The 72,089-nt window shown below is 39.5% G+C and overlaps 1 protein-coding gene across 1 annotated transcript; it reads left to right on the forward strand.

The window, feature by feature from the left end:
• Window positions 1-6,453: 6,453 nt before the first annotated feature.
• On the forward strand, window positions 6,454-12,059 carry irx2a (iroquois homeobox 2a). Its single transcript, XM_034101779.1, has 3 exons — window positions 6,454-6,965; window positions 8,205-8,610; window positions 9,399-12,059. Exons 1-3 carry the CDS (start codon window positions 6,726-6,728, stop codon window positions 10,268-10,270), a joined length of 1,518 nt encoding a protein of 505 aa, XP_033957670.1. The 5' UTR covers window positions 6,454-6,725; the 3' UTR covers window positions 10,271-12,059.
• The last annotated feature ends 60,030 nt before the right edge of the window (window positions 12,060-72,089 follow it).

Consider the following 72,089-nt stretch of genomic DNA (forward strand, 5'->3'; position numbering starts at 1 on the left):
TCGGGATATGGTGTTTATGTGATATGAAATCGGAAAACATTAAAAAAAAATAATAATACTTTATTCCGAGTGTTCTTTCTTTTCTCTTTGAAAGTCATCACATAACGGCATTGTAATACACGGTTCGGCTGTATTAAATATTACATATCTGCCCTAGATATGTATTTATAGAGCCCTGATCAGAAGACCTTTTGACCAACTGGAAGAGATGTCGCCAAAACTGAATACGTGACGTGGACCATAAATATATCAACAATTAAACAACATCTTCCATTTATTTTCACACAATACGTCTCCTTGCAGTATCAACACTAATTCGGCTGACTTTTATATTTGATCCAATTAGTAGATAGTCTGTATTTACACCATAACGGTGTACAGCTGATAGAAAGGGACTTTTTTGTAGTTTTTAAAGATATTACTGATTTTCTGAACTACCTTTCCAACTCCTCATGCAGTTGACTGTTAAAGGTCTATACAGGTTCATGGTACAATGCATAAGCTTCACATCGAGAGACTGAAACTGTATTTTCCTTTACCGTTCTGTTTTAATTTCACAATAAAGTTTATAGTCATATTATGTACGATATTATTATGTTTTATTAACTAGACCACTGGTCTAAACCGCACCTCCTAGTGGTTAAAGCACGTTATTGAATGTAGTTGTTGAATAAGTTATATTTTTACATTACATTGCATTTAGCTGACGCTTTTATCCAAAGCGACTTACAATATATTTGATATATAAATATTTGATGAAAACATTTAAATATTAAGAGTAGCCTACATACAAAATAGGGGTCAATGATAGAAATATAGAATGGAAAATATCTAGAAGATACTGTAGTGATATCTACAATAAAACAGTTTAGTGCAGGACGTCCAAAGATATTAACAGGAGGATGTGCAAAACAGACAAACTGATAAGGCTGAATTTTACTCAGGTGTAACTAAAGTCTGATTTAAGGGTTGTTTATATTTCACATCATTAATCAGAATCTGCAAAGTAACAAAAATAAATGTAGTAGAGTAAAAATACCAGGTTAACCTCTGAATTGTAGTGGAGTAGAACAAAGTAGTACATGCTGCTGTAACAAAAACATTTCCCAACTTGGGATCAATAAAGTATCTTATCTTAAGATGATCGATGGCTACTGCCATATTTACTAAATGTGCATCTGAACCTTGACAAGTGCATGTTTCAGGCTTATCAATTAACAACAGGAGGGGTCACAGACATAAGACCAGCTGTCATGTGGTATTAATGCTGCCCATTATGGACACAAGCAATTTTCACCCATGTATTAATTACATGTTTTAAATTTGATAACACCAATGTGTTTCGTGACCCCTAAACCTCCAGGGATGTATACAGTTTAATACTGGCAACTTCTAATTGTGGGAAATACGAAAACGTCTTTTAAAACTACATTTCCCAGTAGAGACGTGCCATAGAACATGTTGCGAAACACACAATAGCCAGCAAGTGTAATTCTGGGGGGGAGGGCCGGGCTGGACCCGTCCAAGTCCAGTTTTGGATAGTCTGGCGTGGTTCCATTCCATTTCAAAGAGCTGTGACGCTCAGCGTAACCTTGTCGCACTGCCACTCCAATATCCAATCACAGAGCTTGAGGGCTAATCACGGGGTTTGTAAAGCAAGGCGGATGTTGTAGTCCCAAACGATAGCTGGGGATTCTGGGTAGTGTAGTGTCTTCGGAAACTCTGTAGTGTCTAAACTCCGAAAAAAACAATTTGTTTCTCCGAATCAAAGGTTAAAAACACAAAAGCATTGTACACAATTTAAACCAATCAATATTGTGTAATTAACAAGGATAAACTGATGTTTTTTAGTGGATGAGTAATGGAGATATCACTGCGTAATCATTTGACAGTGTGGGGAATACTTCCGGTTTTATTATGAAAACTTCGAGAGGAAATACTGTTTTCACCCACGCTAACTTTACATGGAAGTTGCCCCATATACAGTACACGTTCTCCTGGCGAGACCTCAAATCATCTTCGTATATCTATCAAACTGTAGATCCTACACATCCACTGGACGTGGATTATAAAAGTAAAATATACACTTCTCGCTAGAAATCTAATAAAAAAGCATTTTAATGGCCAAACTATTCCACAATTTAGGATTTTCCAGAGAGGGTTATTTGTGAATAAACGACCCTCCGGAGCGTTTGCAATCGAGAGGAGCATGTTGTTTCTTACACGACCACTAGAGGGGCTACACTTTAAAATGTGTCTCTGGGTCGTATTTAGCTGCTGAACAATCGACCTATATGGTCGTTTTTTGCAGGAGGACAGGCTGAAACTTTTCCACAATTTAGAATTTTCCAGAGAGGGTTATTTGTGAATAAACGACCCTCCGGAGCGTTTGCAATCAACGGGAGCATGTTGTTTTTTACACGACCACTATAGCTGCTACACTTTAAAACGTGGTTAGAGCATAATACAAACTGTTCTTGATTGATGCAAATATCTTGGAACTTTGTCCAGCAAAGTTGAGTACAACACCATTATGATGAGTTCAAATATTGAAGAAGACAGACATGAAGACCAAAAAAGTGCTTTTTAGGTCTTAAAACTGAAGGCACTGTTCATAAGTGAAAAAGACATGGAGGCAATGGTCACTGTGAACAATAGCCAGGCTCAGGTTTAATCATACTGCTATATCCTCCTCAGACTGTATTGATTTCAGACCAGTTCAATATGACTACATAACTAGTCCATTTCCCTCCTACACCGACACATGCACTATTAGTCATGCACCTACAGACAAGCATAGTTAGAGTGATAGACAGACACAACCAGGCATTTACACATTTACCCAGCTCCACCCCACATTGCCCCCACCCCCCCCCCCCCCCAAACATAGTTAACACATAAAGCCAAATGCACATCATAGAAGTTCATAAAATGTAAAAGGTCCACAACAGCTGCACTGCAGAGGTTCAAAATGTTATGGAAAATCAGTAATCAATATTTATTTAGTCACATGGGTAATAAACAAAGGGCATGACATCAAAGCTACAGTATATCCTTTAGCTATTCAATTTGACTCCGGGCAATTTACATACCAAAAAAGGGTTAGCAGTTAGCAATCATCAGCAAGTGCAATACACGCACCTCTGCCAGTTGGACATTATTCAGGAATAAATTCTGTTGGGAGAGAATAGATGAGAAATCAATAGCTGTTTCCTTCATTTATGAAGGATGACATTATTCACTGATATAGAGTTATCTGAAGTGAGCAGAGGTAGATAAAATGCTTTAATCCATTAAGCAGTCATACGTATAATAAACATCAATATGTTATGAGTACGTCTATTTGTTATTTCTTCATAGAAAATAAGGAAGTCTTAATTTGTTAAGTGTAAAACATGTTGTGGGGCCAAAAGCATGTTCACATAGAGGGCAAAATAAAACTAATTGCAAACTTATGACTTTATTTAAATTGTTATGTCTGTACATTTATCAAGTTATTTTTTATTAAAGTAAAAATGCAGTTCCCCACAGTAAAACAAGCCCAAACATTAGGCTGTTGGACAAGTGGGGTATTTCTTTATTTTCTTTTTGTCTTTCATTTTTGTTTATTAATATACCTCATGACCACTCACCTTAACACCATCAGCAAAATGTGTAATTTATGTTGAAAGTCACTCCAGCTAATTTCTGTAAGTCTAAAGTGGCGATAAGGTCATGCAGGACGTTGCATCTGTATGTCTGACTCCACATATTTTTCCTTGTCTGCCTCTTTGACTGTCTGACCTGATGCTTTTCTGTCTTGCTTCATCCGCCTGCCTCACAGTGTCTATACTCTCTATGCTGTCTTTATCCGTCTGTCTCTCAGTCCGTGTTGTCTTTCTGCCTGTCTGTCTGTCAATCTCCTCTCTTTCCCATCTCATATCTCCATCAGGCTGGGACTAAAATATCTTAGGAGCTCCAGCTTGTCTGAAACTGAGACCTGGAATGCACTACTGTGGAGTTTAAAACACACACACAAACACACACACACACACACACACACACACACACACACACACACACACACACACACACACACACACACACACACACACACACACACACACACTCGGTGACACTACTTACTGTATGGTTAAACTATGGTCTGTGTGTAGAGGAGACAGTGCCCCCTGGTGTGGGCTGAACAGTACTCCCAGTCAGCCACATCTTGACCCAATATATAATAAAAGTACTCATTTAGTCTTCTGGGATTGATTAGTCCTGCCTGAAACAGAGACACCACTAAATCTTCCTGAAAAATAAAGGCCATTTCCTGAAAAATATATAAAAACTTTGGTAGGCTAAATTCCTTAAATCTTGACACTGGACTAAATTATTATGAGTAAGCCCTGCATATTACTGACACTAAGTTTATCATACATGTCAGGATGGTGTTCACTGCTTAACTAATCCAGAATATGGTTAGCTTTTTCAAACATTGAACATTAATTAGCTTTTTGTAAACAGTTTTTAACATTGCTTTTAAAAATAAATAGTTAAAGGTTTCTTTCATGTCAATCTCTCAGCATCTGCTTTAACAATAATATCTAATCAAATGCATTATAACTGTGACTTTAAATGTAACACATATTCAAATGAAAATGTAATAGATTTACTTTTTTTGGTTTCTATAATCATCAGTGATTGATTGATTTATTTACGACATTAAGAAGAAGAAAAAAACAGTATAAGCATTTTCAAAAGTGTTTTAATGTGTTATAGAATGGTGTTCTGAGTAATTAAAGGAAAAAAACGTATTTCCAAACGGAACTCTCTGACAACACAATACCAAATACATACACGCCTATATTACTGTATTGTTGTACGAATTAGGTGTCATAATAATCATAATACTGTCATGTCTCATTTAAAAGTAGTACACATTGGAAATGGATGGCTGTAATTAAGATAGGATTTGAATACAGGACATTATGGTGTATTCATTAACATAACTGGAATGTACACATAGGCTCTACAATCGGCCTTATTTTTGTATAATGTGCATGCATTTAGGTGCTATAAATAAATCAGTCAGACCTGCTAACAGGCACGCTGTATTGCACCTATTTAAATGGTGCTGTTGCTGTTTACAACACTCAGACCACACTGCAGTGGAGGAACAAGCACCTGATGGATGAACACATTCATTCTGATGAATACTGATGAGGAAGACTGCTAGGTCACTCTTCTTCACAGTAGTTGCCACCTTGACTGCCCGTTCCAAAAAAAACTCTGTCACAGTTTCAGGTTTCCACCCTGCTGTGCTGTATCGCTTGTCTCCAACAGAGGTCATAATGCCTGTAATCACAGTAATAAAGGACGAGGCTGTGCCCTGTTGTGCATGCAGAGACAAGTGCAAACGCGCATACACAGAAACACAACAGTGTGTAGACAGGTAATGCCCCAAAAAAACTATCAAAAGCTGTCAAACTCGCCTAATTACGCACACCGGACAGTGTGTGTGGTGCCTGCACAGAGGATAGATTGCCCCTCATAAAACTACAATAACCAGCACCAACGGCTTATTATTCCTGATGAATGTAATTGTAATAATAAGCGATGAGTGTATTTGAGATGCGCTAAATGGGGGGAATTAAGGATCCGGGCACGCCTCTCGCAGACCAGAGCGCGCACTGCCTGGCGCGCGTGCACCCTTATCGGTGCTCGAATGCATTCATGGATGTGTCCGCGTCTGATAGCTGGACTGACGAAATAACCAGCTGCAAGTGGAGAGCACTGGCCATTTTATACTCACCCCCCCCCCCCCTCTCTTTCTCTCTATCCCCCGTCTCTCGCTTTCTGTCCTGCTCAGTTGTTATGGGAGTGCGTGCAAGTTTTGATCACACAGACGATCACAAACCTGACCTTTAAACTATTTTCTTTAAAACGAGGCAAAAAGTAAAACATGCAAACTGATTTTGTATAGTTCTCTTTCTCTCATTGCAAGACTATGTATGTCCTGGTGCTGCAATGAGTAGGCCTACCCATCGAAAAAAAACAAAAAAAACTCTATATGAATATATCGCTATTTTAAAATGTAAGAAGTGAACTTCAAAAGAACATTTCAAAATGACTCAATTATAAATACTGATACATTTTACCTGTTTGGGGAATTTTCTGGAAATAAATGACAAATGCAGAAGATTGTACATGTTTGCTTTGCTCATTTACATAGGCTACATTTCTTATTTAAAATGTTTTGAAACCACGTTAAACAAAACGAGTCTCGTTAAGGTGGACAGAGCCCACTTTTTGCAGTGTGGAGTCTTGGTTTTGTTTCGAGTCTCCATTTCTACGAGGCAGAAAGGGGGCGTGGATGGGATATTCAGATGAGCCGGAGTGACAGCTCCAGTTTCCCCCAATGCTCTGTGTGTCTGAAACTCCACTGGCTCCTTCCCTTCTAACTCCTCACTTCATAGTGCTGCGTACTAAAAACATCGGACGCTAGGGGATCAAGACGCATGCCACATTGCCTCTATGTGGGCACTTTAACAGATCTTTCGGGGTTTTTTCCCAGTAAGGGGGCTGTGGAGGGATGACTTTCTTTTATTTTCATTGTCCAATGACTGTTTGTACGGCTGATTATTGAGTTGATTGTTTATTATTTTTGGCTGTTGTTGCTCGTCGCCCTGCGCGTCGTTTTTTCCTCTTTTTTTTGGAATCGGCGACCCAACGCGCGCTCACCCATGTCCTATCCTCAGGGTTACCTCTACCAGCCCCCGGGCTCTCTGGCTCTTTATTCGTGTCCGGCATACGGGGCCTCGGCTCTGGCTGCGCCGCGGAATGAAGACTTGGCGAGATCGTCCTCTGGCTCAGCCTTCAGTCCTTACCCTGGATCGGCTGCTTTCTCCGCCTCGGCCGGTGCAGGCTTCTCCAGCCCGCTGTCATACTCCACCGATCCAACTACGGGATTCCCATCCTACATGGTAAAATATGTCATATATCAATCTATGATTATTTATGAAAAGGTTTCAAAGTGGCTGAATTTGTCAGCGAGTTAACGTATGTAAATGTTTAGCTGTCATTCGCTCAAGATTAAATCGGCACAATGTGTTTTGTTATGATCCCTTTATCAGTAAGTAGCCTACGTGCGTAACTTTCTCATTGAGTGCACGGTTGCCTTATGTTTATATCTATTGGCCTTTCGTCGGATTGTTACTATTAAATCCTTAACCTCTTTGGCTTAAATTGATTTTTTTTTCAGCATGAGCTGCAAATTCTAATGGCTTGACCAACGCTTAGCACTCACTGCGCAGCTAATTATGGAAAACAGAACACCAACTAAGATTTTTATTTCAGCCTTTTAGCAGCTAAGCAGTCAATTTGTGTGCCATAGGAAATTAATATTACACAAGCTATTACTCTTTCTTCTACAGCAGTCATTAAAATCACCAGGGGATGAAGTAGACTTTATTCTGAGTTGAATAAACGGAATTTTAACATGAAAAGCATGACTTGCAATGCTATTGTCACAGGGCACTTGAATCGTTTTAGGAAAGGTGCATATCAAGTGATTTGCTAATGGGATTTGTAATGCTGCAAAGAGAAGATATGTTAACACATTGTGGCTGCCACAACAAAACAAAAAGCAGCCATTGAAAGAAAATGAGGAAGTTAATGGGTGATTACAGAAAATTGAAATTTCCTTTTTTATTAGCTTTATGGCTATATTAACAGGAGCCTTGCTATTAGTTAATCCGATAATGATCTTGACCATTAGTTAACCATTAGTTCGTGCTTTTCCGCGGACTGCTTTTACGCTCGGTGTATTTAGCCTCGCCTGCATTTACATTTTTGTTCCAACTAAATGAGGAGCTTTGACAAATGATCCAAGCACAAAATGAAATATTAATTGTTTGTTTATTTTTAACAATACACTGCACGTATTGTTCTAGGGACCTGTCAGTGAATTAGTACCACTCTCCTCACATTTTTCACAAGTTTTCCAAAATAACAATGACTAGAATGAAATAGATTGTTTCAGTTGTTATAATGTATTTTTAATATACATGTGTGTGTCCTTAAAATGCCATATCAATTATGATAAATAGTTTTGTAAATTAATTACAAGTAGGCTAACATTAATGTCAAATAAAAAACATATTTTTTAAACTCAGCGTTGGAATACACACAGCAGAATCCTGACTGTTTCAACTTTCCTCCAGAGCTCTCCATATGACGCGCACACATCGGGCATGGCCGGGGCATTGAGTTACCACCCATACGGGAGTCCAGGGTACCCCTACCAACTCAACGACCCGGCTTACCGCAAAAACGCAACCAGGGACGCCACGGCCACCATGAAGGCCTGGCTGCAGGAGCACCGGAAGAACCCGTACCCGACTAAAGGGGAGAAGATCATGCTGGCCATCATCACCAAGATGACCCTGACGCAGGTCTCCACATGGTTCGCCAACGCCAGGCGGAGGCTCAAGAAGGAGAACAAGATGACATGGGCGCCCAGGAATAAGAGCGAAGACGAGGACGAGGAGGACGGGGACGGAGAGAGGAAAGAAGTGGATCGCTCTGAAAAAACGCTGGATAACAGCGAGGCTTCAGCGGAGGATGAAGGTGGGGTATTATCTGGCGACCGAGCCAATGATCCATTTAACAATTCGGGGTAGCATGGGGGCTAGAGGGAGGGGTGGATTCCCCTTGTATTTACTGCTCAAGATATTTAGGGAAATAATGCTGGGTTTTGAAATTTAGCATGGCATTATTATATCCTGAAACACATTTTCAAATAATATGTCTTTATTTCGTTTTTTGTATCTCTTATAAAATACATTTGGCAAAAATGTATTGTATTACCAATAGTATTGATTAATATAATTGTGTTAATGAAAACGAGGTTCTAAGACTAAATGACCTGTTAAGGTGAACGCTCTATTTTCTGAACATGATTAATGGAGGGTCACTGGCAAAGTAGACACATAACATAGCAATCCACATGAGTGGCCTTAATGTTAATGTCATTATCCTGATGACATTTTTGCATAATTATGTAAAAAAAATACTGTTATATGAATCGTAGCCTATTTAAAATGATATGAATAATTAATGTCTCACTTATTCAAGCCCAACACATTGTTGATGGCTTTTAATACAAATGGATACAGAATATACTTTGACGATAAGATGATTTTATAAATTGGTTTAATTTATTTATTAGACAGCGTTTGCTTTTGTCTTTATTTTATATGACTGCTCATTACATTTTAATTAATTAATTAATTAATTTAATGTGTACTTTTAGAGATGACATTTATTTATTTTTTATTTATCCATGGAATGTTATTTTTTTCTGTAATTATTGGCTATTTCTTTATTTTAATTCCACATTTCTCCTTGTGTCTTAGGTATCAGTTTGCACGTCGACATTATGACGGACCACTCATGCTCTGCAGAGTCTGACGGGGAGAAGGTCAGCTGTCGTGGGGGGGAACTGGGCTCTGACCGGGCCGGCGACAAGTGCGAGGAGGACGGCGAGGAGCAGAACCACGACAGGCGGGCTCAGCTTTCACCTATATCCGTCACATCGTCGCCTCTCACGGGAGTAGAAGCTCCACTCCTCAGTCATCACCACCACCACCACCACCTCCATCATCTCCACCAACTCCACAGTCAGCGCGAGGATTTGGCCCGGAGCCTCGTCAATATCAACACTATCAGCACCAATAAATCGTCTCCTTGCCTTGATAGCAGACCTTCTTCGGGGGCGCCTCAGAACCTCACAGTCAAGCCCAAATTATGGTCGCTGGCGGAAATTGCTACCTCGGACCAAAAGCAGCATCACCAGCAACATGGGCAGCCCGGACAACCGAACTGCCCCTCCTCCAGTGGTGGCCTCCTTACCCCCCCTACGTCTTCCACCACCTCCCCGGCTGCCAGTTCCCCCTCCCTATACCCAGCCCCCTCCATCCTTGGAAGACCTATTTATTACACTTCTCCCTTTTATAGCAATTACACAAACTATGGCAACTTCAGCCCCCTGCAGGGCCAAGGGATCCTGCGGTATACTAATTCATCCGGAGTGAGTCTGGCTGCTGCCGCCGCTGCCGCTGCTACAAACGAGGGTCTGAGCTCCTCTCACCAGGCTGTGGAGGCCAGCACTAACCCCAAACTCAGGCCAGACTCCCCCCTCGTTAAAAATAACCCAAACCACATTGTTGTTGTCGAGCCACAACAGCTTTTCCGACCCGCACATTTAGAAGCAAAGAAAGGTACGTAATTACACGTTTCGCCACGCTCTTTAAACAAACAATAACCATTTTAAAGACTCATTTAATCTGGTGTTAAATCTTGAGATTGTTTGTGTTTTAAACGTGGGAGGGAAACCGCTCCACGGCCGAGGTAAAAGGAGTTCACTTGTTTGCAATGCAAATTACCTGGTTTTCTTTTGTGACACTTCAATGTGTCATAGTAGCCTAGTCAAACCGTGGGTTGACTGTTTTGGATAAAATTAAGATTTTTTTCAAGCATGAGACATAGCCTAGGTGGCATTTTCTGACACTATTGGCAGATTAAGATTAATACGGTTTTAGGACCTAATATGAGACTAAATTACTTTTTAATATGGATATTTTACAACGCTGTCCAACCATAACGACGTGTATTGTGGCTTAGGCTATAATTAGTGTTCGACGCAGTGTATTTTCTGAAGAGTAATTATTCAACTTTTTTTTACAACACAACGCGTACTTTTGTTCTTCTGTTAAATCATCTATAGTATTGCATTGGAAGACAGTGGGGATATGAACAAATGCGCAGAAGTACACATAGGCTACATATAGAGACGTTAAACATCACCCCATTAAGGACAGACCTCAGATCAGCCTAACCACGTGCACACGCAAACACACACGCGCGCACGCACACATCACACAGTGGCAGCCTGTGAATCCAATAAGCGGAGAAATGTTGCCATAGCTTTGAACAGGAATCCTATTTTTTATGTTTCCTCTGATGTGTGTGCGCGCACGCAGTGGGCCCCAACCTTATCTTCCAGCTTAGGATAATTATAATTACACAGGGTCAGCCAAAAGCAAACAAATCAGTTAGTTTGCTCTGCGCATTCATCGTGCAACTTTACATCTTCAAATGTCACTTAGGTTATTGTGGCGGTTACTTTCCTTGCGCACATTCAAAGCTCTGCCTACACGCCGCTGGATAAACGTTTCCCCCGGCAATTAGGCAGTGGGGATTTTAATAAGCACTTGCAGTAGAGCTGTTATGGGTAGAGGGATACCTTTGAGTTTCCTGAGGTTGTGGAGGGAGTTGATTATTTTATTGTGTGGGATATTTCCATGGTCTGCAGGTAGGTGTCACAATTGCTTTGACTATAAAGTGAGTAAGGACACCACCCTTTGGCCCCATGTTTTAACCCCCATAACCTTTACTTCAAACCGGATCTAGTGCCACCATATAGTCAGAATGAAATCTGCTACCGCCTCCTCAGCTGCACACAGGCTGAGACTCTCTCTACAGCACATGTTTGTCAGATTACTATTGTATTATTTCAGTTGTAAATGCATTTGTGGGTAATGATTTCACATTGTTTCCAAAATATCTCCCATTATATGTGATTTACATGTTATTTCTCAGGTTCCTATAGTTTGCTTATTTGCCACGGTATATTGTTTTATTATATTCACGTGTGGAAAACATCATTTGGCCTTTCTGTGAAACCGTATTTGTAAAAGGAAGACGCAAAGCGGACGGGATTGAAGTGAACTTGAAGACTTCAAAGTGGAATAGCCTACATTTGATATTTATTTTTTTAAATGATGGCGAAATGATGCCTATAATTTATGCAAGTTGTATTGCAAAAATGGGAAACTGACATTGTCTGTTTGTTTTGTAAATATATATATTATGGACGGTTTTTATTTGAGACGCATTTGGGAAAAAGCTACACAATCTTGTTATCAGGAGTACTTTTACTAATTTATATCTTTGAATGTAAATAAAATAAACGCTGGTAAAGATGTACTGGCAGAGTATGATATTCATTATTCAAAGGAGAAAATATTAAACTGTTTTCCCAACTATACATACATCTTGGGGAGTCATTATTCTATTTACAACAGATCTGTGTTTAACACTCAGGTATTTTGTATTCACCCTGCTCACTGCTCCTTTTATTTTTCCACTCCAAACGCAGATGGGAAATGATTGATGAATTTAGCTTTTCATAAACATTATGAGTTTTCACAGATTGCACAATCCATTCTTTCTAAATGGACGATCATCATCTTTTAGGGCCTCATTCTGGTCAGGGGAATCTCCCTGGGCCACATATTCACAACCTTGATTGGGATAAACGACATACTTATTTCATTTTTCTCCCCTTTTCCCCTCTCCCCTCGCCCTGCCACACATTTATTTTTCAGTGTGATTAATACAGCCGTGGGACGCATCGGGCATTATGGGCTCCCAGCGGGGCCTGTCCCTGGAGCTTTTTAGCCTGGTTCAGGATGGGTCAGCCCTGCCTGCTTCATTACGGCATGGCATTGAGCAATCCATAAAAGTCTATCTAAGCATCTGCCAGCTCCAATGGGCTGTGTGATGGGCCCTAATCGGACAGGCTTTCCTCTGCTTTTCATCAAGGCTTGGTTATTTCAGCGGATTTAGGACAGAGCTAATTAAACAATTTTGAATAAAAAAAAGCTCAGGTTTAAGGATGATGATAAATAAGCATAATGTAAAAAAACAACAATTAGTCTACTACTAGTTCTACTAATAATTATTATTTTAAAACAACTTTACACACCATTTAAAATTAATTTTATTTTACATTTCTAAGATTTAGAAAAAGTATTTCTAATATTCTTTGAGTGTGACATACTCAAAGATCAGATGTATAATATTCCCATCCTCCAAGAGGAGGCCTCCATCATCGCTCCCAGCCAGACTAAAAGCTAATCCTTCATTTTCCAGTTGAATTTCAGTTTGAGTGTTGTCCAAATCTCAAGGGACTCCCTTTCACCTTGGTTTTCCTCCTCCTTCTTCAGACCCCCCATGCCTCATCCAAGGAAGTAATATGTGGCTGCCACCATGGATGTAGTGGAGGGTAAACCCACCCAAAGTTAACCCACCTTTTAGGCTGACAGTGACACACATTCATGGGTTATTTTGCAGTGAACAGTTTCACAAATGCCAGAAATGTTATGAAGAAGAGTCTTTGAAGCTAAATATATATTTAGGGAGGACCTTTTAAAACTTGTATTGATTTGTTGTATAATTGGGTGTCTACCTTTAATCACCACTGCCTGATACTATTGTATTTTACATTTATTCTTATTTGCCTTTATTTGGCCGTCACCTATATGGAGGACATGCACACTATAGCCCCTGGCCAGCTTCTTCTTCCTCAGCCCAAACACTTTCATTAAATGATGATTTATTGAAATGCATGCTTTATTCTCAGATGGGTTCCCCGGGGACTCAGCACTGTAGTCAAATATCACCAGAGGCACTCTCCAAAGCACACAGAGGCCCTACCTCTCTCTCTAGCATGCTCTTTCTCTCACCCGCTGCTGCACCCTCCAAATGTCAACATTTGTTCTCAATAAAAAGCAGTTATTGTTTCAGTAAAACAAAAATTGCTCAGTAACCGGTCGCCTTTGAACATATGAAAAGAAACTTCCACCCCACCTCTTTATTTGATTGAGAGCAATGGTAGGTGAAAATGGGAGCAAGGCGTCCATTGCACATGACAACTCTCAAGCTGTGAGGCCCGTTATGAAACGATTGTGAATTTATGCCACAATTAGTCACAGTTGTAAATGAGCATTTCCGTCCCTTTTGAAGAACCCTCATTGCCTCACATTCGTTTAACTATTAGCAGAAGAAACAACAGTGCCCTTGACACTTTATATGTGCCAGAGCTCAAGCCAGAACAGACTATTTACTATACTCTACCAAGACCCATGTCAAGTACAAAACATATCCAAGCTTATGCTTTAAAGAAAAGTGACAATTTAAACATATAGATATTCTTTAATTTCATGCATGGCATATCAAATACAGTCATAATCCTATCATATAGTTTACCAAAGAGGGTGTGTTCACCCATGCTAAGGACTAGTTGTCATTGCAAGCTAAATTGATGGTATCACATGGCTCATAGGCTTCATGCGAGTGTAGACTGGAGAGCAAGTGGACTCATTTCTCTTATCGTTGATCAAATAAGCAGCTCGTATATGCAGATAATTCATGAGCTCTTTGTATCCTTTATCCTCCCATCAACCCTTTCTCCTCCAAAATGCTTCAGACATTAATCTCTGGCACACACCTGTGTGTCGCTCCAACAGGAAGTTGATGCAGCTAAAGTTTTGATATAGCATTATAATGTTTTTCAAACAGTAATCGTAGTGGGGAAGGGTGTTGAGTTAGAACAGTAGGAACAGATTCATTTACTAAAGATAACCAAGACTTTAAATGACAAAAATACATATTCAAATTGTATATCCTTGTATTGATGCAGTATGTGTATATATACTTCCACCTAGGTCCTAAATGATCAGGGACAAGCTAACAACGTCTTAAATGGAGAATGAAATCCATTCAAAACCTTTATTTTAAATACATTTCTATAAACTAATGATATCAACAACAATTCCAATTGTGTTGCATTGCACATTTATAGTCTTTTATTACATGAAGACACCATACATGCCAGCCATTCAGTATGGAACAGCTTTGTACCCTTTTATTGAACCTTTCTTTAATACAACCCTCTCTGATACTGTTAAATCTTTCATGGTAAATCCACCCATTGTGAGCTAACCATAAATACTGCTGATGTTCAGACCTAACCGTAAGTAGAACTAATATTCAGGGGAGAGTGAGAGACGGGAGAGTGAGAGACGGGAGAGAGCGGCGGTACAAATCAGGTACAGGTGTGTTTAATAACGCACATCAAAGTGGACCGGGGACTTTAAAAAATGAGTCCGGGGTCCTGTCCTCTCGTAAAGGTGTCAGCTGAAATGTTCACTACTCTGGATGATCAAGGGGAGTAAGCTGTGTAGGGTTTTGACACACACACACATACATACACATACACACACACTGATCCTCACATGCTTCTCACTCCCTACCGAACACACACACACTCACGCACACTCTCTCAGACTGAGAGACGCTAAAGCTTGTCCACACGACAGTCTAAACAGGGCCATTAGGAGACCTGACTTCCACTCCTAATTGACAGTTATGTTTAATGCCTGTGGTAAGTAAACACTTTAGAGTAGTGGACTGCACCTTTGGGCCGTAAATCAGGCAAAAAGTGGAAGCCTGTGTTGGAGGAGGCTCTGAAAACTCTAAAGGTGAGAAGCAAAAGACCCACAATGTGTTTGTGTGTGTGCATGTGTGTGTATGTCTGCAGAGTTTCACAGTAAACACACATAATACAAAATGTGTTTGCATGTGTACTAAGGAACTTTTTTTTCTTGTGCTAAATGTGCTTTATTTAATTGCATCACAACGAACACAAGACAGCATGTAATTTCTCCATGAATTAAACACACTGCAGTTCAGGTGTTTGAATGTCATGAAAAATGCCACAAAATAATTGTGACAATTAAAGTATACCATTACAGAATCAGAGGGTAGAGTAAGGTAAGAAACATGAAGTGACATGAGACGAGAACTACGGTGGCTGAGAGGTGCAATCGACAATTACAAAGTGTGAAACACTTTAACAAAGCTTGAGACAAATTTACATTTTATAAAACAAAATTACATTAGCAAAACACTTATCAAAGAAAAAACGATTTAACATTAACAAAACAAATTAACAAGATGCAAAACACTTTTACAAACTAGAGAATCAAACCGGAAAGGGAATGCCTATCATACCAGTGACGTGCAAGTGATTGACACAAACTTACTTACGAGTGTGTTTATGGTCGTTAAACATGTGTTGCCGTTCTGTTGAAACCACCTGGGCAAAGTGACATGGTTTTGCTCATCACAATATACTTTCTCGTGCGCAAGAGATACGTTCTCGTGCACACAAGAAAGTTACTGGTTCGCCAAGTAGGAAGTGGAGCTGTGACTTTTACACACAGCCTTCGCTGTGTTTAACTTCATTATACAGCTAAAGAGTGACTGCAGGCTGCTTCATTATAGCCACACACACCTCTAAACACACACACACACACACACACCTCTACACACATCGAACTGCCCGATTATTCCCCCTATTACTCGTTTTAGGAGATATTTGATCCACAAGGGGCATGACGTGTGTTTTTGTGATGTGCTCAGTTCCACTTTGTGTGTGTGTTCGGTGTGTTTGTGAATGTCCGACACCGGCATTTGTTTTCAAATGACCATGAACAGTAATTTACACACATCTGGCCAACTCCATAGGTATATGTGTGTGTTCCCAAATGAAATAAATGTGTTTAATCTTATTCTCGATGTAGTGCTCAGTGCTGTCGGAGTGCAGTGGAATCAGCTTGGTCAAATCAGCAGCTCTTCCTTTATGAGCGCGCGATTAATTGTGCCTTTACGGTAATTGACAGTAAAAGGATGATCCTGTTATATAAGTGTTACCACTGTTCCTCTATCCGTCATCATGTCACACACTCACATTACAACACAATCTGTACAATTATCGACTACACATGGAAATAGTCCCTCTGTATTACTGCATGTTAATGCACATTTCAAACATCTTTAAATTAAACATATGCAAATAAATGTAAATGGAGGACATACATTAGGAGACAGAACACATGTTCATTTGCAGTATAAGAATATTATCAATAATCACCGACATCAAGAACACTAGTGCAGTGTTAAACTAGTTCTTACAGGCCAAAAACATTCTATTGAAGCTTAATAAAAAAACATTTGGTTGACTTACTTTTCCTACCAGAGAAAAAATATAATAATTAAATGTTAATGTTAAACATTTAAAACATGTGAAAAGAATAAAAAGAAAAATATATATATCCTGCAACTTACTGAAAATCGTGCATTATTATCTATTTTACATGTATTGCAACACTTTTGCATGATTTATTCTACATCTTACATGAATGTAAGTGACTACATATTGTTTACTTTTTTAAGGGCAATATTACTGCATGTGTGTGTGTGTATGTATGTGTTTGAAGATGTTTATGTATTGCCAAGTGTTCTGTCTATCAGTATGCTACTGCTTCTACGCGCTGTGATATGTGTCTAAGTGCAGTTAACACTCAGTTAAACCTCCATCCTCAATTGAAAACTGTCAGCTTTTAAGATCAGTGAGTCCAACAAGTGGAAGAGGCAGACACGAGAAAACGTTGGTTTTCCCTTTCTGCCTGTCTGGAGTGTTTTATAAATGAGCTCAACCTGTCTGCACAGAACCTTTTTTCCCATCACGTACTCTGCGAGACATATCAGGGAAGTGGTTCATGTTAAATAGTATCTGTCAGACTTGTCGGCTAATTAATAGAAGCTTTGCTTTAAGCATATACTTTAGTGTCATGACTTTTCACTTGCTTCTACAGCTTTCAACCTAAGCTTCTTTCACTGAGTAATGGGATAGTGTGCAAATGAAACTGCATGAAATGTAAATGTACTGAAAAAAAAACTGAGACCTAAGATGCTCGTTTAATGAAAATAACCCGGAAGACATGCCTTGAGGCACAGTTCGAGGCGCTATATATCATCTGTCAAAATGTTCATTTTAGGAATACTCTTTAAACATGTTACATCACTTCAAATTATATCTAGATGTAATAAATCAAAGGCAGCTGAAGAAGCCTCTTTATGAGTTGGGGAAGTTCTTTGAGACCAAAAAGCGAGTCCAATTGCTTTGACTGTAAGATACAGTATGACCTGGATATCAGACAGGGTTAGTCTTTATGTGAAAGTATTAGACATTTACCTTATTAAGATCAATGCAAGAGTCTACTTTAAACTTTTGAATGTTTTCAGAACAACCTGACAAAACCATTATGTCAATTCTAAAACCATCTAAACCTCCAGATCAGCTCAATGCTAACTTTTTTTGTTAAATACGGTGTAAGTTTAACAAAAATATTGCTTATCTCTACGGTATGGTTAATTTAAATTATAATTGTAATCTTAGGTTTGTTTTTAGATGCCTAGCAACAGTCTGTTTAAGTCAGGGCAACATCACCAAATAGTAAGAAATCAGGATGAACAATGTAAAAATAAAATCTGCCTATATGAAAATCTGATGAGGTATATTTTGGTACACCCATCCACTACCCTGACCTCCACACCCTTTTCACTGAGCTGCATAAAGGCCACACTTCTATTTCTGCAATGGCACTGAACTTCAGCATTGGACGTAAACGGTCAGGTGGAAGGTCACTTAATTCCAAGGCACAGAATCAAGTTAAATAAATAGTTGTTTAATTTTTAAGACAATAATAAGGTGAATCATGTTGAATGCTTGGGAGAAGAAACAAATAAAGTGAGCCTTTTAATTGGCAACGTTTTAACAAGTTGAATATCGTCAGATGACCCTTCACATCTCCAAAATTGGACTGGCCAGATCCACATATTATACAGTTCAATGTGTTCCTAAACTCTGCACATTCTCACCAACAAGCCCTCCCTCACTGGCAACCCATAATAATACAAAAGGAGGCAGTTATGTGATATTGGTGGTTGGTGGTTGTGAGTGAGTGTTTTACCTCTGTGCACCCCGGATATGGGCCAAGGTAATATTTGAACAAGACTTAGGCGTAAGTTAAGTCAAGGCAAGGCTAGTTTATTTGTATAGCAGCATTTCAACAACAAAGCAACTCAAAGTGCTTTTAAATCATTAACCTGGCTCCAGCAAGATTTGTCTCTCCCAAGTTACTGTCAGGAATATTATTAATGTCATACTTCTCGTACTGTGAATTCAAAACCAGAGCTTCTCGATGACAAAACTGCTCCCATTGCTTTGGCAGTCCAAACCAGCAATAGCACCGTATCCGAGAAATGCAGCCTCATCATTCATTTCAATGAAGGCTCCGGTGTCTAAAGAAAAAAAACGCAAGGTTGTCTGGCAATAAATCTGGCAATAAATCTGGCTCAACTTTCTGTGTTGTGTTGGCCAATCCAAAAGTGCAAGGAGATTACTTTGTACCGCAAAGCATTGTTCTCTTCTCTCGAGAAAGGTTCCTATGTCAATCCATAACGATCAAATGTTAAAGGAATGGTACATGGCATGGAGATTGATACAAAAAAATGTACAAACTTGGATGTCTCAGATTTACAATAGGCTTAAATGTAGCATGATGATATCACAGGTGTCCCATAAGCGCTCCACAGGTTTAAACCTGTTCTTAGGATTGGTACAAATGTTCTATATTAAAAGCTATCATCAATATGGAGTCAGAAAAACCAATCAATTGGATATTGAAGACTGTGCAAATGTGTACTTATAAGGGTCTACATTTAATCACAGATAACCGCAGAGCCTGTCTTACAGTATTGTGACACTATGCCATCTAATGTTACTGTATGTCTTGGTTGCCGTTGTTTAATTTATACGTTTTTTAAGGTCAAATCCATAGTTCTTCAGGGTGTCTCCATCACAATCTACATGAAACTTAATCTTCAAGCTATGGACCCAACCACCCCATACACCCACCTCTACCTTACCACACACCAGCACACATCTCCCCCTCCCTTCTTTCCCTTCTCCAATTGTACTCCTCCTCTGCTCTAAATAGGGTTATTCCCCAAGAGGTGAGGTGGAGGGGGGGACAGCACTCTGCTAAGCAAACCCCTCTCTCTTCCTCTGCCTCTCTTTGCCTTCCTCCCATCTCTCCCTCTCTGAGGACAATCCTAGTGTGTGTGTGTGTGTGTGTGTGTGTGTGTGTGTGTGTGTGTGTGTGTGTGTGTGTGTGTGTGTGTGTGTGTGTGTGTGTGTGTGTGTGTGTGTGTGTGTGTGTGTGGGTGTGTGTCTGTGTGTGTTCTCTCTCTTTCTCCGTGGAGACAGGGCAACCCAATCCTCAGCAATGCCCTGGCTGTGCTCAGCACAATTCGGCGACAGCTATACCTAATCACACTACACAGAGGTGGTTCTGCTTATACTCTGTGATTGTGTGTGTGCGTGTGTGTGTGTGTGTGTGTGTGTGTGTGTGTGTGTGTGTGTGTGTGTGTGTGTGTGTGAGTGTGTGTGTGTTTGAGGTGAAGGAACGTGTGTCCAAGAGTGCACAGTCTGTGTACACATACGACTGTGTATGTACACACACACACACACACACACACACACACACACACACACACACACACACACACACACACACACAGCTTTGCAAGGCTTTTTAAGAGAGAGACTGTTGATCCCTCCACAAGCAGGCGAAGCGGCTTACATCTTTCTGTTACAGAGGATTGAAGGTGCATTCTAATACAATTACGCTGACGGAAAAAGTGCTTGTATAGGAGGAAGGAGGTGGTGTAGCCACATCTGCAGCTCGAAGCCGTCCAAAGGCCCTTCAGTGGTGACGTATAGACAAAGAGGGAAATGAGTGGAACAAGGCGATTGTTGCAGGCAACAAACGGCAGTGGTTTTTGGAGTCCAGGACAAAACAAATTGGACTTCCTTTCATGCGTTTTGTAACTCATTTTGAAAGAGAAGGCTCCTTCCAACTGAGCAAGGACGTGTGTGAGGGCAGTTAAGTGTGTGCGTCCTTGTGTGTCTTTGTGTGCACGCTGACAAAAAAGCGTCTGTGCACATTTGTGTTTGTGTGTTCATCTTGATGTCAGTCTGTCTGAGAGAGATGCATTTGCACACGTTGCTGTTTGTGTGTGTGTGTGCCCGCACGCACCTGTGTGTGTGCGAGTGCGTGTTGGTGTGTGTTTTATGCAGAATATACTCCACAGACCAGATGGCTGCTGAGTGGCTTAGGAATCAATATTTAAGAGGAAAACATACCAACAATGCATCTGCATGTGTTTGCTGTACCCCTGTGATAAAATATTGACTCTCTGGTTTTTGCAAGAATTATCGGCTGCGGTCAAAAATAGGATCTGCGGCTTACCAGGCCTGTAGCTGCTTTGTGAAAGCGGTGATGACGGCTACACATTCGTGTCAAATGTGGATGTAGACAGGCAGTGTGGATGTTTGTCATGAAATACTGCCACCAACAGCAGATGTCAAAATGTGTTGCTGGCAGTTGCTGTTACTTCTGTGTGAATGAACAGAAGTCGAGGGAGAAGGAGAGAGAGATGCCTCGCTCAACTGTTCTACAGCTATGTTTGTTGTCCAATGGCTAATCCAAAAGTGCTGTTAATATGTCAGACTAAGCACAGTGCAGCATTTTTATAATTCTGATGAGATATTCTGCTGAAATACTAAAAGCAATAATCCTCCTTCCTATCCCTTCACATTGTCTCACTCTCAGTTTCCATTTATTTTAACTAAATTGTTACACGTAAACATTATACACTTATTTAGAAAGCATGTTTGTGTACAAGACAATAAAAGCAGATGCATTAAAAAGTAAGATATAGAATTATATTCTCCATCCTAAAATATGTTTATTTTTTATTTTGTATGGGAATTCTAGACAAGGACTGCATGGTTGATATTTCTTTCCTTCATCAATTTCACATCCAGTAAACATTAATCGTAGAAGTTAGGTAAGAAGGCTATACAACACTATTGTACTCACACCTGCCACACATGCAACACTATCAGAACAAGCACTGTGTAAAACATGCAACTTTAATGAGGAACTGCTCATGACCTTGTGCCAGTGTTGATTCGGAGGTCCTGTGTCTGTAAACCGAGTTATGGTAAACTTGATAACATCTCAGGCTAATCGTCGATTGACACGCAGCTCTGCAGCAACCAAGTATATTAAAGGGTCAAGTTTTGTACGAGATGAGAAAAATATTTAAAAACAGATAGCATGTCGTAGTAGAGGATTATAAACCTCAGGCACTCCATCAATGGGGAAAGTGGCTGGTTGAAAAACACAGCTCAACACACTGGTGGGCCATACATTTTCCCATCTCAAGGAACAACATGATATTTTATTTCATTTGATGACCATTATCCTCCACCAGCCCATCATAAAGACCACAAATGTGACATTCCTTGGAGAACACACTTTGCAGTTGACAGTATCTTGACTGGAATCCGATCCGGCGACTCTCTTCGTCTGTACGAAAAGTGAAGCCATACCATTTTTATTTTGAGTCAACAATACAGTATGTGAATGAACGGCACAGCTGATGGGGCATATCGAAGATTTCACACTGCACACAGATTGAGTTCTCCCTCTCATGAGAAAGTATGCATAGGCATTTGGCCTATGAGAGGTATGAATTATATGATCCACGGAATCACATCTGAGAGGATACCAAAATCAGCAAGAGAGGCCAGAGACGATCCAATATCAAGGAAACCTACACACTGTTATTCTTGTATAGGTGACTTGGCTGAGGGAATGGGTTGTTTTTTAGATCAGAACACTTACAGAGGATAAGGATTATATTTATTTTGTATTAGTTTCTATATAACCCTACACTTTGAATCAAAGTTTTATTCACACCAACACTTTATATATATATTAATACTTTGCCAACCAATATTTTACTTAGTCTAATTCATCATGAACTGTGCAAAGGTCTGGTTAATGAAACCCTCCATGGCTATGCAATACCTTTACCATTACAAATGTGAGAATGACATAGCATTTAAAAATAATGATTAAAGGGGACCTATGATGCAAAATGCACTTTTTGATGTCTTTTATACATAGATATGTGTCCCCCGTGTGTCGGGAACGCAGCTTCAGAAAATAAAACCCTTTCTCTTTTCCTCCACACCCAAATCTTTTTAAAACAGGGGTACAACGAGCAGATACAGATTTGCTGCCGATATGACGTCAAATCGGCGGCGGACCCACAAAAAGTTGCTATCAGAAACAATGCCTGACGTGTTTTGGACGTAATCTCGTCTATGTTTACATTAGCAAGCCTCGCTAACACTCAGAGCTAACCTGTACTGTAGAGCAGTGGTTCTCAACTGGTGGGGACCCATTTCGAGTGGGTCGCAGATGTTTTCTTTTTTTTAAAGTCAAACTTTTATTTTGAAGGCCCGATTTTCTAACGCTGTGCATGCAGTAGGCGTTGGACTGGAACAGGGGTCTCCAACACGTCGATCGCGAGCTACCGGTAGCTCGTGGGCAGCTTTTCAGTAGCTCGCCGCTCGATTATCGATTATAGCGTAGTAAGGTTGCTTCTTGATTTTTCGGCCGTGGCTGGACAATAACGTTTTTTTATTTTAGAATTGTTTCTGTCACACGAATATAAATTGTCGGTGACGCAGAGATCAAGGAACAGACGTGACAGCGGCACAGCGACACCACACACGGAGCAGTCTGCTTTCTCCAGCAACACCAGTCCAGAACCAACAGCAGAATGACCTGCTCTGAATCAGTTCGTGTCACTGCGGCTCAGAGACACACAGGGAGGGATTTGTGTTTTTGAAAAACACTCGTTATCATCATGTCAGGTTTTTGGTGGATTTGATAAAGTCTTGGATTGCAGAGTATGAATGTCCTCTTGCTATTTTCAGTTGATAAATACTTGTGTAAAGTTCAACCTGATCTCACCAGAATGCGTGACTCCACCACGACTCCTTTACACCACAATGCGTGGTGGAGTCACGAACTTTGATTGATTGACTTTTGATTAATTACACAACATTGATTGGTTTGAATTGTGTACAATGCTTTTGTATTTTCCCCCTTCGATTCGGAGAAACAAATATTTTTTCGGAGTTTTTGGACGGCAGAAGACACTACACTACCCAGAATCCTCAGCTATCGTTTGGGACTACACCATGTGCTTAGCTTGACAAACCCCGTGATCAGTCCTCAAGCTCTTTGATTGGTTGACCTCCAACTGCATTCCATATGAAAAAAAACGTTTCGTAAAAGAGAAATCATACTTTATTCAGCAGTGCTTGCTTTACTCTTTGAAAGTCATCACATGAATGCATTGTAATAAATGGTTTGGCTGCATTACATATTACACATCTGTCGTAGTTATTTATTTATCTACAGAGATCGGGCTTAGAATAGACCGGAAACTATTATTTTACCGTTCTGTTTTAATTTCACAATAGAGTTAGTAGTAATATTTTGTTTTGATATTATTGTTTTTTATTAACTTCTAGACCGCTGGGTCATGTTAAGACCATCTTTTTTTTGTTGCTATGGGTTTTTTCCATCGCTTTTGTGTTACAAATATCAAAACAATAACAAAATAATATTCGTCGTAAACTAATCCGGAAAGAGCAGTATATTTTATTTTGTTAACAATGTAAACTTGACAGCCTTTTAACCTATGCTTTTAACCTAAACCACCTACTGGTTAAAGCACGTTATTACACATTTAGAGTAATTGCAATGCAGGAAGATTGTGTTGCTTTTTAATGACTGTTTACAATGCCTTTTTCTTAATGTCTTTCATTTTTGTAAAGCACTTTTGAATGTATTATATTTTATGAAAACATTTAAATATTAAGAGTACATACAAAATACTGGGAAAGTAGAAGGTCAATTATATAAATATAGAATAGAAAATATCAAGAAGATACTCAAATGATATCTAGAATAAAACAGTTTAGTGCCTGATAGGAGGATATGCAAAACATACAAACTAATAAGGCTTTATTTAAAGAAATGTGCAGAATACGACAGTGTAATGGTGGAAGTATACACACATTGATAGATGTCTTGTAATGCACTGTTGAGGAACCTGTGACCCAAGTTTTTCATTCATTGCATAACTACACTGTTGTGTATATGATATGTCAATAAACCTTAGAAAATCTTGAAATCTTGAAAGGGATGTACAAAATAGCAATTATATACAGTCTTTAATGAACTATTAGAGAATAACGAGTAATGAATATGCTTTAAACGGATCTGCAGATAAATATTAGTCTTCTCAAGCACCAACTATCAAATATCTCTCCTGATTGTTGGCACTTGACAATCACCTTCACTGAATTTCATTCAGGTGTAACTAAAGTCTGATTTAAGGGTTGTTTATATTTCACATCATTAATCCAAATCTGTAAAGTAACTAAAATAAATGTAGTGGAGTAAAAATACCAGGTTAATCTTAAAGAAAGCCCTCAGGATTATAAAAGACCCCATCACCCCAGCCACAAACTGTTCTGTCTGCTGCAGTCTGGCAGGCGGTAGCACAGCATCCGGACTAAAACCACCAGACACAGAGACAGCTTCATCCCACAGGCTATACGATTATTAAACACCTGAATTTAGAAATAACATTCATCTGGCTGCTACTTAGAAATTATTTATCTAATATATCATATTCCAATCACTTGTATATAGACTCTTATTGCACTATTTCACTATTTTTTCTGTGTATCTGTTTTATTGCGTAGCACTGTTGGAGGAGCCTGTGACCTAAGGGGGGAGGAGGGGGGGTAGGACACGTTCGATTCCTGTTTTGAATAGTGTGCCGTCGATGGGTTTCATTCCATTTCAAAGTCCTTTTTGACCTCTGTGTAAACGTCGCGCATCCAATCACAGAGGTTGAGGACTGATCACGGGGTTTGTCAAGCTAAGCACATGGTGTAGTCCCAAACGATAGCTGAGGATTCTGGGTAGTGTAGTGTCTTCTGCCGTCCAAAAACTCCGAAAAAATATTTGTTTCTCCGAATCGAAGGGGGAAAATACAAAAGCATTGTACACAATTCAATCTATTTGACACAGCTGAAGCTCTGACCTTCCTTACAAACTAACTAATTTAATAAAAATCACAGTTGCATTACACACAATGCAGTGTTTTTTGAGAACACAAATTCGTAACTAATGTAATTTTTACATTCTGACGAAAAATAAAAATAATTATGAATACAAATAAATAAAAGAAGCCTCCCGTGAGTTACTACAAGCTATAAAGTAGATTTTAAACACGTTTTATAGAATAAAAGCTCACTGCGGGACGTTGTAGAAATGCGTGTGTGCACCAGACAAAGGAGCCTCATTCACTTTACATTGGGGTTGTTTGCGTGGTGCCGACACGTACATGTAACACAGTTCGTGACTCCACCACGCATTGTGGTGTAAAGGAGTCGTGGTGGAGTCACGCATTCTGGTGAGATCAGGTTGGTAAAGTTTGTGAAGGCAGGAAGAAAGCTTCCGCGATCACCGTCTCCTCCCTTCCTCCAAACCCCGCCCCCTCCCTGAAAATAATGAGTGACAGGCTGATAGTGACCCAATAGAAACTTTATTATTCACTTAATCACTGAGATATAATGAAGCTAACTTACTCTCATACATTCATGGGATTTATCTAACAGTAAAACAGAGAATGTGAGTGTGCACCCACATGCAGTATTTTTGTTTTTATAATGCTGTTGTAAAGACTCCTGTTGTCTGCTGTGTTCAGACTCAAGTCCTGTGTGTGATGCTACATTCAGGACATTCAGTGTCCTTTTTTAACAGAAGGCCGTTGCTAGAAGCTGAAGCTAGACTGCAGAAGCATTCGTTTTTTGTTTTTGAGGATGGAACAACTTCACACACAGATATAGGGAGGCTAGACCTATACAGTTCATTTATTATGGTTTATAAATGAATGTCAAGACGAAGAAAAAGAAGAAGATGGCTGAACTGTTCAGTGTCAATCCTGTGGAGATGGAGGTTATAAATCTCCAAAATCATGTTCAGCTGAAGTCTCAGCAAAACTCACAACATTTCTGGAGCCTTGTAGACTCAGACAACTCTAAGAACATTCACCAATCAGCACTGAACACGTCTGCTTTATTTGGCTCTACAGACCTTTGTGAAGCAGCTTTTTCTGACACGAATGAAATCTAAATACAGAACAAGACTGACTGATGAACATTGAAATTACTCTATTAGAGTGAACCTAAGTGGGTCCAGCAGACACCTCTATGGTGGACTCCATGCAGCGCCATTCATCTCACTAACTGTGAAAAAGAGTGAATGCACTTATTTTATACATGTGCCATAAGATGTTTGTACGGTGGTGATGAAGGTGCTGTATTTACTATGTAGGCCAAAATAACATGTGAGACATTTTCGTTTTCTTGGACCTTGATGTGAAGGTAAGATTTTTGATAAGCTTTGGGTATTGATTTCACACGTGCACAAAAGTAGCTTAATTCAAATGATGAGTGCATTATGTGAATAAATGTAAGCGATGCGATGCAAGTAGCTCTTGGCCACTTTCATTTTTTCAAAGTAGCTCTCGGATGGAGAAAGGTTGGAGACCCCTGTAAGTATCGGAGACCATAAACGGTTTTGAAAACTTCTGTCACGTAGTGATCATCTTCTCAATAAAACATCTTTGCTGATGTTTTTTCAAGTCTTCTAGCCAATCAGAATCAAGATTGTTTCCGGAAGTTCCCACGGAGAATAACTTTGCGGTAGAACTATTCTTTATACATCCATGGGTACAATTTCAGATAAAAATGAACACATAATGAAATACAACCCCCGGTTTCATGATTGACAGGTCACAGAACAATGGGGGCTATCTACCTTACCCACAATTTAAAGTAAGTCACACAGACTATCTCCTCTTTACTCTTCTCTCTGTGTGGAGCAGCAAGTTCAGCTGTCAGAACAAAGTGAAAAACAAACAATGGCATCAAATATTATTAATACGTCGGGTAGTATTAGATTTATTTATTTTCTTCTCAGAGTGTACCAGAATTCGTAGTTTATATGTTAGTATTTCTAAAAATCTTCCCCTTCTGGGGTTGGGTTTTCAGCATGTGTGCCTTTTTATGTTATACAGTTCAGCTTTGATTCCATCATCTCATTAAACCTTGTGATAAACCCGCAAGAGAAAAAGCATTTGAGCGCCATACTGTTTCAGAAATAATCCTTGATGTGGTTTAGAACAGGATGGCGTTTTATCACAGCAGAATTTAACTTTATCTCCGGTAGAATTCTGATCAAGCATTATCTCCGTCTCCTCTTTTTAGTTTTTCAAGCTAAGGGCCCAAATTCCGCGTTTCTCTAACAGGGCAGCAACAGAGGGGTATGAGCAGTATGAGGCATGGCTAAAATGGGTGATCTGTTTGGTATTTTAAGCAAAATACTTCACAGACATGTTTTGTATAGGTGCAATATATATTTCCAATATAGCATGATAGGTCCACTTTAACTTATTTCCCTGATACCTCCATTAAGAAGTGTACAAAAATAAAAAAAAAGATATGTAATTTTGTAACTAATTATTATTTTTATAATAATTGAAACATTTTCTTGGGAATGCAACATTTATTTTTTAGTTTGTTTGCAGCATGATGTAGTTTTCTTCCAATAATAACGGCCTCTTTCCCTGGTTGTATAAACCAAACTCTGCATTACTGTCAATAACCCTGGAAAAATAATACCTTCTTTGACTTTCATTTACACATTTCTGTACCCATACAGTACACATAGCACATAATGACTAATTTTACCTTACGGGTCTTTTGGAACAGCGATGTTCAACTTCAAGTTTAGCCCATCGTTGTTACTCAGCTGCCAGTTTGATAGTGCCACACTCCTATATGTTTACTGTGCCAAAGGATAACAATTCAAACCCACCTGCTTTGTGGATTCAGTTGGGAAGAAACCGCTCCAACCGGCTACTATTTATTTTTCCCAGCAAATGAGGTGTCAGCGGTTGTTAGAAGTTAAAATGTGTGATAATTAATGAGTGTCATACAGTATGAGTGAGTGCACTCTTGTTTGCGTGAGAGAAAGATAGAGAAGATAAAGCAAAGGATTTCAGGAGGATAAAATAGAGGTCTCCCTTGAACAAGAGATCTATGATCTCAATGGGACCAATCTGGATAAATAAAGGTTTGAAATGAAATGAAATGCACACATCCACTTGTTTCAGGCAGGCTTAGTTTTATTGTGCAGTGGCTGCGGCTCCTGTACTAACCAGAGTTAGGAAAAGGGACCACATTACTCCTGTTCTGGCTGCCTTACACTGGCTCCCTATAGAACACAGGATAGAATTTAAAATTCTTCTTCTCGCCTACAAAGCCCTTAATGGGCAGGCGCCATCTTACCTTAAAGAACTCATTATACCCTACTGTCCTACTAGAGCATCGCGTTCCAAGAATGCAGGGTTGTTGGTTGTTCCTAGAATCTCTAAAAGTACAATGGGAGCCAGAGCCTTTTCTTATCAAGCTCCACATTTGTGGAATCAGCTTCCAGTTTGTGTTTGGGCGGCAGACACCCTATCCGTTTTTAAGAGTGCGCTTAAGACCTTCCTTTTTGAGTTAGGGCTGATTAGATTCAGCCCCTAGTTTTGCTGATATAGGCTTAGTTTGTCGGGGGACATCTTACTTCTTCCTTCTCTCTGTCTATACCTGTGTACTCTCATGTTCCGGTTAACCCAGCTTCCCCACATTTCTTTCTTTTTGGTGTCTATATACGCCGGGATCCGGAGTCATGGATGATCCTGCAGTCCTGTGTCCTGGATCGCGAGCGCTGGATCTTGAGTCGTGGCTGTGGTCCTGGATCATCGGTCCTGGATGGATATCCTCGTGGATTCATCTTCCTATTATACACACATGCATTTCCAAACATTTGGACTACCTATGTTGCAAATGTATTATCTTTTCAATTTACACACGGCATCTATTGCACGTCTGTCCGTCCTGGGAGAGGGATCCCTCCTCTGTTGCTCTCCCTGAGGTTTCTCCCATTTTTCCCTTTAAACTGGGTTTTCTTCGGAAGTTTTTCCTTGTACGATGTGAGGGTCTAAGGACAGAGGGTGTCGTATTGTCATACTGATATTCTGTACACACTGTGAAGACCACTGAGACAAATGTAACATTTGTGATATTGGGCTATATAAATAAACATTGATTGATTGATTGATTGATTGATTGATTGGTATATATGATACATGAAAGAAAAAAAATTGTCTTTCTTCACCATGCGTCACACCAAAGCTTTAGAAGTCTGAAAGGGTTTATATATAAATAAAGATATTCCCTTCAAAGAATGTAAAGCATTTTCAGTCTTGGAGTAAGGATCATGTGACACATTGCTGACAAGTTATTTTGAAGAATCCATAACATTCAGTTGCACATTGTCTTGTACACTGTGGTGGATATTTACAACACGATTAGAAGTGAGGACATATAGATAAAAGAGACCTGTCAGTTTCAGGTATCTTGGCTGTAGGGAGACAGAAATAGGCATACATATACTATATTCGGAATACATGAGAATTATTTCTCTATCATAGAGCATGCTGATGCTGTTGATGGAAAATTAATAATAGTAAGTGCAGATGCTATTTGCACCCGGATAACTAGTCAACAATGTTATTTGCAAATGAGAATGACAAATAGACATAGACATCAAATAATATAAAGGCTTGGAGAAATTACTTAAATAAACTCAACCTATAGGGAACAAATCAATGTAAAATGATATGCTTTGGAAAACATTTAGGAATGTTCAGGTTGTACATCATTTGTATTTGGCTAAACATGCAAATCCATATAAGATGACTTGCATGGTTCTAAACCTTTATACTTCTTACCTTTTAGTCAAAGTCAACTGTTCTTTCCAATGATAATGATAATGATATTTAACGGTGCTGTTTCAACTGTCAAACGTTAGGGGGTAATGTGTGAAAAGTAAAGACCTATAAATTATTGGTATCCCATCTGGTTTTAGTGCAAACAATTGACGTTCCAAATCCTGCCAATGGCTTTACATGCATGGCCTCTCTCTTTTTCCTCATTTTGCTTTTCAATTTCATCTGTTAACACCGCAACAAAGAGGATCTGACATAGAAATAACATTTAAATTACACGCTGACTTATTTAAAGCCTACATTTGAAGAGCACTGTACAAACGAGGAAGAGCAGAGACCTCTGAACGCTAATGAGAGTGGAGTGGTGGTCTCTAAGGAGCCGGTCTTTGGGTCTGCCTGCCTCCCTGCACAGTCCGAGGCGACTGGGCATAGCTTACAAGATCTGATTAGGTGTAAATTAAAACTTCATTAACCGTCAGTGTCGATTAACAGAGTGGAGGAAGAACGCCTTTGTTTGAATTCCTCATATATTGCCATGTCGCCCCTTTGATAATGTTTGCATGTATAATATATAATTGATATGCCTATGTCCTCAGCTTTGATCATCAAACCACACTGTTGGTGTTTTTCATTTTGAATATTCATTGCGCAGTCACAGTAATGGGGTTAACCAGGTCAAAGTTCAAACAGAACCCATTGTTCCCCTCCAGGTTTAACATATTTTTATAACTATTTATATATATTCCACACCATTTTGATAACATCGGATTTGCCTTGTAATGAGTTATCCTACGAGGAAAATAAATAAAACAATATTTGTGACCCGCTCTATAGAAATCAGTCGGAAGTCGCAACGGCTCATTTCAAAATAAACTTGGATTCGCGTAAAAAACTATTTTTTCGGGGTTCGGGTGTTTTATTTGATTTGAAATATTTCAGAATATGAAACTTTTATTTCCAAAATCACATGATAAATACATTTTTGAAGCTTGTAAAGTTAAGATGACAGGCACTGACATTATGAATGTTAGTGCTGGAGCGACGCGTCGACGACGTCGACGCGTCGACTTCAAAATATCGTCGACGACATATTTCCGCGTCGACGCGTCGCTACACACACGTGGGTGTGTAAACAAAGCAACAAGCAGTTCGCAATCGCACTTCAAACACAATGGAGACTGAAACGGCTACCACCTCCTCACAGGATTGCACACGAAGCCCTCAAACGAAAACATCTCGCCCTAGGACTTCAAAAGCATGGGAATATTTTAAAGTTAGTCCAAAACGCAAAGATATTGTCATTTGCAGTCTTTGCCAAATGGAGTTGGCATATCACACAAGCACAACGGCTATGTTGGAACATTTAAAGCGGCAGCTAGCTGTGGTGGCTACCATTAGCAGCTAGCATTTGCTCTCCGATTTTTACATAAAAATGGAATTATGGATTATAAATTCAATAATTTTTGTATACATAGACGTTAAAAACCTATGGATTAACCGATTCAGCTGCGTTTTTTCTCATTTTAATGCCATTGAACATGTCTTTTGATCAGATTGACAGCTACGGTGGTGAGACGATCTCCCTAGAAGCTCTGTAAAGGTACGTGTTGTGATGACTGTATTTGCTTCCCCTGTCGCGAGTCCGGATCACTCAGTGATGATACTATATACCTACATAATCTGTGGAGTCTCAGCTTTAATCGGATATCTTGTATGTGCAGCTACGATGAGTAATAAGGGTACTTTTATCTTGAGTTCTGTGCCAATGTCCGTTAGGATTTTTATGAGACTTGTGTTTTGTTTTGGTAAACATGGTTTGTATCGGCAGTTAGCTGAGATTATTTCCGTTAATCTGGTATAACACATTAATAGTTTGTTAAATATTAAGATCCCCTGAGACACAGTATTGTGAAAAAATATTTTTTTTACATTACGTTTTTTTACATTACGTTTTTTATGAATTGAACAACAGAAAAATAATCGTTAGATTAGTCGACTAATCGATCAAATAATCGCCCGATTAATCGTTTTCGAAATAATCGTTTTCGAAATAATCGTTTCCCCCCAGCACTAATGAATGTACGCATATAGTAATCATAAATAACACGGCAGGGTCCGTTACAGTTTGTTTTCATCTGATTTCAATTAAATAAAGTCTTGGCTTTCAGAATATTAAACTTGTTTCGGCAAATTCAGATAATAAATACAACTTTGAAGCTTGTAACGGCATAATTACAAGCGGAGAACGGAGTAACTTAACGTCACAGCAGGCATAACAACAGCCAGTGTTTCTCGTGAGGGTTTTCCCCGGGAAACAAACACAATACACACAAAAACGTAAAATTACACAAACACACACGTATACACACACACTCGCGAGCTTCCCCCAGACCAGTAATCCAAACGAAAATATCTTCCCTCCGTAGTATTTTGATCATTTGCTCCGCTAATAATCAATCAGATCGATGGATTCCAGAGAAGAGAAAACTTTGAAGGCCTTTTTCTCAAAATGATGACTCGGTGACAGTCATTATATAATGTGACATATTTCGCTTAATATTTGGAGTACAAAAACAATCCTGATATCATTAGAAAGCTAGGAATCTCCTCTTTCCAGCAGTGTATACAACTCAAAATGTGTCTTCGGGTCAATGCGACTGATTTCGATAGAGCAGGTCACATTTTTAACCTGTTAAGCCCCAAGCCTGTTTTTCAGGTCTCCAGAACAAATGACCATAACTACACTTCTAAAAGGGGAAAATTAATAATCTTTTTTTTCTCAAAGTAATGATAAACCTGTGAGTTGGATGTAGAAGAGTCAGAATCAATATAGACTTTTTTTATTTTAAAGAAAATTCAGATTGAACATGGTAAAAAACTGTAAATTCTATTGTCCGTCCAAAAAACATGTTGTACTTATAGTGAAAACTAACCTTGGATGATGGGTTAGTAGACTAAAAGCTTTAAGAATCCAAAGTACAACATATAATAATACCCTGTATCAAGATTGATGCAAAACAAGTGATATTTGACTATTTTAGACAGATTTAGCATAAAGAAACTCTTCTGGGGCCATTAGGGAGTATTTTCCATATCTCTGGCCCCCCTTGCTCGATTTTGACATGTGACATCTCTTCCTGACCGTTAGAGCCAATAGAATCGAAGGGAAATCGTCCCATAGACTCTCATGTTAAAAAAAAGCTGGCGTCTATGCGCATGCAATCTTGTTGCAGAGCGTAGGAATATCCCTGCTCTGATATCTGGAAACGGATATGCAGTTTTTATTGCTTATGGATTATCAGAACATTTCAAAGGGGACACAGACACATTGGATTAACCTATGGATTAACTACACAATCGTTTTTATCGTTTTAATGCCATTGAAGACCAGTTTTGACCAGATAGGGACCAAGGTAAGCCATGTTAGCGTTTTGGGCTACCTAGCGCCACATGTATTGATGTAGATTTTTGTTATTCTCTCCCCGAATTTGTAATATTTGAGTGTTGAGGTGGGTACCAATAGATTCTGTGTCTCCTTACGATCATAAACGATGTGTTGGATGTGCGGCTAGGATAAGTAATAAGGATGCTAGGAGTGATTTTCGGTGCAGTAATAGGTTAACATTTTTCGCTCCGGGCTAATTCAGAGGGTCACTGTTAGCATTTTGAGTTTTAAAAAAAATTTAAATTTAAAAGATCAATTAAATTAGTTTTTTTTCCGTTATATGGATATACAACATTCATAGTTTATTAAATATGAAGGTTCCTTAGACATTGTTTCCTGCAAATTACGCAATTTGGGGCTTATTTAAACCTTATCTGGCAACTAGTGTCTACAGTATGATGCAAGTACATATTTATTTGTTTCTTTTAATTGCGTTCATATTTAGCAATGTGTGTCTAGCAAAATATGAATATGCTTATTTCTACGTGATGTTCTTGTCACTAAAATTAATACATTGTTAATTTTTTTGTTTTTAAACATATTTTAAAATAACTGTCACCCTTACTGATGGAAACTTACTTTTGGCTTGCAAAATCATACTTTTCATCATGTAAAACAAATACATTAAAGGGTGCTTTTACTACTAAATCAAAGTCTTGTTCTCGATACCACATATCCCAAGTGTGTAAAACTGCATTGAAATGAACCTGTATGTGTTAAAACACTTGCTTTCCCATGCTCTTCACGGGAACAATAGAAAAAGGAACAAAGGAAGCAAATCAAAGGTCTGTTCCAGAAAGAAAACTTCACAAATATTTTATATTTGAGGGTAAAGTCAACGATGAAGCCCATTTCTACAGGCCCTGGGAATAGCATGGATGAAATGTCTTCACACACAAACCATCCAGCCTGTAAAAGCCTCCACCCAGCGTCCCATGTGCCAACCCGCTCCCCTTCACACTTTCTCCTTCTTTCTCTGCTGCTTCTCCACTGTCGATTACCGCACGTGTGCTTTGCAATGCAGATGGAGCAAGACGCTGTTTGAATCCTCTCCGCCTTTACTTGACTCGAATGACGTGCATACACACACACACACACACACACACACACACACACACACACACACACACACACACACACACACACACACACACACACACACACACACACACACACACACACACACACACACACACACACACACCGATACAACCTAGGGAATTAGGTTTTTCCTAAGAATCTGCAGGCTGGGGCAGATAACATAGAGGCATTGCTACCCAGAAGTGTGTCTTCAGGCATGCATTAAGTAGTGTGTGTGTGTGTGTGTGTGTGTGTGTGTGTGTGTGTGTGTGTGTGTGTGTGTGTGTGTGTGTGTGTGTGTGTGTGTGTGTGTGTGTGTGTGTGTGTGTGTGTGTGATAGAGATTGAGACTAATCGCTTACCATCCCATTGTCGTCCTCCATCTCAATCTCCTCCTCTTTCTTCTCACAAACACAGATACATACACCCAAACTATGAAACAAACACACACATACATCATCATTAATTGTAGTTTTTGCTGCATTATGTCAGCTTCATTATAGGCACCTTCTTTCACTCCAACGCCTGCATGCCTCCACCCATGGCAAACACTTTCATAGTTTACTATGCAATGTATCACTCTGTAGCTTTGAACGTTTAATGTTAGAACTCTTTCTCTCACATGAGGCGCCTGCCAACAGGTTTTGAAATACACACATGAAGAGTAAAATCTCTCTTACACATACACTCACAGGACTGTACACCCCATTTCCTGCACAATCACAATGTCTCCATTGTGGACGATAAAGACAACTCTCTTCAAGCAAACAAATGCTGTACATTTTCCTTCAAGTGTAACCATGGTACAGGTGTGCGTGTGTGTCATTGCTTAAGGTGACTAGATCATGCCTGTACAGATGTTACACTCTATGATTAACACTCAAAATACACACAAAGAAGAACTAAAATAGAAAAAATGAAGGTGTTTCTCGTTCACTTTTCCTCCAACCGCCTCAGGCCCTTTCAATTAATGGAGAGGTTTAAGCAAGTGTGCGCACACATGAACACATCAAAACCTCTGCTTAGGGGTTCTGCTCAATGACAGATAGGTTACAGCCCAGTGAAAATTAATGATGAAGACAAATTGGAGCAGCACCTGGCCAGCAATTTATCAAAGACCCTGCAGCTGAGATGGTGCTTTCTGCCTGCGAGGGAATTCAGCACATTTAAATGAGAAGTATTTTATACCACCAAGAAGGCCTGGCGTGAGAAGAAAGAGATATACACTCATGCATAGAAAGATGTATTGCTTTAAATGATTGTGAAATTATTTGACAGGCTAAAGTAATGTAAAACACACAAGACCACATATCTAAGGCGGGACAGTACAGGCAAAACGTTTTTTCACACAGTTTCATTTTGAGAACTTGGGCTCTACTTGTTTCTTTAGAAAAATGCACAAAAAGATCTTCATTTAAGTATTGAACTTTTTAAAGTTGTATCCGGGTATCGATTTTACTTTTTACCATATTCACCTCTTCCCCTTTAAAGTAAGTACACTAAGTGCTGAAGGTAAATACAATTAACAATTGAAACTTCCCCATTTTCTGTTCAAATTGCAGTCTTGTCACAGAACGAGATCAGAAGATGAGAGAAAAACCGAGAGAAACCAGCAGAGACATTATAGAGAGCAGCAACTTCTATTTCCCTGCTATAAAGTTATTAATAAGATTCTTGACCACAATTCATTTTGACAAATCACCATGCAGGGCATCAGGGTAGTTTGACTGTGTCGAACATTGCCTCACACCTAGAGTTTGATAACCTCTCCACCTGCACACGCTATACACTTCTCCTGCAGGATATTTGATGGAAAGATAAGCTCAGATGGCAAAGATACTTTCCACAGTAAATGTATCTCCAGTGGCAGTGTGCGAACTATACCACAGTCTCCGGGGGAGCTGGGATTTTATTTTTTTTGCGGGGGGTGGGTAAATGCTGATCCGTGCATTAATAGCAACAGCACAGACATAGGCCTATTATAAAGAGAAAATCTGTTGCACACGGGGTGGTACCACAGGTCTACATTTACATGAAACGTCCCGATGGATCATGTTCATGTCAACAGATTTCCCGAGCATGTATGGGCTACGCAAACTTCAATCAACTTGATAATAAATAATCCACGGACCACCAATGTAACGTTTGACTGTTTAATTAAATCAACTTAAAATGACTCAAAAACAGGCTACATTGTTTCACATGGGCTATAGCCTATTATGGCTGTAGCCTACACAGAGCCGAACACACGCGATAAGAGCAGCCAGCGGCACCAACCATGAACAATATTAATATTAATAATACAGCTATAGCACAACACAACCCTCTCACTGCCTGGAGAGACGCGACGCCACACACACAACACAACGGCTCGTCTTCTTGTGTCTCTTCAGCCCCCAAGTTAACGTTAGCTGTCAGTGTCAAGTTAGCACTAGCACTGACGTTAGCTCCCTCCTCTCTCGGTTCTGTTGTAGCAGCAGTCACAACGTACGATGTGCTACCACCAGCTACATTCGGTTGGTCTTCTTGATCAGGTTATTTGGCCGTCTTTTTAAAGAAATTGCCCCACAATAAGTAAGTATAACGGTAAGTTGTTATAACGGTAAGTTGTTTTTTTCTTTTCGACATGTCAGCAGCAGCAACAATGCCTGGTAAACATGCAGTGCTAACTAAACGAGCTTGTGAGTGAGTGGGTAGTGGGTGGAGCTGCGGGCAGCGTGCAAGCAGGCGACACTTTTTTCACGAATCATAAACTCTAAATATAATTTTATTTCACTTATTTTACACCTTTAAAAAAAAAAAACATGCCCAAAATGGAATTTATTTGGTCATCATATCAGTATTTTAGAGAGCTCCCCCCAAATTTCACAAACCTTGTTCCATGGGGAGCTCATGTCACCACTAGGGGAGCTATAGCTCCCCCTGCTCCCCTCCAGTTCGCACCCTGTCCAGTGGGAGTAAATTCTCAAGGCGATAAAGAGACATAAAAAGGATGTGGGAGGAGCGGTTCCCACACTTCCATCTTGAACCGGCTGTCAATCAGAATCTTCGCGAAAGGGAAGATGACTCGGGCAAGTCGAGTGGGTGTCTTTGAAATCAGAAATGGCCAATTAGTGAACTGTCAGGTGTCGTTTTCTTTTACCATACTTCTTACATTTTTCTTTTTTTTTTTCATTGCCATGTGATCTTCAGCAGATCTGTTTCTGGGAAACCTCAGTCATGTTCAGGGGGTTTGATGAGTTGCAGGTTACACTCACAAATTAAATTATGGTGGTGAAGAGAAACGACGGGAAGGAGTCTGAAGTTAATTAGAAACTTTCAAACATACTCTGATGCACTTGATATGATCATAAATCTCACATCATAAAGTGACTTCACTGTGATTGCCACATTAAACCATTTGAAGTGATTATCCAAAAGCAAGGCCGTGTAAACAAACAAATATGGGTTTCGGCCTGCCAAAAAATACATGAGCGGATGATCTCTGCACTAAAACAATGTGTGTGATCTTCGTGTTAGCATATCAACAAATTGACCTCATTGAGAGGATACTATTTCCTCAATTGAATGGTTGCAGAAATCAAATAAACTGTCCTATTTTATATAAAGTGTTTCATGCTGTGCCAAACACTATCTTCTGGAATTCAAAAGAAGAAGAACCAGTTTTATTTTCATTTAACTACAAAAACTGTTTTCTCGGTTTCTGTGTTTGTACTGTATCTGTTTCACACTATAGATTAACTCTTGCTGATATTTGTAGGTTATTATCATAAACCTCAGGCAGCATGTGTCCCTTCATTCCCCCTGGGGGCCCCAAACTGCAGAGGTGGTAGGGTGTGAGATCTTTGATTGATGACTGAGAGGAGCAATGCGCTTCCTGACCCTTGAAATACACCTGGGTCAATTGCATGGCCTGCTTAGAGGTATCAGTCACACACTGCCGGAGCATCTTAGATAATACTGCTAATGTCAGAGTCAGATTAATCTACTGTGACTTTACCTCAGGCTAGCTGTAACTGTGCTTCAGTGCTGGTCATTGAGAAAGGATTCAATCGCATATCCACTTGCAACCTCGTACTTATCGAGTAACCTGCCATACATCTGTGCTTTGCACGTATATCAATATTATGTTATTCAATTGCTTAATTCCACCGAGATTTACTGCTTTATAGAAAGTCAATCACACTTGGTTGTTCATGACCAAATTAAGAACCGGACATTTGAACAAGGTATAGTCTGGTTCTGTTCTATCTCGTTTTTGAGCGAGGGACAATCTGTCTGTTGTGTACTATGTTAAAGGGGAGACCTGATTGTCCTGTATTGTCCGGATTCCTTAAAGAAAACTGATTTGACATTCAGTAGTGGCTAGGAATGCACGATATTGGGTTTTTGAAACCGATACCGATACCGATAACTTCCTGCTTCTCAAGACCGATACCGATACCGATAACCGATAATAAAAAAAGATTTACGCCACTAATTATTTTAACGCGATTAACGCATGCATATTTTTTTTCCTCGGCCGCCCCGTAGTTTCAGAGCGCATCAAGTTTAAAATACCATCTACAAGCTGATGCTGACAGCCCCGCTCCTGCCACCACACTTCCACGCTCACCGGCAGGCACCGACTGGCCATCTGGAGGACCGGGAGGGTGTGTGTATGTGTGGCCCGAGCGAGCGAGAGAGAGACCTTATATGCATTGTTGTTGTTAGCATCTGGTGCTAGCTAGCTGCGCTAACGGATATAAGGAGCTGTTTAAATGAAAACAGAGGAGCGACATTTCGCCACAACTGCGCCGAGCACTTGACTTTATGCAGGAAGCCAGACAGTGGGACATTGTACGAAAAGTCAGCACACTCAGCATGGATAGTGCACAACATGATTGCAGCGTCCAGGCAGCTCCGGTTCGAGCATATGCCTTGAGTTGCACATAGCTCCAACGCGCGCGCGCACACACACACACACACACACACTTTGTATTGTATTATTGTCTTCGTATGCTTTTAACACACCATCGTAGCGATGGCAATGTTTCAGGTGACTGATCAGGTTCGAAGTATTAGGGAGCGCTGGATTTGTGAAGAACTCCCCTCTTCCTAAACCACTAATACCACAGTACTGGCAAAACGGGAGGAGCCGAGTGAAAAACAAGCGCCCCTCATCCCAATCCACCCACACCGCAGTATTTTTTTCTTTTTTTTTACCCAAAAAATATATTGTATATTATCGGGGCTATTAATACTGGTATCGGGTTTATCGGGATGACGTCATAATTCCTAATATCGTATTATATCGATAATTATCGTGCATCCCTAGTAGTGGCACTTGACTATATATCTGACCTAGGGTAACTACAAGGGAAAATACATAGGTTACAATTATTTCCGTTATTACCTTATTTGATTTGAAGGAACTATATACAGTATTAATCTTATAATTTACAATTTGGTGTATTGTACCATTGTAAGCTTCAGGCAATTGTTTTTTCTCCAGTCTCATGCAACATACATATGACACCACTATATCAAAATCACACATTTTTAAACGTGTATATTTACACCCACTACTTTTCAATGTTATTTAAACGTATTAAATTAACAATACTTGGAATACAGAAATTAAGTATACTCTATGATACATTATTAAATGGAGATTAAAGTGAAGGGATAATGTGCTTTATCCACATTACAAATACCATAGCTAGATTATTTTTTGCATCTGAGCATCACTTTCAAAGTTGCAGATAAACAGAGACACAAAAAGCTCCAGCCATCAAAACTCTCCAACACACACGTCCACACACCGCATATATCACACTTCCCTCAACTACAGTGGCTGAACACAGAGTACATCACTAGAGGCAAGGTTACCTTTGTTGTTTTGGCTCTCCTTGCCAGATGCCTTTTGTAGGTGCCTCTCCCTCAAGCACTTTGCGGATGCTGGAACACACTCTTGCACATGCACACAGACACACACACATTATCACATGCACTCAAGCACACAGTTACATACAGGCTCACTCATACACACTCATGTACCACCTCCACCTTGTGACTCCTCAAACACACACTCATGTATACTCATACAGGCCCGCACACAGAAAACCCCCACCACCCCTGGGTGATGAACAACATCTGCTTATCCGTCCCTCCATCCCTGCCCCTGGCGTGGCTGCTGGCTTCCTCCTGGCTGCACTGCCACAATGTCATCTTGTCTGCCTCTCTGTCAGCCATTACTGAAATGTGTAGTGACAATCGGACTTTTTTTTACACGTGCCGTTGTGACATGCACAGAGGCCCACTAAAATGATGTGGTGTCATCTTCAGGGCTACTGGGAGTATTCCCTTGGTCCAGGACAAGACTTTACATGATGGGTCCTACTTTATTGTGAAAATAAAGTATAATTGATTACCTGGTAGTGGCCTCTTTTGGTCCCACTAGACTGTGGGACATCTGTCCTTATTGTCTACCATAGTACCTTTTTTTTCTGTCTATTATATTTGGTCTCACACTGAAGACGCAGCAAATATTTCATTTGGGCAGTTATTTCTTCTCAGTATATTCACTACAGAGGTTTATGTATTTATTTGAATAAATTCATTTCATTATATTTCATTCATTTTCAATTAAAAAGGATCTGTTTTTGTCAAATTGTAGCCCCAACTAGAACAGGACTCTAGATCCATAGTGTGCGTTGATAATTTAATAGCAGGAATACACCTGCAAAAAGATAAATTAATGCTGTTTTTATTTAAGATAGAAAGTAAATTAGAAAGTCCCCTTTACATCTGTTTTTTTGCGCAACAATAATCAATAAGTCTAATATGCTTGGCACATGAAGTAAGGCAAGTTACTCATTAACCCTTTATCCTTCATGTTCACACATGCAAATAGCGTGTATCTAATTTTAATTCAATTTTCCCTTCCTAAAACGACATGCATAAATGTTTTTGTATAATATATATATATTTTTTTACAAACATCTCTTTCCCAATGTTGGATAAATGTTATTGAACAATTATCTAAATACATCATAAAAAGGCACATAGACATCATTGTTCATAACATTAATTCAAAACTGAGGGCATTATGAACAGAAAAAAAGTGGAAATTCAGGAATGAAAGTGCTTAGAAATGTGAAAGATAGATCATTAAGATAAGCATGAAAGGATGACATATTTTGCTAAACTAGGCAAATTACTAATTCCAAATTCATTTTTTTGTTTTCAAATTGAAGGCCGAATTGTATATATTATCATGTGTTAAGACTGTAATCTTTTGCTCATTAAAAGTTAACCAACACTGGAACATGCATAAATGTAGCCTTTTCCTCATCAACTAGAAAACATTCATCATGCTTCCACTCACATTGCTGCACACACCTGCAAGTAGGCCTACACGCTCGCTGTAATACCCTCTGCCTCACCACTCCTGAGTGTGCCCTGGCTCTAAATAAACTCATGAAGCTGCAGGGGGCAGGTCACTGAGGATGTTGCTGTGGAAGCACATTCTCCCCCTCCTCACTCACCCTCTCTCCCTCTCTGTACCTGTTTTGACCAGTGGCTATGTTACTTACAGGCCTGCAGTCTCCTGACACAGACAGATATTTATTAGCTTATCAGTTCCCCCTCTGCCCCTGTCTTGTTCACATGCATACAAACATGCACAAATGGGGGAATTAATAAAACGTTGTTATTTTACCATTATGCCGACTTTTTCAATACTTACTCTTGACTCTTTTGCAAAGTCTCTCTTGTTCCTCTCTTCGTGAGCTTTCTGTTTTCCTCTTTCTGTGTTTTTCTCCCTCTCTCTCTTACATCTAAGCTAAACAAAACAATTGGCTCCGCTGCTGGCTAATTGGGACGGGCTCCCGTGGCGAGGTGCGGGCAAAGCTCTTGATGAGGCATAAAATGATGATTAATTAATTTACTGCTCAGTTGGTCATCAAACTGAGAGCTTTATGAGACTCCCAGCAGTCAGCCTAGTGCAGAACACACACACACACATGCACATATGCACACACACACACACACACACACACACACACACACACACACACACACACACACACACACACACACACACACACACACACACACACACACACACACACACACACACACACACACAAACACACACACACACACACACACACACACAGAGCTCCCTAGTGGTATATGCATTCAGTGAGCAGCCCTTTGCAATGACCTGTGTTTGAAACTGACTGGATCATGGAAACCCAGAGCTATGTGTTAGCTAGTGGTTATTCTCTTGTGTCTAGCCAAAGAAAGACCATTGAACCAAGTCTAATACATTAAATAACTGAGTTCCTGAAGTTGGGGTTTGATTATGTAAAAATGTTTTAATTTGTGTCCAATATTTATCACAGCAATATGCCACCTATCTACAGGATGAGCTGTGGACATTCTAACGTGCAGTTTACAATTTCACAAAGTCCTTCGATTCTTCAAATAATGCAACTGGAAACAGGCGCTTCTTGTCACTGAATACAAAATGTTAAGGTCTTAAACAACAACACTTTTTTCTATGTAAATGGAGAGAGTCGCTTTTTTTCCCTTTGGTAAGGAATTATAGTAATGCTATCTTTACTACTTTTAACGTTACTTTATCCCTTTAGTCAGGTTTCCAGATCCTCCGAGGCCTTGACATCGGACAACTCTACAAATCCTCTGCTACTTAAGGAAACACACGCCAGCATTGTATACAGTACATATATGCAGTAACTAGCACATGCAATATGAGCTCTTCTCCAAATAACAGTTAAAGGAGGATTGCATCTGCTTGCTAAAAGAAAGAAAGAAAGAAAAAAAGGATGTAAGTAGTGAATCCGCCAATTACAGTTTCTATGAGTTAATAACCATTGCAAGCGTTACCAATGAGTTTCTAAAGGAACCATTTTGATCTTTATTTTCATAAAACTTGGTAACTGCTTTAAGTATCAATGAAAAAAGTTATTCACTTTATTTGTTCTACTTGGAAACACAGTACAGTGAATGTGAGAAAGAATTGAAAGAGAAACAGATGGGGTAAACAAAGACAAGAAAAGCATGACAAACTCAACAGAAGTGATACGCATCAGGGAGAGTAACACCTGGGCTCTCAAACAGGCCGCCACATCTACATTCCATTCAGTATATTTCAGCTCTGTCAGTGTGATTTATCATCTGATGTTCCTGCGCTGCCAATCGCTCTAAAATACTCTTCTCTCTGACTCATTTTTTGCCCCGTCTCTTCCCTCCACCTCCCAACTGATATGCAAATGCAGCGAGGAAAAAGGCGTGAAAAAGAGGAAGATATGCCAAGTCAAATATTTTAAGTAGAGGCATTAGAAGCTCTTTCAAAGCATCCCAGGGTTGTACAACAATGATCTTCTCTTCACCATCAAAAGGTTGCTTGTCGGGATTACGGAGCAGGAGCAAAATGTTGTGCCGTCGTTGTTAGTTTTGATTGTATAAGACCTCTAGTTGTCTTTCATGTCCCGTTGGTATTACACGTTTGAATAAGGATCATGGAATATTGTCTATATGGAGGAATTTGCTTTGTATGTGGCTTAACAGCAAATCATTGCAAAATCAACAAAGGCATTGTTCCGTACTTACTCTGGATAATTTAACAAGACAGTTCCCTAAAATCCCACCCAGACAGTACTGAGGCTTTGTATTTATATTGCTCAATGCTAAGGCAGCTAACATGTCCTATGCCACACTGAAGTTCTGATTTCCAAACCCAAAAATGCATTTTAATACAATTGTACCACAGTGAGGCAATTTGTTTTTGGCCATGATGCTCCTGCGTTCACTAGATTGGTGGCTTTCTTCTCTATCATTATATATTTAGCTGGTTGATGTTCCATGTTACAATCTATTAGTCATTGTGGTGGATAAAATGCTGGTACATGCACACGTATTGTTTGATAACCCACACCATAATCACACATTCTGCCAAATCAACCACAATGTGACAGAAGCCAGATTGTGCTGCAGAGCTTCTCCATTCATGTTTCAAGCCTACACTTTTACATATTGTGTTGCTGATAGAGGAGATAACTGTGATTTGTTGAAAGGATTATTGTTTATGGAATGAAAATAATAATCAAACCATCCAAAGAAAATACATTGCAAAGGTAACATTCAACTTGTAGGTTTTTTTTTCAGCTAAACATTAATACTGTAATTGTAATACATTTTAAGTTTTATCCTCAAATTAGGCTGCTCTTTCACATAAAAGTAAAAAGTCAATTTTAAACTGCCGTTTAAGATGTGACATGAATATATGTTGAACTCTTTTGAAAAGAATGTCCTGTGGTCCAAATAGTAAACGTGCAGCTTTGGGTGATACCAAAAACAGAATTTCTGTCAACGAATATATTGCATATGGGGAAATGATATCCTAAAGACAGTCTCTGTATGACTTCACCTTTGTAATTTCTGGAGTAATTTGCTTATTTAATTATTTCAATTTGTATTGACCTTTTTAGAAGTAAGTAGTACATTAATTCTATAGCTGTGGTAACTAATGACTGACGCTGACGCTTTCTGCTCATACATTGTCTGCAGCGAAGAGCCAACATGCTCAAGGTTGTCATAAAATAAGACCTTTGACTCTATTTGCTAGTGTAACTGGAGTATGCCTGTAATTACAATTCTGAAAATCCAAATCCCTCATATAAGAGACCAAAATCACCTTCCTTTGGATCAAAACTGACAACAATGTCCTCCAAAACAATCATATTTAAATCCAATAGCTCTCTATCAAAGACACACTTACTGCTGTACTGGAATCACATGTGAGACCTTAAAGTACTCTCAGTTTTTGTAATAATGGAATGCGTAAGTGAAATAATAAGTGATCCTAAAACTTCAGAACTCAGTACCAATGTCACAATTTCAAACCAAAAACAATACAGAGTTAACCTGTTGGCAGTTTTTCTCTTTTTTCTCTTTCACTTCCTCTGTGTGTGACTCCCTCCTTCCTTCACCAAGTCTCATAATTGCTTTACGACTCAGTGGATCCGCTCTTGAATTCAAAGGTGGGGAGTAATAATTGGATTTGCAGCAAACATGCTGAGCTGTGTTGCTCTCACTGTCCGGTCCTGTCCTCGGGGCTACAAGCTGCACTTTATATATCCCATATACGAAGCTAGAAAAGGCGATATACAGGAAAGCCCCATATGTATGTACGCATGTGTGTGTAATTGTGAAGCTTTAAAGGGGACTACATTTAAAGGGGCCATGCTAGATGGTGAATGTAGGATAAATGCTGGGGTGTGTGTGTGTGTGTGTGTGTGTGTGTGTGTGTGTGTGTGTGTGTGTGTGTGTGTGTGTGTGTGTGTGTGTGTGTGTGTGTCATAGCATTACTATACTTGTGGGGACCTAAATCTGTTTACACAGTCACGTGTGGGGACTCCCCATGAGGGGAATCATTAATTTTAGGGTGAAGACTTGGTTAGGTTTAGGGTTAGGGTAAGGGTAAGGGTAAGGGTTAGGGTTAGGCATGTGTTGGTTATGGTTAAGGTTAGGATACGTCTCCAGGAAATGCATGTAAGTCAATGTAATGTCCCCGGAAGTGATGTATACATGGTATGTGTGTGTGTGTGTGTGTGTGTGTGTGTGTGTGTGTGTGTGTGTGTGTGTGTGTGTGTGTGTGTGTGTGTGTGTGCGTGCGTGTGCGTGTGTGTGTGTGTGTGTGTGTGTGTGTGTGTGTGTGTGTGTGTGTGTGTGTGTGTGTGTGTGTGTGTGCATAAGGTGGACAGTAGAAAATTGTGTTTTACTATTGCGCTTTAGGAACCCTTCATCATGTAAAAAAAGGCAATGTTATTGGCAGAAACACATAGCAATGTGCTTAAATGTAATACATCTTAACTGTTTAGCTTTGTCTAGACTGATCTCAGGCAGTGAAATTCAATGAGTATTTCTGTGTGTATGTGTATTTGAAGGATGAAAACAGAGTGTTTGTGTGTGTGTGTGTGTGTGTGTGTGTGTGTGTGTGTGTGTGTGTGTGTGTGTGTGTGTGTGTGTGTGTGTGTGTGTGTGTACACCTCTTTGGGGGCCTGACAAGATGTCTGTAGCTGCAGGTGAAGAGTCTTGGCTGAGGCCCTGATGCAGTCTCCTTGGCAGGCTTAAGACGGCGTCACATCAAAGCTTAACGCCTGGAGAAATGGGAGTGTGCCTCATGTGAGTGTTTATCGGTGTGTTGGTTTGAGATTGCGTGTTTGTATATATTTGCAGTTGGGTTGCTTAGTAGTTAATTGTCAACACAGTAGATGAGGACTGGGTCTGTAATTCTATCTTCTTTTTCTATCAATGTCCTTTTTACATTTTATCAGATGTGGATGTCATTAACATTCATTTGAAAAGATCTTTAGGGCATGCTTTTAAAAGAAAAAGCTGAGTCATGACATCTAAGTAGCACATCATATAACACATATCTCTGATTAAAGCTGTTCTCTTTGATGTATCTTATACAATCAAGTAGGGATGCACGATATTGTTTTTTTGAAACCAATACCGATACCGATAACTTCCTGCTTCTCAAGACCGATACCGATAACCGATAATAATATAATATATATATATTAAATGTACCTGTAGTTTTTGCACACCTGGTGGTAAAAAAAAGACCAAGTGAGCAAATGACATGAGCATTACTACTATGAACAAAACAAAGCCAAGAACAGTTTTGACTCTTCAAAGTGACCTATTTATTTTCCCAAATAAAGTTCTTGCCTTTTTCAAAAGCCTCGTCGATAGGTAAAAGCCCCGGTGCCTTTGCAGCTGGCTTTGGATTCGCCGCTAGTTTAGCAGCTCAGGCGTCTTTGTACGCTTTTAACACACCATCATAGCGATGGCGATGTTTCAGGTGACTAATCAGGTTGGAAGTATTATAGCTCGTTGCCTTTTTCCCTCCTCGTGGAACTTCTGCATTGCATTTGTTAATACAAATAGCAAGCGAACTATCTAACTCTGAAACTTTGAAATAGTCCCATACTACCGACGACATGTTTGTTTATTGTCCTGGCTTCACGGCCGCACACCATTTACGTCACAGCCAGGCAGGAGTTAGGGAGCGCTGGATTTGTGAAGAACTCCCCTCTTCCTAAACCACTATACCACAGTACTGGCAAAACGGGAGGAGCCGAGTGAAAAACAAGCGCCCCTCATCCCAATCCACCCACACCGCAGTAGTTTTTTCTTTTTTTTTACCCAAAAAATATATTGTATATTATCGGGGCTATTAATACTTTTATCGGGTTTATCGGGATGACGTCATAATTCCTAATATCGGACCAATAATTATCGTGCACCACTACAATCAAGTACTTTATGCATTTTTTATATCATTTTTTCGGAGATGGTGATAGAATCCTCTGTGACCAGATAGCATAACAACTTAGTAGTTATCTTTTTATCTAAACAATCTTTTAACCAGGCTTTTACATTGCATTGCATTCCATTATGTTGTGGTGGTGGAGAAGAAGAAGAATAAGAATAATTGTATCTCTCGGGTCAGAGACACGTTGCAAGAACTCTAAATAAGTTATGCCAAAAACAAAGAACACAGGTCATTGTGGTCGTTACATGACCTGTTATTGGAAATGACAAATGGCCTTTCATGTCTCCTTAACTTCCTCTTGGGCCTTTCTGGTGCCAGTCCATTCCATTACGGGATATTCTTCTGGGTCCGTGAGGGGCTGACGGACAAGGAAAAGCATTGTAATGCAGCAGTGACCATCTACAGTAAGAGAGTGTTTAGCTTCAGCCTATGTCCTGAGGACACATTGTAGCAAACCTCAGTGGACATCTGTCCATGAAAGATTTAAGGCTACGTCCATCACAAACTCTCCTCAAGATGTCCTCTTGAGGAACACAAACAGGATGTCAAGACCGGTAGAGAGTACAGTGTGTTGTGTGCTCCTCTTAACACTCTGCTGTGTCAGAAATGTTTCACCTTGTACTAGGAAACATGCACAAACATGCATTAAACTGGACAGGTGGGTGAAGAGACTGTACTATGGTCCTTGTCAGTTCAGTTCAAATGATACCTGACAGTGAGACACATAAGTGCAGTGTCCAGAGACACCCTTTACCCTTTAAAAAGAGGCAGTGCAAAGGACATGGCTTTATGTGTCTACATTCAGCTTACGCTTTCTTCTTTTGACAGGTGCATACTTGACAGCTGGTTTTAATTGTTGCCATGTAGAAAAGGCACACAATGGGACCAAACCACTGAAAGTTGTTTTAAAAAATGACTGACCACAGCAACAAATGGTACTATTGACACAAAATATATAAATAAAGGATCTAACTTATAAATACATTTGAAGTCTGAAATGACGTTAACTGGATATGAAATTATCCCCAGAAACTAATCAGAAAATAAAAAAGTTATAATCCTGTTTCGGTTGAGTGTCGTTGATCTGCTCTCCTGTTAGTTGCCCAGATGACCTCTTAGTCGCCGACAGACGGCCGTAAGCAGAGTCGCCCGAATACCAAATTATTTATAAGCTGCACACTAGCCAACCACCCCCACCCTTTTACTCTAATTTGGCTTCATCAAAGTCTGCACGTCTTTTCTGTGTGACTGAGTGCATACACATATGTGGCTTGAGTGTACATGCTTTTGCTTGCTCCGTCTGGTGTTTGCACAAATGTGTGTGTTTAATTCAAGTGGTTCAGTTGCCATACATGCTTGATGCAGAAACAATGGTCCACTGAACTTTTGATCCACTAAATAGTTAATGAGTGATTTGATTAGGACCAAGAGGCCCCACTTATTACTGCAGATGAGATCAGTGTCTGGGTCAAAGAAGGAAGAGGATAGCAGGGTGTCTGACAGAGAGACTCATTTTCACAACATGTTAAAGTGACATCTGATTTTGTTGTTGATTTTCCTTCTTCAGTGTGTACCATGTTTCTCACATTCATACCTGCCTCAAACTTTCAAAAAGCATTTCAACAATGTACAATGTGTTTTACTTAGTGTACTATGTATCAAGATGACAATATGAAAGTATCAAGACAGTTTAAACAATTCAACATATTTGCAGAACTGGATGAAAAAGTTATGCGAGTGTATTTCCCTATTTGTAACACTTTTAAATTGTTTCGGATACTTTTAAAAGGATAATATATCAATATATTGGATTGGACAGTATAATGTTTACAGGTATTAATTACCCAAAACTTCCTCCCCATTCCTTTCATTGACTTTATAATTGTCATAAGCATGGACTCTCACACACATGTCATCTCAGTCCAGCTATAGGCTAGGCTGGGCAGCAGCCAAAACAACAAGCACTAATGTCACATGTCCTCCTCTCTTCTTCTCCCCCCCCCCCCCCTCCACTCAATAATTCAGTGCAAGGTGTCAGACAAAGCTGCCCTGGCTCATACAACCCCTGTAAAAGACACCACCGCTTGCTTCGCTGATTTACATCTCTACCCCCCACCTCCTTCTTGTTGCAATTAAACATTTGTCTAAGTGTTTAGAGGTGAATGCATGCCGAAAGAACAGTAGTCAAAACCATACTAAGGCCTGCTAAACTTCCCCCTGTACCCCTCTGTGGACACTGTAGAGAAACATTGCAAGTTCTTTGTTGGTCTTTTGTATATCCCAACTATACATGTCAAATAAAAACCTCAAATGTAGTTAGGAAAAACACTTTTGCAAGTTACAACCGGTTCAGGAATTAGATAGTTGTTGTATTATAGTATTGACTGCTTTTTCACCTCTTTGACATTGCAATTGTTCTTGCTTGCAATGTAGCCATTTGACTGGTTAGGAGCCATTTATCACTGCATGCTGTTCACTGACACCACAACCCATTTATTTATGTGAGTATTCCATTAACCATAGTAGGACGTCAATATATGAACAACTTGTGTTCATCTGTATTTTTTCTTTAATGTTTGCATCCATGAGTAATGAATGGTGTGACATTTATAAATGTATTACCTACAAAATCGTCCTTGAGCAGGTAATCAGATCGCTTCTGTGACTCAGAGGTCAATCCAGTTATTGCATTTAGATTAAAAAAAATAAAACAGACAGACAGGCGTCATTTGCAACACTCCCTCTGCGTTTGATAGAGGCATGTAATGGAAGACCAATGTATAGTCTGAGAGAGAGAGGAAGCAGGTCAAACTAGATGAGCGCAGGGACACATGTGAGCACATAAACACATGTTGTTAGCTAAACAAAAGCTGACGGAGGCTATAGACGCACTTTGTTTGTGCACAGAAATGCACGTACGCTGTAATCAAATCCTGTATAATGTGAGTAAAGGCCTGGCTGCCCTGAATGCAGAAGTGTTGGCTCTATTTTGGCACAGTCTTGGAACTTGGCAAGGGCAGAGAACAAGATGCTCAAGTGATGTAGCAGGTGTCTGGAGGAGAGGGGGAGACAGGGATAGAGAACGAGTGGATGAGAGAAAGAGAGACAGAGACAGGAAGAAAAACATCTGTTGTTTCTCTCATGGATATTTACATTGCTCCTGTCACCTGCCAATCCCCGCTAATGGTAGCTTTGCCCATTGGTTTTTCAAAGTCTCGTCTGTTATAATGTTTTCTCTATTGGATTCTATAAATATTTCGAAAACTTTGCTGACATTTGTATTGGTTTTGATAACATAGCACACAAACAAACCAATTGCTGAAGAGTGCCTTTGGTGACCTTGTTTTAATGAGGGAAAATATAATTAACATGCTTTCAAAAAAAATGTATAGCAAATGTTAGTATGCGAGCTAGCTAAACTAGTTATTGAAAAACTCACACAATTCACCCACTAAAATCTGAATAAAACCCCCCGCCTTGTTAGCATGTTAGCATGCTAAGGTAAGCCTTTAGCTCACTGAGTCTACAGGCTCATGGTGCATCTAGCGTGGCTGCATAGACTCTCGATCTAGTCACAGATACAATTGCCTACTTCAGCAGCATAACCTTAGTTATATACTTTTGCAAAGTGATGTTCTGTGTCTCCCTACTAGGTGAGGAATATGACATGGTGTTTTGGATACATTTAAATATGCCACACACATCCTCGAAAACACTAATTGAATGACCACTAAGAAGCCCTCAAAGTTTCCACTGAACTCTTTGTTAAGTAACTTACGTGGCACAATCGTGGACAAGACCTCCGTTCCCTGACTCGCACACTCTTCCTCTTTCACTTTCTTCATCGTTGCCATCACCACGGCCTCCATAACTCCCGAGCTGCCCCTGTGTAGCTGGTGGGATGTGGGGGGACGCAGGGAGCCACCCTTGACAATGATGGATTTGACAAGAGGAAAGTGTTAATGATATTCCCCCTTTGATGGCTGGGGCTACTTCACACACATTTGCATTTCCATTCATCATCCCAGCATTTATCATTATGGGGTGGCTGCCAGATCTAATTACAGTCCTGGGCTAACGGGGGTGATGCGCCTGATATGAGGGCCCACAGCCCCTAACGCATCTCTATTTCTCTCTGTTTGTCACTTCCTCTCATTCTCTCTTGTATACTTTAATTTTCTCGTCTCACCCCTGTCTTTCTGTTATTTGTTATCTTCTTCTCAATCTCTATCTGTTTTCTTTAATAATCTGCGCCCCGTTTCTCCCCCATCTCTCTCTGTGTATGGGGAAACATAGGAAAGTATCCAGGCAGGAAGTGTAGCCGTGTAGGACCAAACCCAATTAACTTCCCTCTAAATGAAGTCATTTGAGGCCTCTTCATTAGAATTAGTCCAAGAAGAGTGGGAGAAGCTGGGAGGGAAATAAATAAACAAGGGGTGAGATTTAGTTTCACAACACTGTTCCTCTATCCCTCTCCTGTGGGGTGATTTAGCCAGTGATCCATTGAGATCACATTAGGAGGTTGGTGATTATCCCCTCATAAGATTATCAACACTAATTATTCGTGACCAATCACTTGTTGCAAAGGAAGTGTTGGATTGTACACCCTTATCATGATGTATATCTGGTTATATCTTTTTCTTAATCATCCATTTCAATATGTGTAATTTTGACTGTTCAAATTCTTGAGTATTTGTCTGACTTACGCCTCTTCATTAAGCTCATCATCAAAAGTTTCCTGCACATTGTTTATAGTTGTTTGTTCCAGGACAAAAGCCCAGTCCTGCCACAGGGGAGCGGCAGGGTCACGGTTGGACCTCCTATGAACGACTAAGACCATCTCTCGCTATTTATCATGCACACAGCATGATCTAGGCAAGCCTGAGAAGAGTCATCCTTCAATAGGCAAGCACCAGCATAACACACAACAAAACAGTCTGCCAAGAACTGCTCCGAACAACTGTTCCTGTCTGCAGTAGCGCATGAGAAACTGAACGTCCTTTGTTAGAACAAACCTGAAGTGTCTGCGCTTTTGGTAAAGTTGGCTTTACAAGCTGCTTTGCTACTAAACTTAAATAATTCAGCTACCTGTTAAAAAACAACAACAGAGGTAGTGTCCACATTTGTTTATCTAGTTAAGTCCATTATGAGCAGCAATGTTTACTTTTTAGAAGAAATCACTGACAGGAAAGGTTTGAGTACAGAATTGGAAGTAAAGTGTGAAAGAGGTAAAATAAAAAGCAGTTATATGACTAGAAAAGGAGAAAATGGCAAAGAAGAACATATATAGTGTTGGATTAAAAGAGAAACCAATGAATACACCAACAAAGACATTGAGGATAAAAGGAGGATGCTGTAAGAAATGTAAATGATCCAACGTATTGTGTATTCTTTTCATTTTCTACTAAAAGATAAGTCACTCACACAAAAAAGTTAGTACGAGTCAAAGTTGTTACTTCCCCAAAACTATGTATGCAGATTAACAATATATAGAAGTAAATGATATAAAAAATACAAGCCATTTAATCAGAGTTTTCTACAGATAAAGACATGAGGGGTGGGTGCTGAGGGTGGAACAGGAGACCTTTAGTAAATCAACCCATGCTGGACAAATTACCAAAAGACCCAGCGAGAAAGATAACGACAGCATGAATCGAGGCAAAGCATGGCTTGGAGGAAATGAAAGGTGCCCTGTACGCAGATAACCATCGTGTCGACTTACACAGCAAATTACTAGGCTGGCTGTTATAACTGGCATTAGACGCTCCGTCGTTAGATGTGACATGGTTGGGGGGAGGGAAGGAACAAAAGTCATGTTCCGAAAAACAACTTCAACCAAGTTGTTTCCTTTCGCTGTTTGGCCGTCACAGCAGACGGGCCTCTGCGATAAGGAACTGGTAACCTGAACAGCAGATAAAAAGAGGTCTGACAAGGGTACTCACACACACATGCATCACACACACACATACACGCACATACAGTTGCCATATGTCTCAGGAAGCCAGAGACCCTTCAAGATGAGAGGGTCTTCTGAATTATTGATCAGTGATTAGCAAATGCAATATAAATGTTACCCTTGATGTTGGCTGGCTGAGCAGTTTGAGTGTGTGTGTGTGTGTGTGTTTGTGTGTGTGTGTGTGTGTGTGTGTGTGTGTGTGTGTGTGTGTGTCACCACTCTCCTGCCATTTGGTCAGCTCCTCAAAAGTGCATGTCCACATTGAAGCATGTGTGCAGTTATGTTCATTTTTTATGTACACAGGCTGAACAAGAACGCAGTGTTGTACTTTATGCATTTACATGAACTTGTGTGTGTACGTGTTTGTGTGTGTTTGTGTGTGTCATGAGAGGCTACAAAGAGAGTCACAAGTGCAATTTGAAGGGGGATCTAATTCATTATTTAGTCAGGGACAAAACAGGCAGTATGGGAGGCGGGTAACTGTAGGTGATTTCAGGCCTGTATTGATTACTGGCAACACCAGGAGCCAAGTGTAGTGTGACGGGTTGAACAAAACCTGCAGCGCACACACATACACACTCACGTGCACACACACATAAACAGGCCATGAATGTAGAATGGCCATTGTCATTGCCATTGAAGCATATTGTCCCAACTGTTGTGACGCTCTTTCACCGAGGTGAGTCATCTGGCTGAGTCAGGAAGTTGATGGCTAGCTAATGCGGCGATCTGTTTTTGTTTGTAGTTAGGTTACTGATTGGAGCCTTTGTTGGTGATAGGTGGATAAAGGAGAAGGGACCCTGTAGTTGATGGCTTTCTGACAATGAGCTGCAAAGTTGCAAGTGCCTTTTAAAGTGAAGAAAACATCCGAACAAAAAAGCATTGCTTGGACAAAACAGTGATGGAGGCACTCTTGATGAAAGTGGTGGCTACATACTGTCTACAAAAAAGATGTATTTCCCCCAAAACACTTTTTGTTAAAAAGTATACACATACGATAGTGAAAGTATAAATCAGACTCACACAACATGAATAAATGTATATTTAAAAAAAAAAACATAATTAATCACTCAAATCACTTTTAAAGTGAATAAAACTAGAACTAAAACAATTAGTAAATTATGATATAAGCTTATTATTTGAAAAATGTAAAAGTACAAGTAAAAAAAAAGTACCAAATGTATTTTGTGTTTGTATTGTTAAATATGAAACAATGAACATTCATGATGCAAACTTGCATAGCTTTAATATAAACCAAAGCTAAAGATGTTAACCATCTTGGCATTGTATTTCCTTTATTGTAATCAAAATCCTCCACATTGCATCACACTCCAGAGATCACTTTGGATCTGTCTTTCAACAAAACCAAAATGAAGCTAACCTGATTACACCTCTATCTGGGACAGTTGTGACACACTTGTGTGTCTTTTTGGAAGACATATTAGACGTTAATAACATTTGATCGGCACGTTTAAAGTCAAATTGAATCACATCCGTAAGTGGATAGGGGCTGACATATGTTTCAGTATCTCCAAGAGAGTGATACATTATTCTGTGGCCAGTGTAAAAACATAATGAAATATAAATATCCATTAATCCTCACATTTCATCCAGTCAGTCACCACACAGCCCGGCTCAGCCTCAGCCTGCTGTTAACACGGTGTGATGTCCGTGTGTATTTTGCATGAGGAGAGTACAGTTGTGTGTGTTATGTGTGTGCTGTGCCTGCTCTCACTGTGTGTGTGTGTGTGTGTGTGTGTGTGTGTGTGTGTGTGTGTGTGTGTGTGTGTGTGTGTGTGTGTGTGTGTGTGTGTGTGTGTGTGTGTGTGTGTGTGTGCGTGTGTGCGTCTGGTTTCCTGGCCATGAGAGAGCAGTTCACACTGTGAAAGAGTCATCTTTATTATAATCTGCCAGAAGTAGTGGCAGCTTGGGAGAGGAGCTGCCACAGCTAGGTAATCGAAAGCCGCTAGGCTGGGACGACAAGGGGCACTTGTGAGACGTACCAGCACAAGCCATATGGCATACTGGCTTGGCAAAATTGGCAACTGTCCTTCCTGTATCCAATATTTTCTTTTTATTTGTGAAAAAAACAAAACAGGATAATTTCTCATAATTTCTACGGCAGATTGTCAATTATTTGTCTTCTGCTTCTTTTAATCCTTACGCTTTAGAGGAATACTCTCAACCTGGAACGTACAGTACATCTCACAGCATGCTCATGATCCCACGTGTTATTTGAGGATGCATTTTACTGTAAATAAACACAAAAGAGGAAGAAAATGATATGAAACTCGATCACTTTAGCAATAGTGACTCTGATTTGACCCCGGCGTATTTGCTGTAAACACAAGGGTAATTCAAACCAAAATAAATATTAGCATAATGCTGGGGGCAAGAGAGAGCTTTTCCCATAGAGTGATTAAAATATGAGAACAGAACACAATGTGAAGTCCCTTGGCACGTTGGCAGTTAGCGTAGAAAAGCTCATTTCATGATAAATTAAAGAACGCCGTGGTTGCTCTCAGGAGATATCTCCCCCTTGTATTTGTTTTATGAAAAGGAGTACAATTAGCCTTATCATATTTTATCTTAAACATAATTAATAAAACATTAATTTCCTGGTGAGTTCTGTATTTTTTTCTCTTCTATTCTTTCTTTCCCTCTGCTGTAGGTTCAACTCTCTTAAGGCATGATTTGCATATTTCACAAACACAAAAGAACAATAACGTATGATTGTAAGAAGAGTTAGCTGAGAAGCATGATGAAGAATCAAGTTGCACCATATCGCTGCCATATATTTCTATTCAATCGTTTTAATCCTAAACACACTTTAAATAAAATCACTTTACCAAATCTATGTGTATCCCATATTAAGTGTTCAATTATAGAAGATATAAAAATGATTGTGTCAAGCGTTGTGACTTATGTCAAGCGTAGTGATTTTCAAATGCATATTTTCATATTTCAGCTAACAGCCTAATCTGATTCATCACCGGGTACTTGGCGATGTAGACATCTCTTATTAATTCCCTGCTATTTTATGAATTATGGCTGCTTTGCATTCTGGGCTTAACTGACTCCCTCTACCTACCAGGGTAGAAATGCAGTGAATAAAAATGGAGTCAATAGATCACGGGGGATACTTAACTGCAGACAGGCGTGATTATGAGGTGCGGGAATGTGCCACAAACTTACTCCGGGCCAATATGTATTGCTTACGCTTATAATAAACGTTATCTTTCTAAGGAGAAAAAGCTGTCAAGTTGATGAAAGACACAGATGAGCATCTATATGGCTGACCAACCATGCATAGATAATGTACAAATGCAGTTTTCAGTGAGGAAGCGAAGGAGAGAGAGAGAGAGAGAGAGAGAGAGAGAGAGAGAGAGAGAGAGAGAGAGAGAGAGAGAGAGAGAGAGAGAGAGAGTATGCTGCTTGATCCCGCCATTCAATGAGCATGAGTAATTGTTTCAACTTGTTGCGGTCTCGATTTTCTTAGTAGTGTGTAGAAAAGAACAGGTGAAAAAAAACATTAAACACAACAAAGACATGGACATGTTATTGGCAAAGGTGAGATAGTTTCCCACGCAAATCCTTGTAAAAGACTCGAGTTCTATCCATGTTTGTTTTTGTTGGGTTGATGTTTTCTTTCCCTTGTCCTCAACACACATGCTGGCTTGGCCTGCACTTGCCGTGTAATCCTGGATAAAATGTGTAAAAAATACATTTGAATATGTAAGAGGAAGTGGCTACTGTCCCAACATGGCCCAGTTTGCCCTGATTTAAAAGAAACGAAAGAGAAAAAGGTTACATAAAAATGCGACCGTTTTTAGGAGTTGTCCTATGTCCCCTAGCTTCCTAATGTGACACCTGATCCCTGGTCTCCATGGGAATTATGAGTCCTCACATGCATTCTAAGTAAAATGCCCGACACTGTAACTATTCCCAAACAAGTCATGCTATCCTATTTTTGTCCTTTAAATGTTATAATGACAGTGCTTAGACAACAACAAGACATCCTCTGCCTCTCTCTGCTCCATTACCTGGCCCTGGATCTTAGCTTAGGGGTGTTAGAAGCTGTACGAGTGGTTTGTAATGAATATGCCTACTTTGCCTAACGTATCAAATAGCAGTGTTAACATGACGTAGAGAAAACATGAGATGGTCTGGAAACTAAAACCTGTGTCGGAATATCACCGTTGTCCTTCTCTCTCCTCACCTGGCTTAAAGGATCATTCATGTAACCTCTCATGACTAATAGGAATTAGCCATCCTCCTCGTCTCAAACATCACAGTGGAAAGGAGAGAAAGAGAGACCTGATGTCTCTCGATTTAAAGATCCTCGACTCAGTAAGAAAGTACATAACAATGTTAGAAATTGTTTCTTAGGCGAAAGCAGGCCACATGTGTCAGAAAGGATTATTCAGGTAAGGTTTCACACAGACTTGACAAACACAAAGTCGAGCAGTGTAAAAGATCATGTTTTGAAGAAGTGTAGTGTTAAATCAAGTTGAAGACTGGCGTCTGGATTGGTGCCGAGAGGGTTGTTGCCTGGAATTGCTTGAGGAAATGCCTCAGGAGAAAAAGAAACAAGGAAAAAAATAAATATTGGTTAGTTCTCCTATACGCTTTGAATCGTTTAAGGCCGGTTCAACTTGAAAACAAAAGTTCCCCCTCAAAATGTGAGTATGCCTAAATAATTTGTTGAAAGTCTTATGATTTTTGAAAACATAACACAATTTAAGTTGACTAAACTTTTTTTTTTAAAAAAACCTCAATAGCTCTAAGATATAAGGCACCTTATATAATCATGAGGGTACAGAACTGGATTTTATTCCATAACATTTCCTAATTATGGCTATAGCATTCTCTTTTATTGTTATAAGAAAAAACAAATTTCCATTGTGTATGTTTTCAAATAATTAAGAATGGCTTCCAGAAACTCCTTCTGCGGGATTCATTTACGCTAATTATATTGTCTTCCTTTTTTCGTCTCCAAGCGATGATGGCCGGCCACAGAGGTGGTTTTACCTAATGGTTGATGAGTAACGCAGAAATAGATGGAACCTCTGAAACATAACCACAGGAATGTGAAGCCATGCACTTAATTAAATTAACTCTGATCCTCGTTTACCTTGACCATAGCATGTTAATATTAAAGAATATATCATTAATTAGCGTAGGTTATAGGCATACTATATTATAATAGTATGTTAGGATGTCCCATGATGATGAATTAAGGCAGTTTCCCTATCTCCCTAGGCAGCCAAGTGTGAAGTAGAGAAGGTGTGTGTGTGTGTGTGTGTGTGTGTGTGTGTGTGTGTGTGTGTGTGTGTGTGTGTGGGTGTGTGTGTGTGTGTGTGTGTGTGTGTGTGTGTGTGTGTGTGTGTGTGTGTGTGTGTGTGTGTGTGTGTGTGTGTGCGCCTAAGAGCCGTTTGGGCCATTAGCGAAATGATCACATGACTGAAGAAAGAAGCAGTATGCTGATTGTAAGGTTAACCTACTGTATATGGCCAAATGTAATTACAACATAGCATTTTGCTTTAAGATTTAATTTGTTCTAAGAAAAATGTAAAGCTATGTAAAATGTTAAGCTGGATTCAGATATTCTACATTAAATAAGAAATATAAAGAATGATCTACACACTTATACGTTGTATTATATATATTTATTTTATTATTTTTAATAAAATACCTATAAACTAACCAACCTATATCACAACAATTGAAAAGTTAAATGCTGGAGGAAGTTTTGCAACATCCACTATAACGGTTCTCCTGTGGCCTGTTTGCCTCTTGAATATGCTAGCAGAAATGTTACAAGGGACTTCCTGCCCTGTTCTCCGGACTCAGGCCCCAGGCCAGCCCTAGAGGAGCCCTGCTTCCAACATCAGGAGATAAATACATTGTTCCCTGTTGTATTACTTCTGCCTGAATACAGAACAAATACAAAATGTCTGTATTCCAGTGATGAAAGTAACTATTACAACTTGAAAAATGAGCCTAGAACAGACTTTGAACATCTCAAATGTTCTACTAACACCATATATTAAATTAAGTCATTAATCAATCAATGTCTGTCAATAATATATTGCTTATATTATATATAATAGTGCACTTAACCCTTCAGTGGCCAACAGCTGGAAAATGTACATTAATATTTAAATATTTCATGACTAATTAGTAAAATATTAATGGTGAGTTCATTAGTAGAGGCCCCTCATTCCTGCAGACCTGTAAATAGAAGTCTGATTGCATATGTCAACCTCATGTTAATGACGGGAAAACAAAAGTATTTCTTAGGTCTCAGAAAGTCTTTCTGGCTTCTACAGTCTGTGCTGCAGTTGAAAAACAACATTGTTATTTTCTATGAAATGATTGTTTGTTTGGGAAAAACTCTTAAATCCTGCTAAAACAATTTCTAAAGAGTCAACCGCAGTAATTAGCTACCCAAACTTTGTTTTTCAAGCTTAATGATGCATCAATGTATCACCCAAAAACAGTTTTATCACACTCTCCTCATAATTCTGTTTATTTTCCGTTCTAAAAGCAGCTGCTCGGATCATTTCTTTACCCAGATAAACCCAGAGAAGAGATAACACGTCCCGATGGAACCACTTTTCTTTGCCTTCTCCTTAATTTGAACTGAAAGGAAGAATGTGTGTTGTCTTTGTATTTGCACTCATCCCGCATCGTGAGTATTTGCATTTTTGTAACAACAAAGCCTGTCGATGTCAGATCACTCATTGCTGGATGTTGTTTTCCGATGTAATGAACATGCCTCTGAAGTTCTGAAATAAGAATCAAATTCCCATTTAGGGAATGTCTAATTTAACTCACGAAGCGCTATTGTATGTAGATTGTTAGGCTGCCCTCAAAGAGCAAGAGTTTGTCAGCCTGATCTGATTGTATACAGCTTTAACTGTGACATTTGATCATGGACCATGGAAAAAAAAGGTCTTTGTTCTGTAGGAAGCTGGCATTCATGCATTGCTTAAAAGCAAAATAATAGATTGGAATGTAAATACACATTGTATGGGATAGAGGACCTTTTAAGGTGATTCCGTCCCTGTTTACTGCTCTACAGTAATCCGATATTCTTAACATGAATGCTTTCATAGGGGTTTAAATCCAGCCGTTGAGGTAGAATAGGGAGGCGTGTGGCGTAGTGGGTTGACCGTAGGTGTTCGGATCAGAGGAGCGCAGGTTCAAACCCCGCTGCAGTCAGCGTGTCGTTGTGTCCCTGGGCCACTTCACCCCAAATTGCTCCTGTGGGGATTAGCCACAGTATTGAGTATGTAAGTTGCTTTGGATAAAAGCGTCTAACAAGTGACATGTAATGTAATGTAATGGATAACAGTTTATAAAAGGATGCCAACCCAAATTCCTATTTATGTGGTTTCATTTGAATTTTATTTCTTTAAATCCCTCAACATGGATACTGCAAAACAGCATTCTGAAATTCGACACTTCACTCTCAAGAATCACGTTTCTCTACAGGAGTGTTTAGCATTATTTAGCTCTGTGTATCAAATCCAATTACCACATAGAAAACAGAATATATAGTATATTAGTACAGAGGAGCAATGAAATGAGGAAAGTGTCAGAAAAGGAGAAATAGAAGGGCCTATACACAGTCTAGTTTCCTTATTACTGTAAAATGCTTCCCCTAACAAAGACAACAATAATGTGCGTTTCCTGAAATGAAACTCAAATCTAAAATAGTTCAAGTTTAAGGTTGAATTAACATTATAGGGATACAGGAAAGGGCTGGTGTCAAATCCTATCTATACCTACAGTATTCATGCCAGAACAATCAACCTCTCTGCCTAATTTGTTTGTATGTAAGCAAATGGATGTGTGTGTGTAATCTGTTGAAGTGATCTGAACAAAAATATCTAAAGTCCCTCACAACTGGACAAACAGGCCTTATGAAATAGGAACGTTGATTTGTTTTTAAATTCACATATCAAATGTGTTACTCACTTCCTTTTGTAAACAGAAATCTGATGCCCATGATGGGCATCAGATTTCTGTTTACAAAAGGAAGTGAAAATATTCAGTTCCGAGCGTGACCATATACCTTAAAATGAGTGTTCTCCCTCATTCTGTCAGTCCTCCACTCATCTGGCTGGATCATTTCAATTACAGCTTTTCCAAACATCGTATTTGCGTTGTTGTGATTTAAGATTCCAGCTGCACGTATTGGTTTCTGTTAGCGTCACAGAGAAACATGCTGACATGAATTTAAAGAAGAAGTTTAAATGATTAAAAAACAAGTGCACAATGCACATGACACTGGTTTCTAAAAAGGTGAGTTCATGATGGTTTTAATAGTTGGTGGGATGGTACAGTTACATAAATCTGTGGGAGGTTGGAACTTGTTGACTTCACCTTGCTTTTCCTCAGAAACCCTTTAAGCACGCCACAGTCCCACCCAATGAAACTAAATAATAATGTGAAATGACTCACGTTGGCAGATTGCCTGGTGACATTTCTCCCATTTCTTACCACGTTTTTCTAGAGAATACCTTATACCTCTTTATCTCAATAATGGGATATTTCCCCTGAAATCACAAAGCATAAATAACACAGGAGTCCCACAGCTAATATATGACATTACTTATACTCCACAGTTTATAAGACCAATCTCTCTACTGATGTTCATGCTGTGATCTGCGCCTTAGACAAGAGTCCCCACTACTGTACATACATACCACAGCAGTCCAGACTTAATAAGTCTGTCTGCCAATCCTGATAAAGACGTATGCTTTATATTCCCCCTTTTCCCATTTACTCCCCCAGCAGCTTCAGTGGAAAATGCTATAAACTCCAAGCAAATGCACCAATTGCATTTCAAAAGTGATAAATATTTCAGAGGCGCTGAGAACATATTTAAACTACATTCAAGGCTTCCCCCCTCCTGTGAGATTATGATTCTCCTCTCACCTTTTAGAGATAATCAATGACTCTTGTTATCCCTCTCGCTACAGCCTTCTTTGGGTGTTGAATGGTATATAATGAAGTGCACGAGTGTGTGTGTTTAATGAATGCCCAAGATGTCGCATGCTGTGAACACCATTAATCTACATGTTCTGGAAATATAACCAATTGTCAGATAGGCGCTCGCAGATATTCCATCACCTAAGCAATTGGCTTTTACCAAGCTCTACAATTCATTTGCGGTGTAATGCGCCCAATAAAAATGTATTCTGACGGCTCTATTGATTGTGAAATAGCTTAATCTTTTTATAGACAAAGAGCTGTATACCACCCGTATCGGCCTAGAATTATTACTTTATTCTCAATTGATATATTGCTACTCAGGTGTGCACATATTCACCTCTGGTGCTTTGTTTTGTTCCGTTACCTTTTTGTATATAGATGGAACAAAATGAATAATTGTACAACATGTGCTAGTACAGTATTTGTCATATAAGCATTTGTTCTAAAAAAAATGAAAATCATCTCATTCAACATATCATTGAAAAATAAGTCAATAACTGTATGTTATAGTATGTAGTTCAACCGATGGGTGAACTGCCAAAATAATATTATTTAATATGTATTAAATATGGCCCTAAACTAGGCCTAATCATCCTTTTAATTTGGAATCTTAACAGAAGAAATCTAGAGCTTATGCATATTTTAATTTGTCGTGACATTCATGTCAATATTAGAGCTGTTTTTTTTTGTATATGTAGGATTTGGGTCACTTCCAAATGGTTATTAGAGGTCACTCCCAACCAGGGGTAATAATTGTAATTGTATCACTACATGTTCAAATGAGAGAGTGGGATGATCTGTTGTATCTTTTCATTTCAATATGTGAACATAAATGTGATTAGATCTAGGCTAATAACTGCCTATTAAAATATATATTTGAACAGCAGAAGTCCCATTATTAGCTCTTGGTCTTCCTCCCTTTCATTCTCTTTTAATATTTCCCTTCTCTTCAGTACCCGTTTGCTTTATTCGCTGTACGCTCTTCTCTCACATCCCCACCTCCTCCCTGCTCCCTCCTCCCTCCTCCCGCTCTGTCACTCTGCCTACAGTATGTGCGGATCATTAGCTCCTTTTCTCCATTATCTGCAGCCATCTAGTGTTGGCTTTGTGCCCTAGAAATTATGCTGCCTCTCTGCAAGCTTTCATTCCTTCACAGTACAGATACAGTAGCACAGTGTTTAATGTCAATTTAAAGTAAGTTGATCATTGAAATTGGTAAGCTCCAAAATGGTGAGCGTTATGTCCACAAATGCACCCTGCTTGTTGCCTTAGAGAACAATGTGTATGCAGGTGTTTACAACGGACATTCTCAAAAGGGTTTAAAGGTGTTAAAATAAGTCAGAATCAGGAACAGAACAATGCCAGCTGCTTTTTGACTGAGAAAGTTTAGAAAATGTTATGTTACAACATTACTTTGAAACAGTCTCTGTGTGTGCGTGTGAAAGGTCAGAGAGGACGAGAGCACAAGGCAGAAAGTCAGTCAGACAAACCTGACAGACTGAAAGCTTAACCTGACAGTGAACGCAAACATTACATTCACTGATGTTTTTGCTGTTCTCTTTCAGCTGGGACAGGCAGTCAGTAATAACTACGAACACCTGGGCAGCCTCCAGGCTCTACACCTCAGCCCCTGGGGCTCTTCACCTGGGACAGGAGCCTGCCCATGCAGCTTCCCTTACCGCTGGAGAGCTGCCTGGAGCAGGCAGATTATCACACGTCGCCCAGATGGGACATGAGGCCTGGAATTCTGTCAAACCCTTTAACATTAATCATCAGGACAGAGTGACAGTATGGTGAGAATACAGATAAATATCACCAATGTACCACAAAACCCTCACAAAGTATCAAAAAGTCAACTTTTCCAAAGTTACAGTGAAAATAAGGTAACATTTAGTTGTGCCTTATTACTGGTATGATGTGCTGGTCTGAATCATTTGCAGAACTTGATATTACATACCAAACCACAAACAATCAAGTATATGTAGAAGCACAGCACACAAACATGCAGATTTAATATACTTAAAATAATGAAGTCAGGGGAGATGCATTCCTCGTTAACACCGTTCATGCTTTTATGACATTCACTTTTGACACACTTATTTAGGTGGCTGTGTGGGAAGAGGAGAGTAAAAAAACATACATACAGTATAAGGAAGCAACAGATTCAATTGCTGCCTGGTAAAATCCAAATAATAATAAAAAAAGACATCCACTTAGAAAAACACGTTTTTGATTTATTTTACATTAGTTTATTTGACAAGTTTACATAGTAAGGCAAGGCAAGGCAAGGCAAGTTTATTTATATAGCACTTTTCGACGCAGGGTAATTCAAAGTGCTTTACAAAAAAGAAATGAAAGACATTAAGCATTAAAAAAGAAAAGCTAATAAAATAAACATTAAGGAAAAATACATGGATAAAAGTTACAGTGCAGTCTAAAATATGAATAGTTCAATTAAACATTACAAGAAAAAGTACATGGATAAAAGTTACAGTGCTAATAAAATAAACATTAAGGAAAAATACATGGATAAAAGTTACAGTGCAGTCTAAAATATGATTTAATTTAGACAGACTTTCTTCACCATATTTTGCTCGCATGACATCCACAATCGGACCCTCAGGAGGCTGTACACACCCCCTCCCCTGCTTTGCTTCCATAACAAAGTCTTTAAAGTGTTACCAAAACACTATTTTTCATCCGTCGATGCCAGATATTCCAAATATCTCTGCTTTCGAGCAGTCCCTCTCATAAATGTCATGGAGTTTAATTACGTTTAGAAAAAGTACATGGATAAAAGTTACAGTGCAGTTTAAGATATGAAAAGTTCAATTAAAAGCAGCGACAAAAAGAAAAGTCTTCAGCCTGGATTTAAAAGTAATCAGAGTTGCAGCGGAGCTGCAGGTTTCTGGGAGTTTGTTCCAGATACTTGGAGCATAATAACTGAACGCTGCTTTACCATGTTTAGTTCTGACTCTGGGGACAGAAAGCTGACCAGTCCCTGAAGACCTGAGAGATCTGGATGGTTCATAATTTAGCAGGAGGTCAGTAATGTATTTTGGGCCTAAACCATTCAGTGCTTTATAAACCAGCATCAATATTTTGAAATCTATTCTTTGACACACAGGAAGCCAGTGTAAAGACTTCAGAACAGGAGTGATGTGGTCCACTTTCTTAGTGTTAGTGAGGACTCGAGCAGCGGCGTTCTGAATCAGCTGCAGCTTTCTAATAGATTTTTTAGTGAGACCTGTGAAGACACCATTGCAGTAGTCGAGTCTACTGAAGATAAAGGCATGGACAAGTTTTTCCAAATCCTGCTGTGACATTAGTCTTTTAATCCTAGATATATTCTTTAGGTGATAGTAGGCTGATTTAGTAACTGTTTTAATGTGACTGTTGAAACTCAGGTCAGAGTCCATGACTACACCTAGATTCCTGGCTTTATCTGTTGGTTTGAACATTGCAGACTGAAGCTCAGCGCTAACTTTTAAACGTTCTGCCTTTGCTCCAAAACCATTACCTCAGTTTTATCTTTGTTTAATTGGAGAAAGTTCTGACACATCCAGTCATTGATTTGTTCAATGCACTTACTCAGTGTTTGAACTGGAGCATAGTCTCCTGGTGAAATTGTTACGTAAATTTGTGTGTCATCTGCATAGCTATGGTAACTTATTTTGTTGTTCTTCATTAGTAGCCATCCATAGGGACAATCAGATAGGGACAATCAGAGCCCCAGTTTAGCATTTATGAATATCTTGCTTGTCAATATTTTTGCTAAATGCAATTAAAAAAATCGAATTGGACACAGATGTGGGTATAACTCAAGCAACCAGAAAATCCTCCACAAACTTGTTTGCCCCTATTGACACAAGGCATTGAGGGCCAAATGAAAAACTAATTAAATGAAAACATGTGCTAAACTCAGTGCTGTATGGGCTTCTACTGTACACACAGGGCTCTGTTAGACATTTGTAACCTAATTCTGTTATGTTTCAATTACCAGACGCACCTTCGGAGTCCACAGGAAGGTTAAGCAAATATGACGTAGTATAAAGTTAAGCTGTAGGTGCACACATTTTCATCCTAAATGCTCCTATCTGACTATTTAATTAAGTTAAGGCTAGACTTATGGTAAATATGAGCCTGGGCTTGTTTATGAGGGAGCTGGTAATTATGGGCTGTGGACCTAAAAGCTTAAGGTCACCAAGAAGTCATTTCCACTCAAAGTTACAGTTTTACACTCACATCACTGGCTATATTAGCTTATTATAAGAACTGTGAATGTGAAGTTTGAAGAATCAAAGAATAATTAGTGAGTTCTAGGTTTGTCGCAACTTAGATTTAGTTGTGGTAAAGATAACTATATGCCAAAGATAAATCATATATATAATAATGCACAGTAGGCTTGCGATGATCAAACAGGGCATGATCGATACAGATCATTGATATATGTTGTACTGCAATTTCTTCTGAAGTCTTGAGTTGATGTCTTTTCTTGACGATTTATCTTGTTGTCCCAGCTGAAGAATGTCATATTTAATCTTTGCTTGCCTAACTCCTGCTCAGGTGTGCCTGCTTGAAAATTCCAAATGCATAGCCAAAGGCAAACTATTCAGTGTTGAAACATTGTTATTGCATTGAATAATTGATGATATGTCTGGCTAGGTCTTTGAGCCCCCCATTTACTGTTTGGATAGCCTTCAAACAGGAAAAAGGAAATGACTGAGGGACCACCAACGTTTCATGACATGGTGTTGTGGGTGGGAGATATCAAAGACAGAGACTGTAGCTTCCTGATATGACACACTGCTGGATCTGTGAGCTTATTAGACTTAAACAATCATTCAAAGACATCACTAATTAGTTGCACAATATGTGTATGAGAAACAGATTTATTCAAAGTAAAGCCACGTTTCTGTCTCTGATGTTGCTAAGACAACAAAGGCTGTCATTGTCAGTCTAAATTGCATTGTGATTTGCCTTGGTGCACACTGACTCACAATGATGAGCAATTAGCCAACGCACTTAGCAAACAGATGCACTTCAACACAGAGCTACAATTAAAAGAAAATGCTCTTTTATCTAAAATATACCTGGAAAAATATAATTTAACTGATCATCCAAGAGAGTTTCAGCTGTCAACATGAAATGTCAGACATTAAAGCTTATACAATAGCGACATAATCACAAACCCCCATCAAGATGTCATTTTGAAGGAAATGAATACCTCGATAACCATTCTGTGGAGTCTAATTCTTTGCTCTAAGCTTTCCTTCCACTGCAGAGCTTGTGTTTCCCCGCGTCCCGAGCTAGAGAGGGGAGATAAATGTGATTTAAATTAATAGCCGCTACTAAATAACTCCTCGGCTGGTAAACGATGCATTCATCAGATACAGACAGCCAATATCCTGTGATTCATGGCACTCCTTACCACGTGAAGGATGCCAACAAAAATTGTTATTACTTTTTAATAAAGTGTACCAGTCACTAATCCTCTCATTTATCAGTGGAAGGCAGTTGGTATGGAGCGAGCTGGTGTGAAACGGTGTGCCTGGGTGCTCTGATGAAGAGGAATGGCAATAGCACTGTTGAATAAGAAGGTGGTTAATGTAGAAGGGCTACTTTATAATGCAACCTTCAATACCTCAGTACTCAGGAGACACATAATGGCAGACACAAAATCAGTATAACTGAATACTTACAAAAAATCTCATTGTACAACATACAGTAAAACTTCTGCTAGCAAAGGAGCTACAAGCTTTACAACATGGGTTGTCAATTGTTAGGTAGTTACATTCATAACCCTTGAGATCTTCATGGAATTTCCATTTAGTAATTATCCTTTAAACATTAGTTGTTGTTGTTGTTGTTAGTGGCATAGTCCGCCATGCCTGTGCTGGATTTAAGTTTCCTTTACAGAGAACAAAATGTCTTATTAATATCAGTCTGCCTTTTTACTGTTAACTCTCCCACATAGTGGGTTCAGGCAATGTTTTTTTACTTTTGGTTTAACTGGAGTTTGGTTAATTGCACTGTACACTAATATACCAGTTGTATTTCTACCAGTATAGCCGGGGTGTGCCTGATGTGAACACCGGTGACCACGGGTGTGTTTAAATCCACAGTGACAGAAAACTTGATTGATTTTTCAAATCCAGTCACTGACAATCAAACAGCTAAATTAAACATCCTTTACTAGTAATGGAAAAATAAACAGTGGATTTTAATATAATTTCCTCATCACAGTATAGTGGACTTTTTCCTCTTATCTCTTTGTTTCCATTGCGTTGTATTGTTAAGTTTCTCAGTGATTCCTTGCCCTCAATCATTCGTGTTATTTATGTTTTATTTGTGACACATTGCGTTTTATCTATATGTACAATAGGTTTTCATGAGATACTGTTTTCTATTTGAATGTGTTCAAGGTCCAAGATGGGGTGAAACTGATGTCTGTTTCATAGCACCATAGCTTCCTGGGATTATGTCCAATGTGTACACATCATAAAGTGAAAGTACCACCCACCATCCCAGGATAAAGCCATCATTGTGAGGCACAGTGATTAAAGACTGTGTCTCGACCTTGTATCCTTGACTGAGATAAACCCTCCAAAATTCCTAAAACAAACAAGCCACAGCTCTGTTAATTTAGCCTTGCAGCAGAAGCACCGAGGCAGTTGAAGCAGCCGTGGATGATTCCCCTTGTGTATGGGCCAATGTTAAGCCTCGAGAACAGGTAACAGTCAATCCATTAACCTTAGCTTTTAGCGGCTGCTTTATGTCACTACCTCTGAGTCTTGCACACACATACAAATGTGCACACTGCCACGTGGACATGAACACATACACACGCACACACACACACACACACACACACACACACACACACACACACACACACACACACACACCATCCCTCGTCATGATACAATTTTTTAATAGTTGCTAGGCAAAGACTTGAAAAGGTCAGTGCAGCTCCCCTTGACATTGACTCTGCCATTGTAATAATACGCTCTTTTCCGTTTCTTTCCTCGAACATCAATAATACCCTATCACTGAGCCTGAAGCCATCCATCCACCTCCCATATGTTGGTTGACTATGGACGCACACACACACACACACACACACACACACACACACACACACACACACACACACACACACACACACACACACACACACACACACACACACACACACACACACACACACACACACACACACACACACACACACACACACACTCACATGCATCAACCCCCTGCCTAAGTGGGTGTCAGCAGCCATCTTCAGCTAGGTAATATGAAAGGGCTTCCAAAGGCAGGGGTCATGTTAAATTGTAACGCAAATGTTATTCCTCAATTATCCTTCTGGGGGAAATGTCAACCGCTTCAGGGGGAATCGGACTGCAGAGGCCTAGAATGAGTGTGTGCTGCCTCGGACGGACGAGTCAAGCAATCATTTACTCTTCTATGGCCACTCTTGCTCTCTCTCACCCAAACTGAAAACACACATCTATAGTCACTCCTTATCTGCTAATTGCAAAATTAATTATTAGAGGGACTGTGACAAACACATTAAAACTCTATAGGATTTGACAAACTGTAAATGTCTGTCTTAGAAGCTTCTGAATTAACATAGAAGTAGGGAAAGTATATCCCTCCCTGCTGCTTCTGGACATATTTAAACATAGCAATGAGAACCAGGTCAGCATCTCTTCCTTAGTTATTTTCAGAAGAATCCCCCATCCCATGGATTCTTGTGGTGGCTGCCCAGTTGGGACCTGGGGAGTTTCTCAAGTGAATTTAATGAAAAAGTCTGCTGTGATTGGCAGCTGAATACCTAAGCTAACAAAAGCTCGCCTCAATGAGGGGTCAGAAGTGAAAATAGCATTGCCCTTTGCCAGTGGCCTCCCCTGCCTGGCTCACTGGATATTACAAGTTACCAAATTTATATTTGCAATAACAAATTGACTCCAATTGGTCTAAGTGGGGATCAGGACCTGGCTGGAAATGTGCAGCGTCTCTAGGAAATCGGTTTGTGGACCTTTGTGGAAACAAGGGGTCATTGACTGAAGCCTGAGGGGACACACGGACAGGGAAGAGGGCAGGGAGAAATGCACACACATGCAATCTTAATGTGCTTGTATCTGTGCACACATTGTCATGAATGTCAATAAGGCTTTTTCCTCTTACACACACAAGGATAGATATATCACCTTTCATCTGCATTGATATCAAATGAAATCAAAGACACAATAGTCTGTTACAAAACATGTATTCCAATGGACAATCATTAGCTTAAAATGAACAATTTACAACTTAAAAGACAAACAAATGGGTGTATGTCTTATAATTCAAAGCTGTTGCTCACTCATAAAACTTAGTCCAAAAAGAAACCTGTTAGAAATGTCTTGAACATGACTCAAGAATCATCTTTTGTAACCAATAGCTGTATAATAGTAATCGGGGTCGTCCTACAGACTTCATCCAGACTTCTGTCAGAGACAAATTGTGCTTAGGCCCCCCCTATCCTCTCTCTTTTATTTGGTCGTTCACATCATTTTCTCTTATCAATCTCTTCTATTGTAAGCACTGTTGGTTCGTCCCCATGGCTACAGCCGATGGTATCGTGTTATCAATGTAATAAAACTAAAGTGCCGGTCAGGA

Source organism: Pseudochaenichthys georgianus, chromosome 16 (genome assembly GCF_902827115.2).
Source record: "Pseudochaenichthys georgianus chromosome 16, fPseGeo1.2, whole genome shotgun sequence".
Taxonomy (NCBI): domain Eukaryota; kingdom Metazoa; phylum Chordata; class Actinopteri; order Perciformes; family Channichthyidae; genus Pseudochaenichthys; species Pseudochaenichthys georgianus.

Bases quoted from the DNA above. Each gene is read 5' to 3' on its own strand.
- irx2a (XM_034101779.1), top strand. From the start codon at position 6,726: ATGTCCTATCCTCAGGGTTACCTCTACCAGCCCCCGGGCTCTCTGGCT. The intron at 6,966-8,204 runs GTAAAATATGTC...ACTTTCCTCCAG, and splicing joins CGGGATTCCCATCCTACATG to AGCTCTCCATATGACGCGCA. The intron at 8,611-9,398 runs GTGGGGTATTAT...CTTGTGTCTTAG, and splicing joins GGCTTCAGCGGAGGATGAAG to GTATCAGTTTGCACGTCGAC.